Raw genomic sequence first — 72,089 nt, 5'->3', positions numbered from 1 at the left:
GGTCAAATAATAATAATCATAGTAGTTGTCGAGGGTGCAACAAGGACGTCCGGTGAACAGGTCAGGGTTCCATAGCCGGAGGCAGAACAGTTGAAACTGGAGCAGCAGCACGGCCAGGTGGACTGGGGACAGCAAGGAGTCATCATACCAGGTAGTCCTGAGGCATGGTCCTAGGGCTCAGGTCCTCCGAGAGAAAGACAGAAAGAGAGAAAGAGAGAATTAGAGAGAGCATATTTAAATTCACACAGGACACCGGATAAGACAAGAGAAATACTCCAGATGTAACAGACTGACCCTAGCCCCCGGACACATAAACTACTGCAGCATAAATACTGGAGGCTGAGATGTATTTGTATTTGTCACATGCGCTGAATACAACAGGTGTAGACCTTAACAGTGAAATGCAAGCCTTTACAAGTCTTTAACCAACAATGCACCTTTAAGAAAATAAAAACATAAAAAAGTAAGCATAACATTTATAAAAAAAAGTAAACAAATAATTAAAGAGCAGCAGTAAATAACAAAAGCGGGGCTATATACAGGGGTTACTGGTACAGAATCAATGTGCGGGGCACCGGAGTCGAGGTAATTGAGGTAATATGTACATTTAGGTAGAGTTATTAAAGTGACTATGCATAGATAGTAGCAGAGAGTAGCAGCGGAGTAGAAGAGAGGTAGGGGGCAATACAAATAATCTGGGTAGCCATTTGATTAGCTGTTCAGGAGTCTTATGGCTTGGGGGTAGAAGCTGTTTAGAAGCAACTTGGACCTAGACTTGGTGCTCCAGTACCGCTTACCGTGCGGTAGCAGAGAGAACAGTCTATCACTATGGTGGCTGGAGTCTTTGACAATTTTTAGGGCATTCCTCTGACACCGCCTGGAATAGAGGTTCTGGATGGCAGGAAGATTGGCCCTAGTGATGTACTGGGCCGTAAGCACTACCCTCTGTAATGCTTTGCGGTCGGATGCCGAGCAGTTGCCATACCAGGCTGTGATGCAACCCGTCAGAATGCTCTCAATGGTGCAGCTGTAAAACCTTTCGAGGATCTGAGGACCCATGCCAAATCTTTTCAGTCTCCTGAGGGGGAATAGGTTTTGTTGTGCGCTGTTCACGACTGTCTTGGCGTGCTTAACCATGTAAGTTTGTTGGTGATGTGGATGCCAATGAACTTGAAGCTCTCACCCAGCTCCATTACAGCCCCGTCGATGAGAATGGGTGAGTGCTCTGTCCTTTTCCTGTAGTCGACAATCATCTCCTTTATCTTGATTGAGGGAGTGGTTCTTGTCCTTGCACCACATGGTCATGTCTCTGACCTCCTTCCTATAGTCTGTCTCATCTTTGTCAGTGATCAGGCCTGCCACTGTTGTGTCAACAGCAAACTTAATATGGCGTTGGAGTTGTGCCTGGCCGTGCAGGCATGAGTGAACAGGGAGTACAGGCGGGGGCTGAGCACCATCCCCAAGGGGCCCCCGTGTTGAGGATCAGCGTGGCAGATGTGTTGTTACCTACCCTTACCACCTGGGGGCAGCGAGGAAGCCCAGGATCCATTTGTAGAAGGAGGGGTTTCGTCCCAGTGTCCTTAGCTTATTGATGAGCTTTGAGGGCACTATGGTGTTGAACGCAGAGCTGTAGTCAATGAAAATCATTCTCACATATGTGTTCCATTTGTCCAGGTGGGAAAGGGCAGTGTGGAGTGCATTAGAGATTGCATCACCTGTGGATCTGTTGGTGCGGTATGCAAATTGGAGTGGGCCTAGTGTTTCTGGGATAATGGTGTTGATCTGAGCCATGACCAGCCTTTCAAAGCATTTCATATCTACAGACGTGAGTGCTATGGGTCGGTAGTCATTTAGACAGTTTACCTTAGTGTTCTTGGGTTCAGAGACTATGGTGGTCTGCTTGAAACATGTTGGTAGGGAGATGTTGAAAATGTCAGTGAAGACAATTGCCAGTTGGTCAGCACATGCTCGGAGTACACATCCTGGTAATCCGTCTGGCCCTGCAGCTTTGTGAATGTTGACCTGTTTAAAGGTCTTTCTCACATTGGCTGCGGAGAGTGTGATCACACAGTCGTCCGGAACAGTTGATGCTCTCATGGATGTTTCAGTGTTACTTGCAGAGAAGCGAGCATAGAAGTTATTTAGCTTGTCTGGTAGGTTCATGTCACTAGGCAGCTCTCGGCTGTGCTTCCCTTTTTAGTCTGTAATAGTTTGCAAGCTCTGTCACATCCGCCGAGCGTCAGAGCTGGTGTAGTACAATTCGATCTTAGTCCTGTATTGGCGCTTTGCCTGTTTGATGGTTAATCGGAGAGCATAGTGGGATTTCTTATAAGCTTCCGGGTTAGAGTCCCTCTCCTTGAAAGTGGCAGCTCTACCCTTTAGCTCAGCGCGCATGTTGCCTGTAATCCATGGCTTCTGGTTGGGGTATGTACATAGAGTCACTGTGGGGACGACGTCCTCGATGCACTTATTGATAAAGCCAGTGACTGATGTGGTGTACTCCTCAAAGCCATCGGAAGAATCCCGGAACATATTCCAGTCTGTGCTAGCAAAACAGTCTTGTAGTTTAGCATCTGCTTCATCTGACCACTTCATCTGAACATCAAAACACTTTCTTTAGAATATTTACATAATTTCAGCAATTGCACTCTTCTCATATTAGTCTCTCGGCTACTGACCTATTCCTATCCTGGAAACTTTGAATTGGTCAGTAGCCTACAGAGTGGTATGAGAAGAGTACCATCCTGCATCTCACATCTGCCTGTAGTTATTGAACTCTGCCTGCTGGACCCATGGGTTTTTGCAAACTCTGTCATATCCAGGACGGAGTGTCAAGCACTCCACCCATCTTGTAACCTAACTGTATCTGTTCATAATCCTTAAGACATTACATGGATGGAAGGAACTTCATCCCCCACTGGAGACTTGAAGACAGAACCTCACCCAGAGAGCTGTGCACGTCAGTGTGTGGTTAGACAGACATATCCTTCGATTTGGACAAACCGACAAATACAAAGTCATTCTTGTTGTGGACCAGGATGAGGAGGACACAGCAGGACAGGCTGTATGGAGCAGCACTATGCCGTCCAGGAGGGCAGGGCCGACCACCAGGATTGAAGGAAGTGTCAGAGACAGGTCTAGACCTTCAAGAACTGTATGATGACCTTCCAGAAAGCCAGGAAGAAAAAGCTGATGAGGCAGGCTAAAGCAGCAGCAGTGTGGGACACAGTCTACTTAGAAGCGCAAAGACTGTATGATGACCTTCCAGAAAGCCTGGAAGAAACAGCTGATGAGGCAGCTTGATGTGACTGAAAGGTACTGTAGAACCTCCTCTAAGACTTTTCCCTGGAACACTGGTTCTGCATCCTTGGTGTGGGTCACAGGCAATAGATGGGTCACTTTGGGAACATGAAGATGTAATATCTACTCTCAGACGTTTGACCCCATCCTTAGTTGTTTCCTTCTGCATCTGGACTGATGGAAGATATCAAAAGCAGATATCAACAGCAGATATCAACAACAGCATATCAACAGCAGATATCAACAGCATATCATCAACAGCATATCAACAGCAGATATCAACAGCATATCAAGAGCATCGTCATTTCCCACAAGAATAGTAAACAAACAAAAATTCAACCAACTAAGGACATTTTTTTCAGTCCCCACAAGGAAAACGGCTTTTCTAGGGGGTTTGGGGTTAAGGTTAGAATTAGTGTTAGGGTTAGAATTAAGGTTAGGAGTAGGGGTTAAAGGTTTAGGGTAAAGGTTAGGTTTTAGGGTAAAGGTTAGGGTTAGGGTTAATGGTAGGGAAAATAGTATTTTGAATGGGAAAAAATGGTGTGTACCCACAATGTTAGTTAAACAAGCCTGTGTGTGTGTGTGTGTGTGTGTGTGTGTGTGTGTGTGTGTGTGTGTGTGTGTGTGTGTGTGTGTGTGTGTGTGTGTGTGTGTGTGTGTGTGCGTGTGTCAGTGGAGGCTGCTGAGGGGAGGACAGCTCTTAATACTGGCTGGAACAGAGCGAATGGAATGGTATCAAACACACGTGTTTGATGTATTTGATACCATTCCACTGATTTTGATCCAGTCATTAACACGAGCCCGTTCTCCCCAATTATGGTGGCACCAGCCTCCTGTGATGTGTGTGTGTGTGTGTTTGTCTTGAAAAAACACAACATTCACATTTCAAACCCCTTACTATCTGTAAAGCATTGGTTGTGGATTGGTGTGTGTTGTTTCCTATCTGTAAAGCATTGGTTGTGGATGTTAGTGTGTTGTTTCCTATCTATAAAGCATTGGTTGTGGATGTTAGTGTGTTGTTTCCTTTCTATAAAGCATTGGTTGTGGATGGGTGTGTGTTGTTTCCTTTCTATAAAGCATTGGTTGTGGATGGGTGTGTGTTGTTTCCTTTCTATAAAGCATTGGTTGTGGATGGGTGTGTGTTGTTTCCTTTCTATAAAGCATTGGTTGTGGATGGGTGTGTGTTGTTTCCTTTCTATAAAGCATTGGTTGTGGATGGGTGTGTGTTGTTTCCTTTCTATAAAGCATTGGTTGTGGATGGGTGTGTGTTGTTTCCTTTCTATAAAGCATTGGTTGTGGATGGGTGTGTGTTGTTTCCTTTCTATAAAGCATTGGTTGTGGATGGGTGTGTGTTGTTTCCTATCTATAAAGCATTGGTTGTGGATGTTAGTGTGTTGTTTCCTTTCTATAAAGCATTGGTTGTGGATGGGTGTGTGTTGTTTCCTTTCTATAAAGCATTGGTTGTGGATGGGTGTGTGTTGTTTCCTTTCTATAAAGCATTGGTTGTGGATGGGTGTGTGTTGTTTCCTTTCTATAAAGCATTGGTTGTGGATGGGTGTGTGTTGTTTCCTTTCTATAAAGCATTGGTGGTGGATGTTAGTGTGTTGTTTCCTTTCTATAAAGCATTGGTTGTGGATGGGTGTGTGTTGTTTCCTTTCTATAAAGCATTGGTTGTGGATGGGTGTGTGTTGTTTCCTATCTATAAAGCATTGGTGGTGGATGTTAGTGTGTTGTTTCCTTTCTATAAAGCATTGGTGGTGGATGTTAGTGTGTTGTTTCCTATCTGTAAAGCATTGGTTGTGGATGGGTGTGTGTAGTTTCCTTTCTATAAAGCATTGGTTGTGGATGGGTGTGTGTTGTTTCCTTTCTATAAAGCATTGGTTGTGGATGGGTGTGTGTTGTTGCCAAGAGATTGAGGGGACCTTCAGTTTCCTGTATTGGCTGGACACATTTGATGTGCTTCATTTATTTGGACAAGTACAACTGAATAGATCACTGCCATTGGATTTGTTTTGGTCTTATTTTAACTTCTACCAATCAAATTCCCCTTTTTGGTTTAGTCAACACAGGGCCTTCAACACAGTCCCACATGTTGTTACAGACACTAGCCACAGGGTGGCAGTATGACCTCAGTGTCCTCTGAGGTATAGGAATATCATCAATGACATCCACACTCTCAGTCACATTGAGAGAGGCTTGGATTGAATGGGGGAAAAACGTTACATCTTGGAAGTATTTTATTTGTCTGATTATTTTCATACCGCGTTGTGTAGATCTCCAAATCGTCATGTACACAGTTTACACCCGGTATAAAAGGTGTAGTGAAATGGTTGTGTGCTATCTCCCTCAACATTGCAGTACAATAATCAATATCAATAATAAGAGTCAATCCCACCGCAACCTCTCATCGAGCGACAGCTGTGTTCATTTTATAGACTCCAAGAATTCCTCTGTCTTTAGTAAGTATATGAATAATACATATAAACTCAGGGGCAAGTTTATTAACCTGTTAGGGCTAGGGGGCAGTATTGACACGGCCGGATAAAAAACGTACCCGATTTAATCTGGTTACTACTCCTGCCCAGTAACTAGAATATGCATATAATTATTGGCTTTGGATAGAAAACACCCTAAAGTTTCTAAAAAGTTTCTAAAACTCTCGTTAATAGCTTTTCGGTGAAAGCACATTTTGCAATATTCTCAGTAGATAGCCCGGCATCACAGGGCTAGCTATTTAGACACCCAGCAAGTTTAGCACTCACCAAAGTCAGATTTACTATAAGAAAAATGTTATTACCTTTGGTGTTCTTCATCAGAATGCACTCCCAGGACTTCTACTTCAATAACAAATGTTGGTTTGGTTCAAAATAATCCATAGTTATATCCAAACAGCGGCGTTTTGTTCGTGCGTTCAAGACACCATCCGAATTGTAAAGAAGGGTGACGAGCACGACGCATTTCGGGACAAATTTCTAAATATTCCATTACCGTACTTTGAAGCATGTCAACCGTTGTTTAAAATACATTTTTATGCCATTTTTCTCGTAAAAAATCGATAATATTCCGGCCCGGGAATCTGCGTTTAGGTAAAAAGACGAAAGAAAATAAAGCATGGGGTCGACTCGTGCACGCGCCTAAGCCCATTGTCCTCTGATCGGCCACTTGCCAAAAGCGCAAATGTGTTTCAGCCTGGGGCTGCCTCGATATCATTCAGCTTTTTCCCGCCTTCTGAGAGCCTATGGGAGCCGTAGGAAGTGTCACGTTACAGCAAAGATCCTCAGTCTTCAATAAAAAGAGCCAAGATGAACAACAACTTGTCAGACAGGCCACTTCCTGTTCAGAATCTTCTCAGGTTTTTGCCTGTCATATGAGTTCTGTTATACTCACAGACACCATTCAAACAGTTTTAGAAACTTTAGGGTGTTTTCTATCCAAAGCCAATAATTATATGCATATTCTAGTTTCTGGGCAGTAGTAATAACCAGATTAAATCGGGTACGTTTTTTATCCGGCCGTGTAAATACTGCCCGCTACCCCCAACAGGTTAAAATGGTGTAAAATAGTCATATGTTTGAAAAATGGAAGTTTATGGATTTTTGAGGAATTTGTAATTCGCGCCACATCATTGGATATTGGAGCGGTGTTCCGCTAGCGGAACATCTAGATGTAAGAGGTTAAAACAAAGGGTCATAAAGGGCAACTGAGAAGACCCTACAGAGTTGACAAATATTAACAATCGATATGCTAATCCTTTGCACATGAACGCTCACTCATTCGGGAACAATTGCAATCAATATATATTTACGCTCAGTGTGTCGTCGGGATCCTTGTTGGAGAGTTTTTGTCAGCGTTCTCTCTCTCTCGGTTAGAATGGGTCTTTCAAAGCGACATTCATTAATGTCGTTATAGAATGGATGTTTCGTCGGTCTTCGCGTTCAATGATAGAATTTCTAGCTGCAGACTATTAATTAATATCAAAGACTTGTTATTATTCTGTCGATATCGATAGTCTAAAAGTTTAACCACGTGGTATGGTTAAAATTAAGTAGAGGGATGCAGGGTCAAACCTATTGGCCAACTCGTAATGGAGTGGAGGCCTGGTCTGAAGAAAGTAACCCTGGGTGGGGGTTTTATTCGGAATGACAGAAAAAGGCTGTCTCATGACGCCAGGTCTTGTCTGTGTACCTGGGGGCGTGCCGATGACTGAGTTAACCTCTTACATCTAGACGTTCCGCTAGCGGAACACCTGCTCCAATATCCAATGATAGGCGTGGCGCGAATTACAAATTCCTCAAAAATACAAAAACTTCAATTTCTCAAACATATGACTATTTCACAGCATTTTAAAGACAAGACTCTCCTTTATCTAACCACACTGTCCGATTTCAAAAAGGCTTTACAGCGTAAGCAAAACATTAGATTATGTCAGCAGAGTACCAAGCCAGAAATAATCAGACACCCATTTTTCAAGCTAGCATATAATGTCACAAAAACCCAGAAGACAGCTAAATGCAGCACTAACCTTTGATGATCTTCATCAGATGACACACCTAGGACATTATGTTATACAATACATGCATGTTTTGTTCAATCAAGTTCATATTTATATCAAAAAACAGCTTTTTACATTAGCATGTGACGTTCAGAACTAGCATACCCCCCGCAAACTTCCGGAGGAATTTGCTAACAATTTCCTAAATTACTCACGATAAACGTTCACAAAAAGCATAACAATTATTTTAAGAATTATAGATACAGAACTCCTCTATGCACTCGATATGTCGGATTTTAAAATAGCTTTTTGGTGAAAGCACATTTTGCAATATTCTAAGTACATAGCCCAGGCATCACGGGCTAGCTATTTAGACACCCGGCAAGTTTAGCACTCACCAATATCAGATTTACTATTCTAAAAGTTTGATTACCTTTCGTTGTCTTCGGCAGAATGCACTCCCAGGACTGCCACTTCAATAACAAATGTTGGGTTGGTCCAAAATAATCCATCGTTATATCCGAATAGCGACGTTTTGTTCGTGCGTCCCAGACACTATCCGAATGGTAAAGAAGGGTCGCGCGCATGGCGCAATTCGTGACAAAAAAATTCTAAATATTCCATTACCGTACTTCGAAGCATGTCAACCGCTGTTTAAAATCAATTTTTATGCCATTTTTCTCGTAGAAAAGCGATAATATTCCGACCGGGAATCTCCTTTTCGGCAAACAGAGGAAAAAATCACAAAGACGGGGGCGGCCAGGTCACGCGCCTAAGCCCACAGTCCCTTGATCGGCCACTTGAGAAAGGCGATAATGTGTTTCAGCCTGGGGCTGGGATGACGACATTCTGTTTTTTCCCGGGCTCTGAGCGCCTATGGACGACGTAGGAAGTGTCACGTTAGAGCAGAGATCCTTTGTAAAAGATAGAGATGGCAAAGAAGTTCCAGAAATGGTCAGACAGGCCACTTCCTGTAAAGGAATCTCTCAGGTTTTGACCTGCCATTTGAGTTCTGTTATACTCACAGACACCATTCAAACAGTTTTAGAAACTTTAGGGTGTTTTCTATCCATATGTAATAAGTATATGCATATTCTAGTTACTGGGTAGGATTAGTAACCAGATTAAATCGGGTACGTTTTTTATGCTGCCGTGAAAATACTGCCCCCTAGCCATAAGAGGTTAAGCTTTGAACAGAAATACAATTCTATCACATTAACATCAGTACATAGCCTCTCAACATATTCCAAATAGCTTTAATCTTATTAACCTCTATGGGACCGGCGGGACGAATTCGTCCCACCTACGTAACAGCCAGTTGAATCCTGTGGCGCGATTTTCAAAACCTTTGAAATGCTATTACTTCAATTTCTCAAACATATGACTATTTTACAGCTATTTAAAGACAAGACTCTCGTTAATCTAACCACACTGTCCGATTTCAAAAAGGCTTTACAACGAAAGCAAAACATTAGATTATGTCAGCAGAGTACACAGCCAGAAATAATCAGACACCCATTTTTCAAGCTAGCATATAATGTCACAAAAACCCAGAAGACAGCTAAATGCAGCACTAACCTTTGATGATCTTCATCAGATGACACACCTAGGACATTATGTTATACAAAACATGCATTTTTTGTTCAATCAAGTTCATATTTATATCAAAAACCAGCTTTTTACATTAGCATGTGACGTTCAGAAAAATCATACCCCCCGCAAACTTCCGGGGAATTTACTAACAATTTACTAAATTACTCACGATAAACGTTCACAAAAAGCATAACAATTATTTTAAGAATTATAGATACATTACTCCTCTATGCACTCGATATGTCAGATTTTAAAATAGCTTTTCGGATGAAGCACATTTTGCAATATTCTGAGTAGATAGCCCGGCATCACAGGGCTAGCTATTTAGACACCCGGCAAGTTTAGCCTTCACCAAAATCCCATTTACTATAACAAAAATGGTCTTACCTTTCCTGTTCTTCGTCAGAATGCACTCCCAGGACTGCTACTTCAATAACAAATGTTGGTTTGGTCCAAAATAATCCATCGTTATATCCAAATAGCGTTCAAGACACTATCTGAAAGGGTAAATAAGGGTCGCGCGCATGGCGCAATTCGTGACAAAAAAAATCTAAATATTCCATTACCGTACTTCGAAGCATGTCAACCGCTGTTTAAAATCCATTTTTATGCCATTTTTCTCGTAAAAAAGTGATAATATTCCGACCGGGAATGTCCATTTAGCTAAACAGAGGAAAGTAAACAAAGCTTTCGGTCGACGCGGGCACGAGCCTGAGTCTCACAGTACTGTAACCAGCCACTACCCAAACGCACTACTTTGTTTCAGCCAGAGCCTGCAAAGCCACGATTCAACTTTTTGCCGCCTTCTGAGACCCTATGGCAGCCGTAGGAAGTGTCACGGGACAGCTAAGATCCTCACTCTTCAATAAACAGAGACAAGAAGAACGACACCTTGTCAGACAGGCCACTTCCTGCATGAAACCTTCTCAAGTTTTTGCCTGCCATATGAGTTCTGTTATACTCACAGACACCATTCAAACAGTTTTAGAAACTTTAGGGTGTTTTCTATACAAAGCCAATAATTATATGCATATTCTAGTTACTGGGCAGGAGCAGTAACCAGATTAAATCGGGTACGTTTTTTATCCGGCCGTGTAAATACTGCCCCCTATCCCCAACAGGTTAACAAACAGATTATCGACCTTTTCGAATCCCACCGTACCTTCTCCGCTATGCAATCATGTTTCAGAGCTGGTCATGGGTGCACCTCAGCCACACTCAAGGTCCTAAACGATATCATAACCGCCATTGATAAGAGACATTACTGTGCAGCCGTATTCATCGACCTGGCCAAGGCTTTCGACTCTGTCAATCACCACAGTCTTATTGGCAGACTCAAAAACCTTGGTTCCTCAAATGACTGCCTCGCCTGGTTCACCAACTACTTCTCTGATAGAGTTCAGTGTGTCAAATCGGAGGGCCTGTCTTCCGGACCTCTGGCAGTCTCTATGGGGGTGCCACAGGGTTAAATTCTCGGGCCGACTCTCTTCTCTGTATACATCAATGATGTCGCTCTTGCTGCTGGTGATTCTCTGATCCACCTCTACGCAGACGACACCATTCTGTATACTTCTGGCCCTTCTTTGGACACTGTGTTAACTAACCTCCAGACTAGCTTCAATGCCATACAACTCTCCTTCTGTGGCCTCCAACTGCTCTTAAATGCAAGTAAAACTAAATGCACGCTCTTTCACCGATCACTGCCCCCACCTGCCTGCTCGTCCAGCATCACTACTCTGGACGGTTCTGACTTAGAATATGTGGACAACTACAATACCTAGGTGTCTGGCTAGACTGTAAACCCTCCTTCCAGACTCACATTAAGCATATCCAATCCAAAATTAAATCTAGAATCGGCTTCCTATTTCGCAAACAAAGCATCCTTCACTCATGCTGCCAAACATACCCTCGTAAAACTGACTATCCTACCGAACCTCGACTTCGGCGATGTCATTTATAAAATAGCCTCCAACACTCTACTCAACAAATTGGATGCAGTCTATCACAGTGCCATCCGTTTTGTCACCAAAGCCCCATATACTACCCACCTCTGCGACCTGTATGCTCTCGTTGGCTGGCCCTCGCTTCGTACTCGTCGCCAAACCCACTGGCTCCAGGTCATCTACAGGTCTCTGCTAGGTAAAGCCCCGCCTTATTTCAGCTCACTGGTGACTATAGCAGCTCCCAGCCATAGCATACGCTCCAGCAGGTATATCTCACTGGTCACCCCCAAAGCAAATTCCTCGTTTGGTCGCCTTTCCTTCCAGTTCTCTGCTGCCAATGACTGGAACAAACTGCTAAAATCACTGAAACTGGAGACCCATATCTCCCTCACTAGCTTTAAGCACCAGCTGTCAGAGCAGTTCACAGATTACTGCACCTGTACATAGCCCATCTGTAAACAGCCCATCCAACTACCTCATCCCCATACTGTATGTATTTATCTATCTTGCTCCTTTGCACCCCAGTATCTCTACTTGCACATTCATCTTCTGCCCATCTACCATTCCAGTGTTAATTTCTATATTGTAATTACTTCGCCACCATGGCCTATTTATTGCCTTACCGCCCTTATCTTACCTCATTTGCACTCACTGTATATAAACTTTTATTTTCTCTACTGTATTATTGACTGTATGTTTATTCCATGTGTAACTCTGTGTTGTTGTATGTGTCAAACTGCTTTGCTTTATCTTGGCCAGGTCGCAGTTGAAAATGAGAACTTGTTCTCAACTAGCCTACCTGGTTAAATAAAGGTGAAAGAAAAAAAAGTTTAAGATAACAGCAAACTGTTGAAAGTGAACAGATTCATAGGACCAGGGCTATTGCTAAAATAGCATATCCAGGCCGTTTTTTAAGAAATTATACCGCATTTATGCAAAGAGTTATGTGACATTAGAATACTTGTGTTACTGGAGCTAACAACGTACTTGGCCGTGTGGAGGTTCCTGGCCAGGTAGATAACAGCCATGATGGAGTTAGCCATGATCATCACAGCATAGGCCAGACACCAAAACACATGATTGTATTTGATGGAAACCGTTGATGTAGAAATATCACTGGTGTATTGAATGTAGCACTGTAAGAGATTCGGACTGACTGCTCGTAAGCCATGGTCCAGGAATCTAGGGGGGTCCGTGGGCATGCGCCCCTGGGTAGTTTTCTTTTGTAAAAGCAGCTGTTAATTGGTCATTGGAATCCTGGGAGGCTTAGGTCTATGACCAAGATGGAATTAAAATAAAATACAAATCTCAAGTCAGGTGTAATGAGGATGCTTTGAACATTGAATTAACCTGACTACTTGATTTGAAGTCCAAGATCATCGTCATATATCGCTTAATATAATCAGGTAAATGTTTTCACCTTCAAAATCTTAAGCTATCAAAAGGTATGTTTTTGCCATTTTATTTAACAAGGGCATATCCCCACATACCCCCTGAATTCAAGCCCTGGTTATAGGATGTCTATGGTGAAGTCACCATGCAGGGTTTTGCTGACATACAGGTAGCTTCTCTAGCCAACAGGCATGGACACTCACCTGGGCCAAACACTCACCTGGGTGTCAACAGGTCACACAGGTCAACCCTAATACTGTAAGAGATATTATAGTAGAATGTATCCCCCAAACAACTACCCTGGGCCTCTCATCTGAGCCTGGTTCCTCTCTAGGGTATTTTTCCTTCTAGGGTTTTTTCCTGCTAGGGTTTTTTTCCTGCTAGGGTGTTTTTCCTGAAGGGTGTTTTTCCTTCTAGGGTGTTTTTCCTTCTAGGGTGTTTTTCCTTCTAGGGTGTTTTTCCTTCTAGGGTGTTTTCCATCTAGGGGTGTTTATCCTTCATGGGTGTTTATCCTTCATGGGTGTTTATCCTTCTAGGTTGTTTTTCCTTCTAGGTTGTTTTTCCATCAAGGGGTGTTTATCCTTCTAGGGTGTTTCCTTCTAGGGTGTTTATCCTTCTAGGTTGTTTTTCCTTCTAGGGTGTTTTTCCTTCTAGGGTTTTTCTTCCTTCTAGTGTGTACGTTGTTTTTCCTTCTAGGTTGTTGAGTGTTTTTCCATCTAGGGTGTTTTTCCATCTAGGGTGTAGGGTGTTTATCCATTTAGTGTGTTTATCCATTTAGTGTGTTTTTCCTTCTAGGGTGGTTTTCCATCTAGGGTGTTTTTCCATCTAGGGTGTTTTTCCATATAGGGTGTTTTCCCATCTAGGGTGTTATTTCCTTCTAGGTTGATGGGTGTTTTTCCATCTAGGGTGTTTTACCTTCTAGGGTTTTTTCCTGGTTCTACTACTTCTACTTCTGCTTGCTAAGCACTTTGTGAAACTGAGATGTAGAAGGGACTTTATAAATAGATTTGATTTGTATTAGGGTTTTATCAAGCCTTTTTATTATGACATTTTCTGTATGGCTTTAAAGGCATATCGCCAACATAATATAAAGATTTAATTTAGAAGAAAAACTTAATTTTTCATTCAATTGAAACAACAATTATTCACTATGGCAGATACAGTATATCTTACACAGCATATCAGTCAAAAACAAGTCAAATAGAGATATAAATAAATAGTAACACTTCATGTTGATTGGTTCGACACCACAGCTCTCTGGGCTCCTCTTTTACTAAGCAGCTTCTTGGCCGATTCCTTAAACTCCTCTGTCTTCAGAACATATATGATGGGGTTGAGCATGGGCGGCAGCAGCGAGGTCAGAGAGAGGTTGATGATCCGGGCGTTGGTTGGTATGATTGAGTGAAGGAAGTATGTGAAATTAATAGGCAGGTAGAATATGGCTACGAGTATCAGGTGTGAGGTACACGTCTTCACGGCTCTGACTCTGAGAGAGGGAGAAAGAGACAGCGGGAGAGAGAGGGAAGGATAGAGAGATGGAGAGAAAGAAAGAGAGAGAGAGAGAGAATGACAGATGGAGAGAAAGAGAAGGAGGGAAATGGAGAGAGAGGGAGAGAGAGAAGGAGAGAAGTGTCAGTACAGTGAGTCATAATCTATCCAGTTCAATGACATTCTCAATATTTACCAGCCTTTATCACCATAACAAGTCCATCACTCTAACAACATACACTGTACAGTATATACAAAAGTATGTAGACACCCATTAAAATTAGTGGATTCGGCTATTTCAGCCTCACCCGTTGCTGACAGGTGTATAAAATCGAGCACACAGCCATGCAATCTCCATTTACATGCATTGGCAGCAGTAGAATGGCCTTACTGAGGAGATCAGTGACTTCCAATATAGTACTGCCATAGGATGCCACCTTTCCAACAAGTCAGTTCGTCACATTTCTGCCTTGCTTGAGCCACCCTGGTGAACTGTAAGTGCTGTTAATGTGAAGTGGAAACGTCTAGGAGCAACAACGACTCAGCCGCGAAGTGGTAGGCTACACAATGTCACAGAACAGAACCACCGAATGCTGAAGCGTGTTTCCCGTAAAAATTGTCTGTCCTCGGTTGTAACACTCGCTACATAGTTTCAAACTGCCTCTGGATGCAACGTCAGCACAAGAACTGTTCGTCAGGAGCTTCATGAAACGGATTTCAATGGCAGAGCATCCGCACACAAGCCGAAGATCACCATGCACAATGCCAAGTGTCAGCTAGAGTGGTGTAAAGCTCGCCGCCATTGGACTCTGGAACAGTGGAAACACATTCTCTGGAGTGATGAATCACGCTTCACCATCTGGCAGTCCGACGGATGAATCTGGGTTTGGCAGATGCCAGGAGTACGCTACCTGCCCCAATGCATAGTGCCAACTGTAAAGTGTGGTGTAGGAGGAATAATGGCCTGGAGCTGTTTTCATGGTTCGGGCAAGGCCCCCTTAGTTCCAGTGAAGGGAAATCTTAACGCTACAGCATACAATGACATCCTAATTGATACTGTGCTTCCAACTTTGTGATAACAGTTTGGGGAAGGCCCTTTTCTGTTTCAGCATGACAATGCACAGAGCACTGACCTCAAACCCATCAAACAACTTTGGGATGAAATGGAACACCGACTGCAAGCCGGGCCTAATCGCCCAACGTCAGTCCCCGACCTCACTAATGCTCTTGTGGCTGAATGGAAGCAAGTCCATGCAGCAATGTTCCAACATCTAGCGAAAAGCCTTCACATAAGAGTGTTATAGCAGCAACGGGGGGACCAACTCCATATTACTGCCCATTATTTTGGAATGAGATGCTTGACGAGCAGGTGTCCACATACTTGGATCACAGCTAGTTAGTAACAGCCTGGACCACAGCTAGTTTGTAACAACCTGGATCACAGCTAGTTTGTAACAGCCTGGATCACAGCTAGTTTGTAACAGTCTGGACCAGAGCTAGTTTGTAACAACCTGGATCAGCGCTAGTTTGTAACAGCCTGGATCACAGCTAGTTTGTAACAGCCTGGACCAGAGCTAGTTAGTAACAGCCTGGACTACAGCGAGTTTGTAACAGCCTGGACCAGAGCTAGTTAGTAACAGCCTGGACCACAGCTAGTTAGTAACAGCCTGGACCACAGCTAGTTAGTAACAGCCTGGACCACAGCTAGTTAGTAACAGCCTGGACCAGAGCTAGTTAGTAACAGCCTGGACCACAGCTAGTTAGTAACAGCCTGGACCACAGCTAGTTAGTAACAGCCTGGATCACAGCTAGTTAGTAACAGCCTGGACCACAGCTAGTTTGTAACAGCCTGGACCAGAGCTAGTTCGTAACAGCCTGGATCACAGCTAGTTAGTAACAGCCTGGACCACAGCTAGTTAGTAACAGCCTGGACCACAGCTAGTTTGTAACAGCATGGACCAGAGTTAGTTTGTAACAGCCTGGACCACAGCTAGTTTGTAACAGCATGGACCAGAGCTAGTTAGTAACAGCCTGGACCACAGCTAGTTAGTAACAGCCTGGACCACAGCTAGTTAGTAACAGCCTGGACCACAGCTAGTTAGTAACAGCCTGGACCACAGCTAGTTTGTAACAGCATGGACCAGAGCTAGTTAGTAACAGCCTGGACCACAGCTAGTTTGTAAAAGTCTGGACCACAGCTAGTTTGTAACAACCTGGATCACAGCTAGTTTGTAACAGCCTGGATCACAGCTAGTTTGTAACAGCCTGGACCAGAGCTAGTTAGTAACAGCCTGGACTACAGCGAGTTTGTAACAGCCTGGACCAGAGCTAGTTAGTAACAGCCTGGACCACAGCTAGTTAGTAACAGCCTGGACCACAGCTAGTTAGTAACAGCCTGGACCACAGCTAGTTAGTAACAGCCTGGACCAGAGCTAGTTAGTAACAGCCTGGACCACAGCTAGTTAGTAACAGCCTGGACCACAGCTAGTTAGTAACAGCCTGGATCACAGCTAGTTTGTAACAGCATGGACCACAGCTAGTTAGTAACAGCCTGGACCACAGCTAGTTAGTAACAGCCTGGACCACAGCTAGTTTGTAACAGCATGGACCAGAGCTAGTTAGTAACAGCCTGGATCACAGCTAGTTAGTAACAGCCTGGACCACAGCTAGTTTGTAACAGCCTGGACTACAGCTAGTTAGTAACAGCCTGGACTACAGCGAGTTTGTAACAGCCTGGACCAGAGCTAGTTAGTAACAGCCTGGATCACAGCTAGTTAGTAACAGCCTGGACCACAGCTAGTTAGTAACAGCCTGGATCACAGCTAGTTTGTAACAGCATGGACCAGAGTTAGTTTGTAACAGCATGGACCAGAGTTAGTTTGTAACAGCGTAGACCAGAGTTAGTTAGTAACAGCATGGACCAGAGTTAGTTTGTAACAGCGTAGACCAGAGCTAGTTAGTAACTGCCTGGATCACAGCTAGTTTGTAACAGCCTGGACCAGAGCTAGTTAGTAACAGCCTGGATCACAGCTAGTTTGTAACAGCATGGACCACAGCTAGTTAGTAACAGCCTGGACCACAGCTAGTTAGTAACAGCCTGGACCACAGCTAGTTTGTAACAGCATGGACCAGAGCTAGTTAGTAACAGCCTGGACTACAGCGAGTTTGTAACAGCCTGGACCAGAGCTAGTTAGTAACAGCCTGGACCACAGCTAGTTAGTAACAGCCTGGACCACAGCTAGTTAGTAACAGCCTGGACCACAGCTAGTTAGTAACAGCCTGGACCACAGCTAGTTAGTAACAGCCTGGACCACTGCTAGTTAGTAACAGCCTGGACCTTAGCTAGTTAATAACAGCCCGGACCAGCGCTAGTTAGTAACAGCCTGGACCACAGCTAGTTAGTAACAGCCTGGACCACAGCTAGTTAGTAACAGCCTGGATCACAGCTAGTTAGTAACAGCCTGGACCACAGCTAGTTTGTAACAGCCTGGACCAGAGCTAGTTTGTAACAGCCTGGACCAGAGCTAGTTAGTAACAGCCTGGATCACAGCTAGTTTGTAACAGCATGGACCACAGCTAGTTAGTAACAGCCTGGACCACAGCTAGTTAGTAACAGCCTGGACCACAGCTAGTTTGTAACAGCATGGACCAGAGCTAGTTAGTAACAGCCTGGACTACAGCGAGTTTGTAACAGCCTGGACCAGAGCTAGTTAGTAACAGCCTGGACCACAGCTAGTTAGTAACAGCCTGGACCACAGCTAGTTAGTAACAGCCTGGACCACAGCTAGTTAGTAACAGCCTGGACCACAGCTAGTTAGTAACAGCCTGGACCACAGCTAGTTAGTAACAGCCTGGACCACAGCTAGTTAGTAACAGCCTGGATCACAGCTAGTTAGTAACAGCCTGGACCACAGCTAGTTAGTAACAGCCTGGACCACAGCTAGTTAGTAACAGCCTGGACCACAGCTAGTTAGTAACAGCCTGGACCAGAGCTAGTTAGTAACAGCCTGGACCACAGCTAGTTAGTAACAGCCTGGACCACAGCTAGTTAGTAACAGCCTGGATCACAGCTAGTTAGTAACAGCCTGGACCACAGCTAGTTTGTAACAGCCTGGACCAGAGCTAGTTTGTAACAGCCTGGACCAGAGCTAGTTAGTAACAGCCTGGATCACAGCTAGTTTGTAACAGCATGGACCACAGCTAGTTAGTAACAGCCTGGACCACAGCTAGTTAGTAACAGCCTGGACCACAGCTAGTTTGTAACAGCATGGACCAGAGCTAGTTAGTAACAGCCTGGATCACAGCTAGTTAGTAACAGCCTGGACCACAGCTAGTTTGTAACAGCCTGGACCACAGCTAGTTAGTAACAGCCTGGACTACAGCGAGTTTGTAACAGCCTGGACCAGAGCTAGTTAGTAACAGCCTGGATCACAGCTAGTTAGTAACAGCCTGGACCAGAGCTAGTTAGTAACAGCCTGGATCACAGCTAGTTTGTAACAGCATGGACCAGAGTTAGTTAGTAACAGCATGGACCAGAGTTAGTTTGTAACAGCGTAGACCAGAGCTATGGACTGACCAGAGAGATGATGTATACGAAGCAGAGGAAGACATAATAGTAGTCCATGTGGGGGATGTCGATGAAACCACTGATGAAGAAGTAAGGGGGTCGGATAAAGGTGTCAATGTTCCCTGTCTGGTTAGAGTCAGAGGTCAGGTAACTCATCCTGACTGGTGGTGTTATCAGTGATTCCTCCTGGCTCGAAATAATCTGTGGAAATATAAGATAAATACATCACTGTTTTTTAATTCACCTGTTGAGACATTGTAATGCGTGAAACATCATCAGTTCAAAGGTAAATATCCAGGTTCAATTGTCTATTTTTATGGAATCATATTTTTTTTTTTAAAGAAGAAGAATACAGTTCTTTTAACTGACAACAAAGAATAAAATACAATCCATTTTACTTTTACCTCGGATACAGCTAAACAATTCTAATGAATAATCCAAGGAATAGCACTGTAAAGCTGATATTGGTTTCACGTTCCCTCCATTAGAATAACACTTACCTGTTGAACCCACATACTGTATGGTCTAACATGGTACAACTACATACTGCAGAAACTAAGTCTTACCTGGTCTTACCACAGACTGGATCCAACTCTCTCTTCAGTAGTCTGGTGATGTGTGTTGGACTGAAGACCAATTTGTGGTGCTGGCTCTGAGTCCACCTCCACTGTTATACCTGCAGTCTCATGGTGAATCTGAAGTAGGGTGTCCCCTGTGGGCCACCGTACTTGTGTATGACATGCCTAGATTGAGTGAAGTAGACGTGTCAGAGATGAATACCCTTGCTGTTGTTGTTGTTGTATGGTTGTCATAGGACACATCTCAATGCCCTTCTGGAACTACCAACCACACAGGCTGAGAAGAGAGAGGAGGGAGGCGATAGAAAGAGGAGAAAGCAGAGAGGAAGGAGGAGAGAGAAAGAGGAGAAAGCAGAGAGAAAGAGAGGAGAAAGCAGAGAGGAAAATAGGAGGAAGCGGAGAGAAAGAAAGGAGAAAGGATAGAGAAAGATAGGAGAGAGGAAGAGAAGAGAGTTGACCATTCAGATCCCATCAGAGTTATATGTTTTATGTTTTGGTAATTGTAGTAATTTGAATAATTTAGCAGACACTCTCATCCAGTTGAGCTAATGAACTGATTTTATGACAGTGGTGTAAAGTACTTAACTTTAAGGTGCTCCCTAAGTCGTTTTTGAGGGTATTTGTACTTTACTTTACTATTTATATTTTTGACTACTTTTACTTTACTTCACTACATTCCAAACTTCTTCTGGATTGGTGGGTCCCCTGAGGGACGGTTGAGCTAACGTAGGCTAATGCGATTAGCATGAGTTTGTAAGTAACAACAATCTCCCAAGACATAGACATATCTGATATTGGCAGAAAACTTAAATTCTTGTTAACAGAGCTTGGATTTACTTCAATGTGCATTCACCCTATTGCTTCCACCTATCAAGTTGTTTCAGAGTGCCTAGTGAGGAGGGGTTAGGGATTCTTCTGGACAGGACCTAAATACACTGGCCTAATAACCACATGCCCTAGAGATATGTCTTATACGGACAGTGGTTAGAGCGATCATTGGTGATGGTGGCCTGGGTTTGCGACGCACTAGGGGAGTCACCCTACTGTCACATATGTTAAAAGGACCGGACCCTTTTTAAAAATTTTCGCCTAAAATGACATACCCCAATCTAACTACCTGTAGCTCAGGACCTGAAGCAAGGATATGCATATTCTTGATACCATTTGAAAGGAAAACAGTTGAAGTTTGTGGAAATGTGAAATTAATATAGGAGTATGTAACACATTAGATCTGGTAGAAAATAATACAAACTAAAAACATGCGTTTTCTATATTGTTTTTGATCCATCATCTTTGAAATGCAAGAGAAATACCATGAAGTCACAAAGGAGTTTAGGCACAATTTAGATTTTGGCCCCCAGATGGCAGCAGTTTGTGTGTGCAAAGTTTCAGACTGTAGAACCCAGTCCCTACATTTGAATATAAATGTATTAAACAAAACTATGCTACATTTTATCTCTGGGACACTCAGGAAGACAAATAAGAGCAATATTACAGAATGTAAGTACATTATTTATTTTCAGAGGTGACTGTATCAAACCAGTTGCCGTGATAAAGGTTTTTGTTGCTGTGCACTCTCTTCAAAGAATAGCATGGTATTTTTTGGCATTTTTTCACTGTAATAGCTACTGTAAATTGGACTGCGCAGATATATTAACACGAATTTATGCTTTATGCACATATCAGACATGTCTATGTACTGGAAAGTGGGCTGTTACAACATCATTCTAGTCACATTAGAGCACGTTAGCAACAACTGTCCTGGCATAGGGACACCAATCCCGTATAGGTTAACATTATAATATGGCAACAGTTACACCACACTTATCTGAGCTAATTAAAATTAGTTTCTCTTTTTACATTTGGGAACTTTACTGTCCTATATCAAACAACCAAGAGGTAGGCTCTCTCTCCCTCAGTTGTCTATGTACATCAACAACTAGCTAATGTTAGCCAGAGTGAGGTGAGCTCAATAGATAAACACTCTCAAACTTCTTCAGCTAGTTGGCTGTCAACATACCACTGATGAATGATAAACGATGGGGAGTAGTAGCCTGCTCACCCTCTGCAGCTTGCCTGCCAATGCATGCTTGTCCCAACCAACGTTTTGACAACTGAATGGGAACTTGCCTGCCTGCTCATTTGATCAATGCTAAATCCATTTGATTGACAACTAGAGATATGCTAACTGTTGATAACATAGCTAGCATAGCTAGTTAGCAAAGTGATTCACATTTCTTGCTAGTTAAATGAGAACAAACTCTTTGGTCCTGTTTGGCTCAGACATACATCCCAGGATGCATCCCAAATGGCACCCTATTCCCTACATAGTGCACTACTTTTGGGTCCTGGCCTAAAGTAGTGCACTATAAAGGGAATAGGGTGCCATTTAGGACAGAGACCCAGTCTCCTCTTGTCTTCCAGCCTCTCCACTGCATCCCCGTAGGCCTCAATAACCAGGTCCTAATTGAATGAATGCAACCATTCATTAATAATTGTAAATATGGCCGATGACGATGACACAATGGGAATTAACATGAACTACTATGCTGGTGGGGATTGTGACCTACCAAAGCTGTGTAGCATATTATAGCTATAATTTCCTTGATTTCATTATTATATCACTTTATTCAGAGGGACTGTGGATTCATTGATAAAGAGTCAGGTTACAATCAAGCTCCTTTCTGTAGATTAATCCTTCCCATCTAGAAAAGTAAAATGTATTCCGAGAGGGCTTCATCCTTGTCCAAATGTCATCCTCGTCCAATCTTCATCAGTGTTTGGACAATTGGGTGTTTGTTCAATTGGGTGTTTGTTGTGGTGTGTATCAGTGTAGTGGTGTTTATCGGTGTAGTGGTGTTTATCGGTGTAGTGGTGTTTATCGGTGTTGTGGTGTGTATTGGTGTTGTGTTGTCTATCGGGTGGTTGAGATGTGTATCGGTGTCGTGTTGTCTATCGGGTGGTTGTGGTGTGTATTGTTGTTATGGTGTTTATCGGTGTTGTGATGTGTATTGTTGTTGTGGTGTGTATCGGTGTTGTGATGTGTATTGGTGTTGTGTTGTTTATCGGTGTTATGGTGTGTATCGGTGTTGTGTTGTCTATCGGGTGGTTGTGGTGTGTATCGGTGTTGAGGTGTTTATCGGTGTTGTGGTGTGTATTGTTGTTGTGGTGTTTATCAGTGTTGTGATGTGTATTGTTGTTGTGGTGTGTATTGTTGTTGTGGTGTTTATCGGTGTTGTGATGTGTATTGTTGTTGTGGTGTGTATCGGTATCGTGGTGTGCATCAGGTGGTTGTATTTATACATAAAAAAATCTGACAGAAAAACAAATGTGTGTTTGATATTGGGTCCGGATTTTGCAGCTTAAGAGAAAGTCAACACTTTATCCCCCTCTGTTTATCACAATATATAGGGGTTATTGCCTAGTTAAATTAAGCGTTCTAAGGCACTGCATCTCAGTGCAAGAGGCGTCACTACAGTCCCTGGTTTGATTCCAGGCTGTATCACATCCGGACGTGATTGGAAGTCCCATAGGGCGGTGCACAATTGCCCCAGCGTTGTCTGGGTTTGTCCGTTGTAGGCCGTCACAGTAAATAAGAATTAGTTCTTAACTGACTTGCCTAGTTAAATAAATGTATATATAGTGGTTATATAATCATATCTAGTTTATTTGTCATTTGCAAAGGACACATGTTGTGTACACCGCACAAATAAAATCTAACATGCAGGTATAACTCTCAACATTGCAACAACAATAATAACCCTTTAGATACAGTAGATACAGGACAATATACAGGTGTAGTAATGTAAAGTGCTAACTGAAGAAGCCGGAACTATTTAAACCTTGGACTGTGGTTATTCAACAGAAATCCAGTCTGATCTTGCTTGTAGACAACGCAACTCTTAAAGGCAAAGTAAACTCTGCTGATGTGAGTTGAATTGGAAATTATCTTTAAAATCTTTAAACACACATTAGTGCAGTTTCTGATTGAATCCAAGTCACAAAAATGATACTTTTCACTACCTCATTTCATCACTGCAGTTCTTTTTCTAGACAGTATCTGAACCAATCTCTTCCTAATCTCCTTGGTCTTCAGACAGTAGACTACTGGGTTGATCAGAGAAGGTAACAGCGTGGCTATAATCAGTAAAGCATTACGCTCTGTCAGATTCAGCCTCAGCCCTATCCTCGTCAACAACACAGAGACTAACTTGGGAGCGAAGTAACAGGACACCACAATGATGTGACAAATACAGGTATTAAACACCTGCACTCTGCTCTCGTTGTTAGGCAGTCTCAGTACTGTGTAGATCAGATTCACGTATGACAGCAGAATGAATATGAACTGTGCACCAATCAACCACAGACCCAGGATGGTGGGAAGCATCCAATAGGGTTCAGGATTGACACAGGCGGCTCTGACCATAGCAGGATAGTCACAGAACACATATCTAATGATGGGCTGGCAGTATGGAAGGCTGTCTGCCTGAGCTGTTAATACCCCCATGACCCCTAACCCTATCAGCCAGGTAGCTGTGATCAACAGGAAGAGCAGTGGGTTAGTCAGGATGCTGTGGTACCTAAGAGGGGTGCTGATAGCGATGGTTCGGTCCAAAGCCATCAGGGACAGGGCCAGACACTCTTCGATGTCACCCAGGTGGTAGATGTACATGCGTGATATGCAGGAGTAGTAGGAGATGGTTTTGACCTCGGCCAGCAGGACAGAGATCATGGTGGGGCTGGTGCTGGTGGTGAACATGATGTCCACCATGGCCAGGTTACAGATGAGGAGGTACATGGGCGTGTGCAGCCGTCTGTCCGTCACAATGATGCAGATGTTGGTGCCGCTTCCCAGAAGCACAAGGAAATAGGTGATGAAGATGAGGAAGCCCAGGAGCTTCTGGTGAGAGAGGTGGTCGAAGCCTGTGATGGTAAACTCCTCCACATTCTTCCCCGTGAAATTCACTAGAAGTTCACTAAAAGACATCTTCAAGCATCGACCCTTATGAGTTATTAAAACTAAATCGCTATATTCCTATAGCTTCAAATCCAAATTAGTTCATTTGAAAACAGTACAACAGTACAAAAATCCAAATGTATTTGATTCTTCAAACGAAGCAGTCTCCACAATGCAAACCATCCATAACTTGTTAAATTGTGGACCCAACCCAAGCCCTGAGGTAGAGTTTGATGGAGCAGTTTTTAAAGAGGCCCAATCCACCCAGGGAGTGGCAAAAAACACATGGAGGACACAGGGGAGAGGGACCCAAAGTCATTATGCTTTGGAAAGCTTTCAAAGTTTTCTAATGAAGTAAACATGACACTACGCAAAGGTTTAAACATACAGATATACTGTGCCTTGCAAAAGTATTCACCCCCTTGGCATTTTTCCTATTTTGTTACATTACAAACTGTAATTTAAATGGATTTTACTTTGGATATCATGTAATGTACATACACATAATAGTCCAAATTGGTGAAGTGAAATTAAAAAAAAGAATGTTTAAAAAACAAAATTTAACGGAAAAGTGGTTTCTGCATATGTAATCACTCCCTTTGCTATGAAGCCCCAACCAATTACCTTCAGAAGTCACATAACTAGTTAAAGTCCACCTGTGTGCAATTTAAGTGTCACATGATCTGTCACATGATCTCAGTATATATACACCTGTTCTGAAAGGCCCCAGAGTCTGCAACACCACTGAGCAAGGGGCACCACCAAGCAAGCGGCACCATGAAGACCAAGGAGCTCTCCAAACAGGTCAGGGACAAAGTTGTGGAGAAGTGCAGATCAGGGTTGGGTTATAAAAAAATATCAGAAACTTTGAACATCCCACAGAGAACCATTAAATCCATTATTAAAAAATTGAAAGAATATGGCACCAAAACAAACCTGCCAAGAGAGGGCCGCCCACCACAACTCACAGACCAGACAAGGAGGGTATTAATCAGAGAGGCAACAAAGAGACCAAAGATAAGCTGAAGGAGCTGCAAAGCTCCACAGCAGAGATTGGACAATTTGTCCATAGGACCACTTTAAGCTGTACACTCCATAGAGCTGGGCTTTACGGAAGAGTGGCCAGAAAAAATCTATTTCTTAAAGAAAAAAATAAGCAAACATGTTTGCTGCTTGCCAAGCGGCATGTGGGAGACTCCCCAAACATTTGGAAGTAGGTACTCTGGTCAGATGAGACTAAAATGTAGCTTTTTGGCCATCAAGGAAAACGCTATGTCTGGCGCAAACCCAAGACCTCTTATCACTGCGAGAACTCCATCCCTACAGTGAAGCATGGTGGTGGCAGCATCATGCTGTGGGGATGTTTTTCATGGACAGGTACTGGGAAACTCATCAGAATTGAAGGAATGATGGATGGCGCTAAATGCAGGGAAATCCTTGAGAGGAAACCTGTTTCAGTCTTCAAGAGATTTGAGACTGGGACAGAGGTTCACCTTCCAGCAGGACAATGACCCTAAGCATACTGCTAAAGCAACACTCGAGTGGTTTAAGGGGAAACATTTAACCTGTTAGGGCTAGGGGGCAGTATTGACACGGCCGGATAAAAAACGTACCCGATTTAATCTGGTTACTACTCCTGCCCAGTAACTAGAATATGCATATAATTATTGGCTTTGGATAGAAAACACCCTAAAGTTTCTAAAACTGTTTGAATGGTGTCTGTGAGTATAACAGAACTCAAATGGCAGGCCAAAACCTGAGAAGATTCCAGGCAGGAAGTGGCCTGTCTGACAAGTAATGTTTCATCTGGGCTCTTTTTATTGAAGACTGAGGATCTTTGCAATAACGTGACACTTCCTACGGCTCCCATAGGCTCTCAGAGCCCGGGAAAAAGCTGAATGATATCGAGGCAGCCTCTGGCTGAAACACATTATCGCTTTTGGCAAGTGGCCGATCAGAGTACTATGGGTTTAGGCGCGTGCCCGAGTCGACCCCATGCTTTATTTTCTTTCGTCTGTTTACCTAAACGCAGATTCCCGGTCGTAATATTATCGCTTTTTTATGAGAAAAATGGCATAAAAATTGATTTTAAACAGCGGTTGACATGCTTCGAAGTACGGTAATGGAATATTTCAAAAAAAATTGTCACGAATTGCGCCATGCTCGTCACCCTTATTTACCCTTTCGGATAGTGTCTTGAACGCACGAACAAAACGCCGCTGTTTAGATATAACTATGGATTATTTTGGACCAAACCAACATTTGTTATTGAAGTAGAAGTCCTGGGAGTGCATTCTGACGAAGACAGCAAAGGTAATAACATTTTTCTTATAGTAAATCTGACTTTGGTGAGTGCTACATTTGCTGGGTGTCTAAATAGCTAGCCCTGTGATGCCGGGCTATCTACTGAGAATATTGCAAAATGTGCTTTCACCGAAAAGCTATTTTAAAATCGGACATATCGAGTGCATAGAGGAGTTCTGTATCTATAATTCTTAAAATAATTGTTATGCTTTTTGTGAACGTTTATCGTGAGTAATTTAATAAATTCACCGGCAGTGTTCGGTGGGAATGCTAGTCACATGCTAGTCACATGCTAATGTAAAAAGCTGGTTTTTGATATAAATATGAACTTGATTGAACAAAACATGCATGTATTGTATAACATAATGTCCTAGGGTTGTCATCTGATGAAGATCATCAAAGGTTAGTGCTACATATAGCTGTGGTTTGGGTTTATGTGACATTATATGCTAGCTTGAAAAATGGGTGTCTGATTATTTCTGACTGGGTACTCTGCTGACATAATCTAATGTTTTGCTTTCGTTGTAAAGCCTTTTTGAAATCGGACAGTGTGGTTAGATTAACGAGAGTCTTGTCTTTAAAATGGTGTAAAATAGTCATATGTTTGAAAAATTGAAGTTTTTGCATTTTTGAGGTTTTTGAATAACGCGCCACGGGATTACACTTGCTCCAATTGGAGAGACATGCTGGTGGGCGAAAGTCAGTGCCTTACAGAAGGTCTTTGGAGCTTTTAGAAATCCAGATGAGGGTCTGTATGTTTATGTTCTTCTCACTCTTTCAACCATACAAGATCAGAAAAACATCAACACTATTGTACGGGTCAAGGCACAAGGATACATTGAGGAGTTGCTGCAGTATGAAACAATACTTACTGCTCAGATATTCCTCAGAATATTGCAGGTCACCTCAGCAGTCACAAAATATCTATCAAACAAGTGGAATGGACATTCTGTCTGCGCATCGTATGGTTGTGTCTACAGAGGAGCAGCTGAAAGGAATGGAAAGAGATTTAGAAAAAGTCAAGGCAGCTGTAGACACATTTGTTCAGTGGGCCAACAGGAAGTTACAGGAACAGGATGAGGAAACAGAGCTTGAGTTAGAGACCACTCTGCCAACGAAAAGAGCTCAAAAGAAGAAAACCATGTCTGGAGAGATGGCACAATATGAGACATTTACTGGGGCAGAGAGTGCATACAGGATTGGTGTCCATAATCAAATTCTGGATACTGGTATACATAGCATCCAATGGCGATTTCTGAGTAATGGCACTGTGTATGCCGACATGGCTTTTCTGGACCCTAAGAACTTTAGTCAGCTAACATCCAGTGCCAGTGGCCTTCCAGACAGCCCTTCAAGAACTAAGCAAATGTTTGATCAAATTTGACAGAGAAACAGTGGCCAATTTACAGAGTGAGCTCATGAGTCTGCCAGAACAGTGGACTAGGTTAAAACAATCAGGATTTGAAGAATACACAACCAGGACTATGGAGGATCAAGGAAATGAAGACGAGGTGGAGATGGTGAACAACAGCTGTTCATCTTGCGAGGACTGTCCAGTGTGTTGCTACCATATTCTTAGTCAGTACAACCTATTGACCGACATATACCACATCCTGGGCCTTGCTTACAAGTTCCTACTTACCCTGTCAGTTACCCAGGTAGCTACTCTGAAATTCATCAAGAGTAGGCTCAGGAGCACTCTCTCAACAGCACCTGGAGGCTTTTATGCTCATGGCTACTGAGCGAGATGTTTTAATAGCCCTGGATAGTGACCTGGTTATAGATGGCATTGCTGAGAGAAGTGAGCTGCTACAGAAATTAATTATCCCCTTTGGCTAGGCATCCCGCTAGCGGGACACCATCCGGTGAAACTTGAGGGCGCGCAATTCAAATAAATAATCATACAAATTATGGATATTAAACATTTATATACATACAAGTGTCTTATATCGGTTGAAAGCTTAAATTCTTGTTAATCTAACTGCACTGTCCGATTTACAGTAGGCTTTACAGTGAAAGCATGCCATGCGATCATTTTAGGACGGCGCCCCACATCAAAATATTTTTCCACCGGCACAGGTTTCATAAATTCACAAATAACGATTAAAGATTCACTTACTTTTTGAAAATCTTCCTCTGATTTGTCATCCAAAGTGTCCCAGCTATAACATGTAGTGTCGTTTTGTTAGATAAAATCCTTCTTTATATCCCAAAAAGTCTGTTTAGTTGGTACCATCGATTTGAATAATCCACTTGTTCAACATGCCAAGATAGGAATACAAAAATCTACCCATAAACTTTCAAGTCAAAATATGTTTCTACTTAATCCTCAGATACCCTAAAATGCCATTAAACAATAATATTTCACACAGAAAGAATTATGTTCAATAGGAAAACGATATTAGCAGTTCCGTGTCCTCTTTGTCGCACGAGCATACACAAATTTACAAGTCTGTGTCCCTGTAGTAAACCTCATATTTCTTACTCGTTTTGGAAGAAACAAGCCTGAAACCTTGAACAAAGACTACTGGAACCCAGGGGAAGCCATAGGAATTGCATACTGGGAGCTAGATTGAATTATTTCCCTATACGTTCCATTGGAAGAGCATGGGCACTCAAAAAAAAAATAATTCCAGTTGGATTTTCTTTGGATTTTCTCCTACCATATCTATTGTGTTATATTCTCCTACATTAACATTTCTACAAACTTCAAAGTGTTTTCTTTCCAATGGTACCAATTATATGCATATCCTGGCTTCAGGGTCTGAGCAACAGGCAGTTTACTTTGGGCACATCAGTCAGGCGGAAATTGAGAAAAAAGGACCCTAGCTCTAACAAGTTTAAGAGGTAGGAAATGTTTATTTTAATTTTATTCTATGACTTGCCTACTCACCAGTCTTTTCACAATCAAATTTCTTCTTGTATTATTTAATTACTGGTCAGATGGTTCCAGAGATTCTTGCCACCTTGCTGCCAGTACCATTATGCCAGCCTCCTTCTAAAAGCAACACGTTCCCCTTGTTCTATTTTACAACAATTTTGCTAAAGTTATTGTTATATTGTTCAGTAATCTTGTTTACATAAAATGTGGCGTGGGTTGTGTGGGTGGTGGTGTATCACTGGGGGGTTGGTGGGCTGGTCCGAGTCAAAAAGTCCAGGGCCATTTTTCATTCCCAGTCCATCCCTGTTTGTCTGTCTAACCACACACTGACATGCCCAGCTCTCTGGGTGAGGTTCTGTCTTAAAGTCTCCAGTGGGGGATGAAGTTCCATCCATGTAATGTACACCACATCAGTTACTGGCTTTATAAATAAGTGCATCGATGACATCGTCCCCTAAGTGACTGTACGTACATTCCCCAACCAGAAGCCATGGATTACAGGCAACATTCGCACAAAGCTACTGGGTAGAGCTGCCGCTTTCAAGGAGCAGGACTCTAACCCGGAAGCTTATAAGAAATCCCGCTATGCCCTCCGACGACCATCAAACAAGCAAAGCTTCAATACAGGACTAAGATTGAATCGTACTACACCGGCTCATACACCCGTCGGATGTTGAGGGCTTGCAAACTATTACAGTCTAAAAAGGGAAGCACAGCCGAGAGCTGCCCAGTGACATGAGCCTACCAGAATAGCTAAATAACTTATATGCTCTCTTCGAGGCAGGTAACACTGAAACATGCATGAGAGCATCAGCTATTCCGGACGACTGTGTGATCACACTCTCCGCAGCCTATGTGAGTAAGACCTTTAAACAGGTCAACATTCACAAGGCCACAGGGCCAGACGGATTACCAGGACATGTACTCCGAGCATGCGCTGACCAACTGGCAAGTGTCTTCACTGACATTTTCAATCTCTCCCTGTCTGAGTGTGTAATACCAACATGTCTCAAGCAGACCACCATAGTTGCTGTACCCAAGAACACTAAGGTAACCTGCCTAAATGACTACCGACCTTTAGCACTCATGTCTATAACCATGAAATGCTTTGAAAGGCTGGTCATGGCTCAGATCAACACCATTATCCCAGCAACTCTAGACCCACTCTAATTTACATACCGCACTAACAGATCTACAGATGATGCAATCTCTATTATCACTCCACTCTGCCCTTTCACACCTGGACAAAGGGAACACCTATGTGAGAATGCTATTCATTAACTTCAGCTCAGCGTTCAACACCATAGTGCCCTCCAAGCTCATCACAAAGCTAAGGACCCTGGGATTAAAAACCTCCCTCTGCAACTGGATCCTGGACTTCCCGACGGGCTGCCCCTAGGTGGTAAGGGTAGGTAACAGCACATCCGCCACGCTGATCCTCAACACGGTGGCCCCTCAGGGGTGGTGCTCAGCCTCCTCCTGTACTCCCTGTTCACTCATAACTGCATGGCCAGGCACGAACCCAACACCATCATTAAGTTTGCTGATGACACAACAGTGGTAGGCCTGATCACCGACAACGATAAGACAGCATATAGGGAGGAGGTCAGAGACCTGACCGTGTGGTGCAAGGACAACAACCTCTCCCTCAACGTGACTAACACAAAATAGATGATTGTGGACTTCAGGAAAAGGAGGACCGAGCATGCATCCATTCTCATCGACGAGGCTGTAGTGGAGCAGGTTGAGAGTTTCAAGTTCCTTGGCGTCCACATCACAAACAAACTAACATGGTCTAAGCACACCAAGACAGTCGTGAAGAGGGCACGAAGAAACATTTTCCCCCTCAGGAGACTGAAAAGATTTGGCATGGGCACTCAGATCCACAAAAGGTTTTACATCTGCACCATCGAGAGCATCCTTATGGGATGCATCACTGCCTGGTATGGCAACTGCTCGGCAGCCGACCGCATGGCACTACAGAGGGTAGTGTGTACAGCCCAGTACATCACTGGGGCCAATCTTCCTGCCATCCAGGACCTCTATACCAGGCGGTGTCAGAGGAAGGCCCTAAAAATTGTCAATGACTCCAGCCACCCTAGTGATAGACTGTTCTCTCTGCTACCGTACGGTTAGCGGTACCGGAGCACCAAGTCTAGGTCAAAGAAGCTTCTAAACAGCTTCTACCCCCAACCCATAAGACTACTGAACAGCTAATCATTTTGTTCATATTGTTCATATTGTTCACCTAACACCTTTTTTGCACTATTGGTTAGAGCCTGTAAGTAAGCATTTCACTGTAAGCCCTACACCTGTTGTATTCGGCGCACATGACAAATAAACTTTGATTTGATTTGGCTACCCAGACTGTTTGTATTGCCCGCCCCTACCCCTCTTCTATGCTGCTGCTACTCTCTGTTATTATCTATGCATAGTCACTTTAATAACTCTACCTACATGTACATATTACCTGAATTACCTCTACACCGGTGCCCTCGCACATTGATTCTGTACCTGTAACTCCTGGATATAGTCCCGCTATTGTTATTTACTTATGCTCTTTATAATTTGTTTTTCTTATCTCTTACTTTTTTAGTTGTATTTTCTTAAGCTGCATTGTTGGTTAAGGGCTTGTAAGTAAGCATTTCACTGTAAGGTCTACACCTGTTGTATTCGGCGCATGTGACAAATACAATTTGATTTGCTAACTTTCAGGTGTAACAGTTTCATGTAGAATAAACCATCCTTTACATTATACTGTAGAAGCAGTGTTCTGATAATATAACAATGTACAAATATTCTACCTTCCTGTATAAGACAGAAGTTCCCTGACATGGTTGAAGAATACACAGACTCCTCCCTCTATTGATGTACCAATGGATTCAATAAAACAAAGACAATAAAAAGTAACATATGTGTCTTGTATCAATTTAATACTGAGGGAAACGTCCCTCCCAGTTCAGACATCAGAGGACTCCATTTCAAAAGCATCTCTTCAGTCCTCCATCTGTTGACATTTGGAACAACACAAATAAATAATCATAACATTTAAAACTATATAAATTTAAATATATATACAAAAATAACACTCATAAATATAAAAAAGAAGTAACAAAAACAAATAGAAACAAATTGTAGAATATAAATACAAATAATAAAGAGAATCAAATTATTACACTATTACTAACAAAAAACACACAAATAAAACTAAATTGCACAAATCCTATATCACACAAATACACAAATAGATAACACACTTATAAAGAAGAGAACCTGATTATTACATTATTACACTTCAAACAAGAAACACACAAACTAAATTGCACAAATAATTGCATTACTAATTGCATTAGTACTGTACAAAGTCAGAGATGCGCTATTTGATAGATTCCCCTGCTCCCACTTCCTCGGGCTTCCAGTATGGAGACCTGAGGTCAGTATGGAGACCAGAGGGGGCCACTCCCCATCTCGTACTTCTGAGTGGGAGACCTTCCCAGGCAGTAGCCTGCTTAGCTCACAAATTAGAATCAGGATTCCCACTCTGACAAGTTTAATTGACCGACAAGTTTAATTGACCCACAGTCCCACACGGTGACATTATATCATTGACGTGATGTGCAAATGAGCATTAGAAAACCGATTGCGAAAATGTCACCATTCGGAATATTATGTTCATTTATATATATATTTTTTGTTGTTGTTGTGCAGGTACCCCATGCCTCCCCTGGCAAGATGCCGCCCTGGGCGACCGCCCATGTCGTCTATGCCTTAATCCGCCACTGGACACGTGCCAGCATGGCACTGACTGGTTGGCATCACTCACTCGGGCCAGGAGTTGTCCATTGGCACAGTAGAAGGGGGCACCTCCTTACAACATACACTTTACACATATAGACACAACACTGATTACATTATCAATGGTGGTTAGGTGAATTCCAGGACAGTATTTTGACTATTGACCAGATCCAATGTGACCAACCTGATTCCAGTGTCCTCCATTACTCTGAAGTGGGACAGTTGGATGACCACTGCCCCAGCCTTCTGGCACAGCTCCTGATATATTCTCATTGACCTGGATGTCCTTCGTTTTCACTTCCCTTATGTTCCCACTTCCCTTATGTTCACATTGGCCTGGATGTCCTTCGGTTTCACTTCCCTTATGTTCTCACATCCCTTATGTTCTCATTGACCTGGACTGAGATGACCAGTGGCTTTTCACAATAGTGAATAAAAGGGGGATAAGGGACAGCCTTGTCTAGTCCTACATTTTCAGTAGTTTATTTTCAAGCGCTTTGCAGTAGACAGCATGCAAGGTAGTAACAAAAGTGCTGACTTGCATTGACCTTGTTCTTTAGCCCTTTGACCCTAAAACGTCCTAACTCTCCCCAGCCTAAGCTGTCTACCTGTAAACACTCTTCTCAATTGTATTAACATTATAATTGGCTCTCTGATGACTGCCTATTTGTTAACTCTGTACAGAGTGACATCAGATCCTATGAGAAGGTTGATGTCACAGTGTTGAACATATTACCAACCCACTAACTGTTGGGTCTTGATGGGACAATGTAGATAGATAGATAGATAGATAGATAGATAGATAGATAGATAGATAGATAGATAGATAGATAGATAGATAGATAGATAGATAGATAGACAGACAGACAGACAGACAGTCTTTTGGCAAGATTCAGCAAATTTACATTTAGCAGTAATATTTAATTAGCTTGCCTAAACCCATAGCTTTGGCCTGTTGCTTACACATGAGTTAGTCTATTCTCTCTCTCTCTCTCTCTCTCGCTCTCTCTTTTGCTCTCTCTCTCTCCTAATGAGTGTACAGTAACAAGCTGTATGACAGCAAAGCAGTATTCCCACCAGGTCTAGTGTCATAGTCACTCTCCTCAGACTCAACAAACAGGTGTTCATCAGAGACCTAATTAGAGTGTTGGTAGACCTGGGATGGCCGAGTCATCACCTCACCTGTTTACAGGTAGCCATGCAGGTGATGATGGAACTGTTGTTAGCTACATCATGCTTCAGATGAAGTGGGGGCCTATGTCTTTAGGTCATGATTTTAGGCCCAAATGTATGTTTTTACTTTTACCATAAACTTGAGATACATTACAATTTGATAGTCATAGTTTAGTCTTGCAGTATGAAGCAGGTGGGGCCATCGAAGTTGTACCTTCTTGTGTGAATTGCCTGGGTATATCTAGAGCAGTGGTTCTTAACCTGGGTTCGATCGAACCCCAGGGGTTCGGTGAGTCAGTCTCAGGGGTTCGGCGGAGGTCAAGACACACACCCGACTCATATGATTCGTGATGACACGCCCCGCTTGGCCATCATTGGCTGCAGGTGATCACGCAACATCGCTTGGCCTATCTGTGCTGCAGGGAATTTGGCGCGCTCAGTAGTCGAATTGTGACTGTCGTGATGGTACGTCGTGTGATTTCTTTCTTAATATTTTAATCCCTTCATACTAACTATGTCGAGCAAAAAAAGAAAGTGGTCGGACGAATATGTACAATATGGATTCACATGTATAACGGAACGTGATGAGAGTCAGCGTCCTAACTGCATGATTTGCAATGCCAAGTTGAGCAATTCTAGTCTAGCACCGGAAAAACTAAGAGAACACTTCCTTAACCTCTATGGGCTAGGTGGGACGCAAGCGTCCCACCCGTGGTGCACTCCATCAACAGCAGGTGCATTTCAAGAGCGGCAAATTTGAATCCAAATAAATGTCAAAATTCAAATTTTTCAAACATACAACTATTTTACACCCTTTGAAAGATAAACATCTCCTTAATCTAACCACGTTTTACGATTTCAAAAAGGTTTTACGGCGAAAGCATAAATTTAGAGTATGTTAGGACAGTACATTTACAAGAGTTGTGTGTAATGTTGTGCCAATTCAAAGACAGGCGTCACCAAACCATAAAATCAGCTAAAATTATGCACTAACCTTTTACAATCTCCAACAGATGAAACTCCTAGGACATTGTGTTAGACAATGCATGCATTTTTAGTTCTATCAAGTTCATATTTATATCCAAAAACAGCGTTTTACTGTGGCGTTGATGTTCAGGAAATCGTTTCCCTCCAATAACCGGCATTCAAGTCAGCACCACAAATTAAATAATTAAAATTAGAAAACATTGGTAAAATATTATATTGTCATTTAAAGAATTATAAATTTACATCTCTTGAACGCAATCACCTTGCCAGATTTAAAAATAACCTTACTGGGAAATCACACTTTGCAATAATCTGAGCACTGCACCCAGAAAAATACGCGTTGCGATACAGACTAGCCGCCATGTTGGGGAGATCTAAAATCGAAAATACTATGTAAATAATCCATTACCTTTGATTCTCTTCATCAGATGTCACTTCCAGGTATCACAGGTCCATAACGAATGTAGTTTTGTTCAAAAAAGCTCATCATTTATGTCCAAAAATCTCCGTCTTGTTAGCACATGATCTAAGCCCGCCGGACTTCACTTCATGAACGAGGGGAAAAAATATATTTACGTTCGTTCAAACATGTCAAACGTTGTATAGCATAAATCATTAGGGCCTTTTTTAACCAGAACATGAATAATATTCAAGGTGGACGAATGCATTCTCTTTTATAACGTATTGGAACGTGGGTACCCAACATGAACTCGCGCGCCAGGTGTCTAATGGGCCATCATCGTTCCATGGCTCTTGTTCGGTCAGATCTCCCTCCAGAAGACTCAAAACACTTTGTAAAGGCTGGTGACATCTAGTGGAAGCAATAGGAAGTGCCAAAATATTCCTCAGCCCCTGTGTTTTTCAATGGCATAGGTTTAAAGGTAATACAACACATCAGGTATCCACTTCCTGTCAGAAAATGCCAAATGAGTTCTGTTATACTCACAGACACCATTCAAACAGTTTTAGAAACTTTAGGGTGTTTTCTATCCATATATAATAAGTATATGCATATTCTGGTTACTGGGTAGGATTAGTAACCAGATTAAATCGGGTACATTTTTTTATCCAGCCGTGCAAATACTGCCCCCTAGCCCTAACAGGTTAAGCTGCATGGAGATGGACAATACAAGAACACAACGCTCGCTGAATTCAATGTGAAGAGAGCCAGATTCGATGAAAAGGCTACTCTGCCTGTTCTCGGCTTTGTACCCATCAACAAACCGATCCTCACAGCATCGTACGAAGTTGCTTACCTGATCGCAAAGCAGGGCAAACCACACACCATTGGTGAAACACTCATAAAACCAGCTGTGTTGAAGATGGCGAATATCATGCTGGGAAAAGCGGCTGAAGTTAAGTTATCCCAAATTCCTCTTTCAAATGACACCATTAGCGACAGAATAGAGGACATGAGCAAAGACATCTTGGCTCAAGTAGTTGCAGATCTGATTTCAAGCCCGGCAAAATTCAGCCTTCAACTCGACGAGACCACAGACGTTTCTAATCTAAGCCAGCTTGCTGTATTTGTGCGCTATGTGAAAGACGACGTGATAAAGGAAGATTTTTTATTTTGTAAGCCTCTTACGACAACAACTAAGGCAGCCGATGTGAAGAAACTTGTGGATGACTTCTTCAAAGACAACAATCTTTCGTGGGATATGGTTTCTGCAGTTTGTTCGGACGGAGCTCCAGTCATGCTGGGAAGAAAGTCTGGTTTTGGTGCGCTAGTGAAAGCCGATGCACCACACATCATTGTTACGCATTGTATTCTGCACAGGCATGCGTTGGCAACAAAAACCTTGCCTCCAAAACTGGCAGAAGTATTAAAAATTGTAGTGGAATGCGTGAACTATGTGCGAAATAGTGCTCTGAGGCAACGCATCTTCAGTGAGCTGTGTAAAGAAATGGGCTCTGAATTCGAGGTACTTCTGTACCATTCTAACGTTCGGTGGTTATCCCGGGGACAGGTGCTGAATCGTGTTTTTGCCGTGCGTGTGGAATTAGCCCTGTTTTTGCAAGAGCACCAACATCGTCATGCAGATTGCTTAAAAAATTCTGAGTTCATTCTCATTTTAGCGTACATGGCTGATATCTTCGCAGCTCTCAATCATCTCAATCAACAGATGCAGGGCGGTGGAGTCAACATCATCGAAGCGGAAGAAAACCTGAAGGCTTTTCAAAAAAAGCTACCGTTATGGAAACCACGAACAGAGAACGATAACTTCGCAAACTTTCCCCTGCTGGACGACTGTGTAAGTAAGATCGAAGATGTATCTGGAATCGGAGACATTTCTGTACCCGCGGAACTGAAGCAAGCAATTGCCACGCACTTAGATAAGCTTGCAAAGTCTCTCGACGGATACTTCCCTACAAGAGAGTCATATCCAGCATGGGTGAGACAGCCGTTCACGTTTAGTGTTGAGACAACAGATGTCAATGATGAATACCTCGATGAAATCATTGAAATTCAGCAGAGCCAGGTTCAACAGCAACTCTTCAGAACAACAACGCTCTCAACGTTTTGGTGTCAACAAATGGTAACGTACCCTGTTATTGCTAAGAAAGCTCTGGAGATTTTCATACCGTTTGTTACAACATATCTTTGCGAGCAATCCTTTTCGAGGATGCTGGACATAAAAACGAAGAAAAGGAACAGACTTTGTTTGCGAAAATGACATGAGAGTGGCACTTGCCAAGGTGAAGCCGCGCATTTCTGAACTGGTCTCTGAAAGGCAACAGCGGAAGTCACACTGATTTGCAGTAAATATTCATTATTATGTTTTTGTTTTTGTGTGAAAATCATGTTTTAATGGTTTTGTTCTTTGAACACTGATGTTGATGCACGGTTCATTTTGTGCACCAGTAAAATATATACCTATGTTTTGAATTTTATTTTTCCAATTAAGAAGGGTTCGGTGAATGCGCATATGAAACTGGTGGGGGTCAGTACCTCCAACAAGGTTAAGAACCACTGATCTAGAGAGAGTATACATTGCAAATCATCTACTGTATCTTTGTCCAAATGGAGCCAGTTGGATGGATCAGTGGGACTATCAATTCAATGAGAAAGTGGTAATACTGCTCCCTGATGATGTTTTTTAACCTTAATAAGAGAGGTGGGGATTCAGGGAAACCATTAGTCTAATGATTATACCTCTGGACCTAGGGACTGTAGGTGATTAGACCCAGAGAAAACATAGCTCCATAGCATAGCGTAGCATAACATCAAATCAAATGTATTTATATAGCCCTTCTTACATCAGCTGATATCTCAAAGTGCTGTACAGAAACCCAGCCTAAAACCCCAAACAGCAAGCAATGCAGGTGTAGAAGCACGGTGGCTAGGAAAAACTCCCTAGAAAGGCCAAAACCTAGGAAGAAACCTAGAGAGGAACCAGGCTATGAGGGGTGGCCAGTCCTCTTCTGGCTGTGCCGGGTGGAGATTATAACAGCACATGGTCTAGATGTCCAAATGTTCATAAATGACCAGCATGGTCAAATAATAAAAATAATAGTAGTTGTCGAGGGTGCAACAAGTCAGTAACACAAGAATAAGTGTCAGTTGGCTTTTTCATAGCTGATCTTTGAGAGTATCTCTACCGCTCCTGCTGTCTCTAGAGAGTTGAAAACAGCAGGTCTGGGACAGGTAGCACGTCCGGTGAATAGGTCAAGGTACCAGCAGGTCTGGGACAGCAGGTCTGGGACAGGTAGCACGTCCGGTGAACAGGTCAGAGTTCCATAGCTGCAGGCAGAACAGTTGGAACTGGAGCAGCAGCACGGCCAGGTGAACTGGGGACAGCAAGGAGTCATCAAGCCAGGTAGTCCTGAGGCATGGTCCTAGGGCTCAGGTCCTCCGAGAGAGAGAAAGAAAGAAAGAGAGAGAGAGAATTAGAGAGAGCATATTTAAATTCACACAGGACACCGGAAAAGACAAGAGAAATACTCCAGATGTGACAGACTGACCTTATGTTTTCGAATGACATCCCCAAGAGGTAAAAAATATAGTGAAAACAATAGTGGTCCTAGAACGGAACCTTGAGGAACACCAAAATTTACAGTTGATTTGTCAGAGGGCAAACCATTCACAGAGATAAACTTATATCTTTCCGACAGATAAGACCTAAACCAGGCCAGAACTTGTCCATGTAGACCAATTTGGGTTTCCAATCTCTCCAAAAGAATGTGGTGATCGATGGTATCAAAAGCAGCACTAAGATCTAGGAGCACGAGGACAGACGCAGAGCCTCGGTCTGACGTCATTAACCTCTTACATCTAGACGTTCCGCTAGCGGAACACCTGCTCCAATATCCAATGATAGGCGTGGCGCGAATTACAAATTCCTCAAAAATACAAAAACTTCAATTTCTCAAACATGTGACTATTTCACAGCATTTTAAAGACAAGACTCTCCTTTATCTAACCACACTGTCCGATTTCAAAAAGGCTTTACAGCGAAAGCAAAACATTAGATTATGTCAGCAGAGTACCAGCCAGAAATAATCAGACACCCATTTTTCAAGCTAGCATATAATGTCACAAAAACCCAGAAGACAGCTAAATGCAGCACTAACCTTTGATGATCTTCATCAGATGACACACCTAGGACATTATGTTATACAATACATGCATGTTTTGTTCAATCAAGTTCATATTTATATTAAAACAGCTTTTTACATTAGCATGTGACGTTCAGAACTAGCATACCCCCCGCAAACTTCCGGGGAATTTACTAACAATTTACTAAATTACTCACGATAAACGTTCACAAAAAGCATAGCAATTATTTTAAGAATTATAGATACAGAACTCCTCTATGCACTCGATATGTCCGATTTTAAAATAGCTTTTTGGTGAAAGCACGTTTTGCAATATTCTAAGTACATAGCCCAGCCATCATGGGCTAGCTATTTAGACACCCGGCAAGTTTAGCCTTCACCAAAATCAGATTTACTATAACAAAAATGTTATTAACTTTTGTTGTCTTCGTCAGAATGCACTCCCAGGACTGCTACTTCAATAACAAATGTTGGTTTGGTCCCAAAGAATCCATCGTTATATCCGAATAGCGGCGTTTTGTTCGTGCGTTCCAGAAACGATCCGAAATGGTAAATCAGGGTCGTGCGCATGGCGCAATCCGTGACAAAAAAAATCGAAATATTCCATTACCGTACTTCGAAGCATGTCAACCGCTGTTTAAAATCAATTTTTATGCAATTTATCTCGTAAAAAAGCGATAATATTCCGACCGGGAATCTCCTTCTCAGCAAACAGAGGAAAAATCACAAAGACGGGGGCGGCCAGGGCACGCGCCTAAGCCCACAGTCCCTTGATCGTCCACTTGAGAAAGGCGATAATGTGTTTCAGCCTGGGGCTGGGATGACGACATTCAGGTTTTTCCCGGGCTCTGAGCGCCCATGGAAGACGTAGGAAGTGTCACGTTAGAGCAGAGATCCTTTGTAAAAGATAGAGATGGCAAAGAAGTTCAAGAAATGGTCAGACAGGCCACTTCCTGTAAAGGAATCTCTCAGGTTTTGACCTGCCATTTGAGTTCTGTTATACTCACAGACACCATTCAAACAGTTTTAGAAACTTTAGGGTGTTTTCTATCCAAAGCCAATAATTATATGCATATTCTAGTTACTGGGCAGGAGTAGTAACCAGATTAAATCGGGTACGTTTTTTATCCAGCCGTGAAAATACTGCCCCCTAGCCATAACAGGTTAAAAGGTAATTTACCACCTTCACAAGTGCAGTCTCAGTGCTATGATGGGGTCTAAAACCATACATTGTTTGTCTTCAGGAAGGCAGTGAGTTGCTGCGCAACAACTTTTTCTAAAATTTTTTAGAGGAATGGAAGATTCGACATAGGCCGATTAGTTTTTTTATAATTTCTGGGTCAAGATTTGGCTTTTTCAAGAGATGCTTTATTACTGCCACTTTTAGTGAGTTTGGTACACATCCGGTGGATAGAGAGCCGTTTATTATGTTCAACATAGGAGGGCCAAGCCCAGGAAGCAGCTCTTTCAGTAGTTTAGTTGGAAAAGGGTCCAGTATGCAGCTTGAAGGTTTAGAGGCCATGATTATTTTCATCATTGTGTCAAGAGATATAGTACTAAAACACTTTAGTGTCTCCCTTGATCCTAGGTCCTGGCAGGGTTGTGCAGACTCAGGACAACGGAGCTTTGGAGGAATACGCAGATTTAAAGAGGAGTCCGTAATTTGCTTTCTAATGATCATGATCTTTTCCTCAAAGAAGTTCATGAATTCATTACTGCTGAAGTGAGAGCCATCCTCTCTTGGGTAATGCTGCTTTTTAGTTAACTTTGCGACAGTATCAAAAATAAATTTCAGATTGTTCTTATTTTCCTCAATTAAGTTGGAAAAATAGGATGATCGAGCAGCAGTGAGGGCTCTTCGATACTGCACGGTACTGTCTTTCCAAGCTAGTCGGAAGACTTCCAGTTTGGTGTGGCGCCATTTCCGTTCCAATTTTCTGGAAGCTTGCTTCAGAGCTCGTGTATTTTCTGTATACGAGGGAGCTAGTTTCTTATGACAAATGTTTTTAGTTTTTAGGGGTGCAACTGCATCTAGGGTATAGCGTCTAATGATTAAGACAGCCGTGGTGGACATCATGTTCACCACCAGCACCAGCACCACCATGATCTCTGTCCTGCTGGCCAAGGTCAAAACCATCTCCTACGACTCCTGCATATCAAGCATGTACATCTACCACCTGGGTGACATCGAAGAGTTTCTGGCCCTGTCCCTGATGGCTTTGGACCGAACCATCGCTATCAGCACCCCTCTTAGGTAGCACAGCATTCTGACTAACCCAAGGCTCTTCCTGTTGAGCACAGCTACCTGGCTGATAGGGTTAGGGGTCATGGGGGTAGTAGCAGCTCAGGCAGACAGACTTCCATAATGCCAGCCCATCATTAGATATGTGTTCTGTGACAATCCTGCTATAGTCAGTGCCACCTGTGCTATAGTCAGAGCAACCCTGAACCCTATTGGATGCTTCCCACCATCCTGGGTCTGTGGTTGATTGGTGCACAGTTCACATTAATTCTGCTGTCATTCGCGAATCTGATCTACACAGTACTGAGACTGCCTAACAACGAGAGCAGAGTGCAGGTGTTTAATTCCTGTATTTGTCACATCATTGAGGTGTCCAGTTACTACGCTCCCAAGTTAGTCTCTGTGTTGTTGACGAGGATAGGGGTGAGGCTGAATCTGACAGAGCGTAATGCTTTACTGATTATAGCCACGCTGTTACCTTCTCTGATCAACCCAGTAGTCTACTGTCTGAAGACCAAGGAGATTAGGAAGAGATTGGTTCAGATACTGTCTAGAAAAAGAACTGCAGTGATGAAATGAGGTAGCGAAAAGTATCATTTTTGTAACTTGAAATCAGAAACTGCACTAATGTGCGCTTTAAAGATTTTAAAGATCATTTCCAAATCAGCTCACATCAGCAGAGTTTACATTGCCTTTAAGAGTTGCATTGTCTACAAGCAAGATCAGACTGGATTTCTGTTGAATAACCACAGTCCAAGGTTTAAATAGTTCCGGCTTCTTCAGTTAGCACTTTACATTACTACACCTGTATATTGTCCTGTATCTATCTTAACTAAATGGTTTTATTTTATTACATTGAATATTCAACTTACTTATTTTATTGTTGATGCAATGTCGAGAGTTATACATGCAAGTTAGAATTTCATTGTATGGTGTACACAACATGTGTCCTTTGAAAATGACAAATAAACCTGATTTGATTATATATATATATATATATATATATATATATATATATATATATATATAATAAAATCTTTTAACCTTTATTTAGCTAGGCAAGTCAGTTAAGAACAAATTCTTATTTACAATGATGGCCTACACTGGACCCACGCTGGGCCGATTGTGCACCGCCCTATGGGACTTCCAATCACGTCCGGATGTGATACAGCCTGGAATCAAACCAGGGACTGCAGTGACGCCTCTTGCAGTGAGATGCAGTGCCTTAGAACGCTGTGCCACTTGAGAGCCCTTATATTGTGATGAACAATATGAATGAAGTATTGACTCTCTCCCAGTCTGCTCCTTACTCCAGACCCAATAACAATCTTTCTGTCTGATATTTTTTTATGTATAAATACACCCACCTGATGCACACCACAACACTGATACACACCACAACCACCCGATACATACCACAACCACCTGATACACACCACAACAACGTTACATACCACAACCACCTGATACACACCACAACAAACACCCAATTGAACAAACACCCAATTGTCTAAGCAGTGATTAAAATTGGACAAGGATGAAATTTGGACAAGGATGAAGCCCTCTCGGAATACATTTTACTTTTATTTTTTCACGGCAAAGATTGATCTGGATCTTGTTCTTTCTTATTCCTGCTAGGCCAGGATCATAGCCCCAAGCACACCATGAAGAGACTGTCAATAGTACTAGTGTAGCCATGGTATTCAGCGATAGTTTAGTCATCAGAACTACTGTATGTAAGGTCTATCAAGACTTTTATTTCGGGGCTTTATTCTGAAAGTACCCTTCCCATACTCACCTGCGCGTGAGAAGAGATTCACGTGAGAGATGTGTAAATGACAGAGAAGTGAAGTGATGGAGCTGACCTGTTGTTGTGCACCTAAAGTTTGTGCTGCTGCTAGATGGAAAGGATTAATCTATAGAAAGGAGCTTGATTGTAACCTGACTCTTTATCAATGAATCCACAGGCCCTCTGAATAAAGTGATATAATAATGAAGTCAAGGAAATTATAGCTATAATATGTTACACAGCTTTGGTAGGTCACAATCCCCACCAGCATAGTAGTTCATGTCTATTCCCATTGTGTCATCGTCATCACCCATAAGGACCATTATTAATCACTGGTTGCATTCATTTAATCAGGACCTGGTTATTGAGGCCTACGGGGACAGTGATTCCAACTTAGCAATTTTGGTGCTAGATTTAGCAACTTTTCAGAGTACCCTGGCAACTTTTTTTCAAACAGCAACTAGCAACAAATTTAGCTACTTTTAGCAACTTTTGAAAAGTGACTCAAACGCTAAAATGCACACATTTTCCCTTTAAATGACACAAAAACGATTTTCTCTGTCACACACTCAGTCACAACACACGTGCCTGGCTGCAAAAGTGCATTGTGAGTGATGTCCGCAGCAGGCCAGCAGCAATTTCAGCAAATTGCAAATCATTGTTGGCTGACTGCAGCAGCAGTAGTATGCGTTCGACGAGACAAACCCAATGAATATACACTGCTCAAAACAATAAAGGGAATACTTAAACAACACAATGTAACTCCAAGTCAGTCACACTTCTGTGAAATCAAACTGTCCACATAGGAAGCAACACTGATTGACAATACATTTCACATGCTGTTGTGCAAATGGAATAGACAGCAGGTGGAAATTATAGGCAATTAGCAAGACACCCCAATAAAGGAGTGGTTCTGCAGGTGGGGACCACAGACCACTTCTCAGTTCCTATGCTTCCTGGCTGATGTTTTGGTCACTTTTGAATGCTGGCGGTGCTTTCACTCTAGTGGTAGCATGAGACGGAGTCTACAACCCACACAAGTGGCTCAGGTAGTGCAGCTCATCCAGGATGGCACATCAATGCGAGCTGTGGCAAGAAGGTTTGCTGTGTCTGTCAGCGTAGTGTCCAGAGCATGGAGGCGCTACCAGGAGACAGGCCAGTACATCAGGAGATGTGGAGGAGGCCGTAGGAGGGCAACAACCCAGCAGCAGGACCGCTACCTCCGCCTTTGTGCAAGGAGGAGCAGGAGAAGCACTGCCAGAGCCCTGCAAAATGACCTCCAGCAGGCCACAAATGTGCATGTGTCTGCTCAAACGGTCAGAAACAGACTCCATGAGGGTGGTATGAGGGCCCGACGTCCACAGGTGGGGGTTGTGCTTACAGCCCAACTCCATGCAGAACGTTTGGCATTTGCCAGAGAACACCAAGATTGGCAGATTCGCCACTGGCGCCCTGTGCTCTTCACAGATGAAAGCAGGTTCACACTGAGCACGTGACAGACGTGACAGAGTCTGGAGACGCCGTGGAGAACGTTCTGCTGCCTGCAACATCCTCCAGCATGACCGGTTTGGCGGTGGGTCAGTCATGGTGTGGGGTGGCATTTCTTTGGGGGGCCGCACAGCCCTCCATGTGCTCGCCAGAGGTAGCCTGACTGCCATTAGGTACCGAGATGAGATCCTCAGAGCCCTTGTGAGACCATATGCTGGTGCGGTTGGCCCTGGGTTCCTCCTAATGCAAGACAATGCTAGACCTCATGTGGCTGGAGTGTGTCAGCAGTTCCTGCAAGAGGAAGGCATTGATGCTATGGACTGGCCCGCCCGTTCCCCAGACCTGAATCCAATTGTGCACATCTGGGACATCATGTCTCGCTCCATCCACCAACGCCACGTTGCACTACAGACTGTCCAGAAGTTGGCGGATGCTTTAGTCCAGATCTGGGAGGCGATCCCTCAGGAGACCATCCGCCACCTCATCAGGAGCATGCCCAGGCATTGTAGGGAGGTCATACAGGCACATGGAGGCCACACACACTACTGAGCCTCATTTTGACTTGTTTTAAGGACATTACATCAAAGTTGGATCAGCCTGTAGTGTGGTTTTCCACTTTAATTTTGAGTGTGACTCCAAATCCAGACCTCCATGGGTTGATAAATTGGATTTCCATTGATTATTTTTGTGTGATTTTGTTGTCAGCACATTCAACTATGTAAAGAAAAAAGTATTTAATAAGATTATTTCTTTCATTCAGATCTAGGATGTGTTGTTTAAGTGTTCCCTTTATTTTTTTGAGCAGTATAGTTGGTCACAAATGTTTGGTCTTGAACAGAACTTACAACATCAATCAAGATGTCTCAATCAAAATTGTACAGCCAGAAGTACAGAAAAGAGTGGGAGTCTGTACCTGAATTTAACCTCTTGGCGTTCCCCTAGGATAGGGGGCGCTAAAGCGATTTTTGAAAAAAATTCGTGCCCATTTTAAACGGCCTCCTACTCAAACTCAGAAGCTAGGATATGCATATAATTAATACTTGTGGATAGAAAACACCCTAAAGTTTCTAAAACTGTTTGAATGGTGTCTGTGAGTATAACAGAACTCATATGGCAGTCAAAACCCCGAGACAGATGGAAACAGGAAGTGGAATTCTGAATTGCGAACTCAACTTCATCACGTTGCCTATTAATCACACCGTGAGCTATGGTTCATTGAGCACTTCCTATTGCTTCCACTAGATGTCCCCAGTCTTCACAAATTGGTTTGAGCCTTCTACTGTTAAAATTGAATGAATGAGACGCTGTGGAACGTGTTCACACGGAGAGAGCCATCACCATTATGACGCCGGCGCCCCTGGTTACCCTCCCCTTTCGAAACGTTTTGAAACACAATGCAATCGTCCCCCTCGAATCTTATTGGCTCTCTTGTTGAAAAACGCCCTGAAGATATATGTTATACAACGTTTGACATGTTTGAACGAACCTAAATGGGAAAAAAATGCATTTTCTCGAAATGGCTGTCCCGTGGCCGACGGAAGTTTTGGAGCAGCCTTCAGACGCGCTAACAAGAACAAGCTCTTGGAACATAAAGGAGTATTTTTTTCGAACGAAAATACATTTGTTGTGGACCTGGGATTCCTGGAAGTGCTTTCTGATGAAGACAACCAAAGGTAAGGGATTATTGACAATAGTATACAAGACTAGATGTGCTATGCGATTGTTCCAAGATGGCGCTGAACTGTAACGTTAGCCTATTTTTCAGAGTATCGCATCCCCTTTCATCGCAAAGTGTGATTACCCAGTAAAGTTAATTTTAAATCTGGCATTACAGGTGCTTTCAAGAGATATTCATCTATAAATCTTAGAATGACAATATTACATTTTAAAAATGTTTTCGAATAGTAATTTAGTAAATTGTAGCTCTGTTTCATCGGATGCATTTGAGGGAAAATAGTTAGTCAACGTTACGCACCGATGTAAAATGCTGTTTTTATATATAAATATGAACTTTATCGAACAAAAGAATGCATGTATTGTGTAACATGATGTCCTAGGTGTGTCATCTGATGAAGATTGTCAAAGGTTAGTGCTGCATTTAGCTGTTTTTTGGTTATTTGTGATGCATGTGGTTGGTCGGAAAATGGCTATGTGGCTACTTTTACGATATACTCCTCTAACATAATCTAATGTTTTGCTTTTGCTGTAAAGCCTTTTTGAAATCGGACAACGTGGTTCGATTCAGGAGAGGTGTATCTATAAAACGATATAATTTGGGACGGAGGCCGCACAGGGGTTAAAGGGTGGTTGAAGCCAGTAATTGGGGATGATTGTCGGGCATACTGTGCGTACTGCAAATCAGATATGCTTGCAAAACTGTATGACATCAAAAAACATTGTGCTACAGCAAAGCATATAAATAAATCAAAACCGCACAACCCCACAATGCAGTCTACATTACCACAGTTGATTAAAAAAGTGGATTACTGCAAAAGCACAGAAGCTACTATGGCAATGGCCACTGCAGAGCATTGTTCGCTGCTAGCATGCGACCATTTTGGTATGGCTTGCAAAGCTGCCTTTTCAGATTCTGTGGCAGCAACAATCTTCCAAATGCACCGCACCAAGTGCACAGAAATGATTAGGGGAGTACTGGCTCCTTATTTTCTGAAAAGGGTATCATCAGATGTGGGGGATAAGAAGTTCAGTGTCCTTTTGGATGAGTCCACTGATGTCAGTGTCTCGAAATACCTGGGTGTGGTGATTCGGTATTTCAGTGCTAAAAAGAGCCGTTGTGTCCACATTTCTCAGGCTGATTGAATTGCTGGGGGGCGATGCCAGATCAATAGCAAAGGCGGTAGTTGAGTTTCTTGAGAAGTGTAACTTTAAAAAAGAGAATCTTCAGGGTATTGGCACTGATAATGCGTCCGTGATGACTGGGGTGCACAACGGGGTGCACATGATTTTAAAGGAAGAATGTGCATTGCCAAATTTGGTACTCATCTGCTGTGAATGCCATTCTTTACAATTGGCTGTCTGTGCAGCATCCAAAGAAACCATCCCTAGGAGTGTTGAGTACTTAATCAGGGAATTTCCCAAAACGGCGCAAGGCGTACAAAGCAGTGTATGCCACCATTAATTGTGGCCAGAAACCTCTGCAGATCACCAAAGTGTGTGCCACACGTTGGCTATCGATTGAGCCTGCGATAACTTGTATATGGAGCCAGTGGGAAGAACTGAAAATCCACTTTGAGTTGACCAAGGCCAGTGAGCCTTGCTACGTGGCGGATGTGCTCTACGCCATGTACATGGACAAGACCAACTATGTCTACCTGACATTCTTGAAATCAATCCTGTCCGACGTACAAGTTGCAGTGAAGTCATTTGAGGGAGAGCAAACAGATCCTGTCAAGCTTTTGGACAATCTGGTACACCTCTTAACCTCTCTTGGGTCGGGGGCAGTATTTTCACGTCCGGATGAAAAGCGTGCCTGTTACTCAGGCCCAGAAGCTAGGATATGCATTTAATTGGTAGATATGGATAGAAAACACTCTAAAGTTTTTACAACTGTTATAATAATGTCTGTGAGTATAACAGAACTAATACAGCAGGTGACACCCCGAGGACAAACCACCCCCTCAAAAAAATTCAGCCTACCACTATTTTCAATGGCTGTCACTTTTATTATAAGGCGAAGTCCTCCCAGATTGCAGTTCCTAGGGCTTCCACTACATATCAACAGTCTTTAGAAAGAGTTTAAGGCTGGTTTTTGGAAAAATGAGCCAGAAATTGTAGTTTTTCTAGGTGGCTCCCATTTTGGCTGTAGTCTTTCCAAGCGCGTGAATGAGAGCGCGCTCTTTGGTATTTTTCTCTGGTAATGTCACGTCCTGACCATAGAAAGCTGTTATTTTCTATGGTAGAGTAGGTCAGGGCGTGACAGGAGGGTTTTCTAGTTTTCTAGTCTAGTTTTCTATGTTATTATGCTCTAGTTTTGTATTTCTATGTTGGGTTTTGTTTGGGAGGATCTTCAATTAGAGGCAGCTGGTCCTCGTTGTCTGTAATTGGAGATCATACTTAAGTAGGGGTTTTTCCCACCTGGGTTTGTGGGAGATTTGTCTTTGAGTTAGTGTATGTTTCACCTCTGCGTCATGGTTTGTTGTTTTGTTATTCAGTTATTTATATGTATTGCATCGTTTCACAGTGAAAATAAAATGTGGAACGACACACACGCTGCACTTTGGTCCGCTCCTTCCTACGACAACCTTGACTGGTAAAGACAATAACGATTCTCCGTCTTAAATTGTATTGTTTATTTACGTATTAGGGTACCTAAGGTTTGATTATAAACATTGTTTGACTTATTTGGAAAAGTTTATTAGTAACGTTTGGGATTCATTTTGTATGCATTTTGATGGAGGGAAACTGGGTAGATTATTGACTGAAGCGCGCCAGCTAAACTGAGTTTTTATGGATATAAAGAAGGACATTATCGAACAAAATGACCATTTGTGATGTAACTAGGACCTTTTGGAGTGCCAACAGAAGAAGACAATCAAAGGTAAGGCATTTATTATATCGCTATTTCTGACTTTCGTGTCGCACCTGCCTGGTTGAAATATGTTTTTCATGGTTTTGTATGCGGGTCGCTGTCCTCAGATAATCGCAAGGTGTGCTTTCGCCATAAAGCCTTTTTGAAATTTGACACAGCGGCTGGATTAACAAGAAGTTAATCTTTATTTTGATGTATTACACTTGTGATTTTATGAAAGTTAAATATTTATAATTCTGTTGTTTGAATTTCGCACTCTGCAATTTCACCGGATGTTGGCCAGGTGGGACGCTACCGTCCCACCTGCCCATAAGAAGTTAACCTGTTAGGGCTAGGGGGCAGTATTGACACAGCCGGATAAAAAACGTACCCGATTTAATCTGGTTACTACTCCTGCCCAGTAACTAGAATATGCATATAATTATTGGCTTTGGATAGAAAACACCCTAAAGTTTCTAAAACTGTTTGAATGGTGTCTGTGAGTATAACAGAACTCAAATGGCAGGCAAAAACCTGAGAAGATTCCAGGCAGGAAGTGGCCTGTCTGACAAGTAGTGTGTTCATCTGGTCTCTTTTTATTGAAGAGTGAGGATCTTTGCAATACCGTGACACTTCCTACGGCTGCCATAGGCTCTCAGAGGCCCGGCAAAAAGCTGAATCGATGTCGATGCAGGCTCTGGCTGAAACAAATTATCGCTTTTGGCAAGTGGCTGCTCAGAGTACTATGAGGCTAAGGCGCGTGCCCGCGTCGACCGAATGCTTTGTTTTCTTTTGTCTGTTTAGCTAAACGGAGATTCCGGGTCGGAATATTATCGCTTTTTTATGAGAAAAATGGCATAAAAATGGATTTTAAAAAGCGGTTGACATGCTTCGAAGTACGGTAATGGAATATTTCGATTTTTTTTGTCACGAATTGGGCCATGCTCGTCACCCTTATTTACCATTTCGGATAGTGTCTTGAACGCACGAACAAAACGCCGCTGTTCGGATATAACGATGGATTATTTTGGACCAAACCAACATTTGTTATTGAAGTAGAAGTCCTGGGAGTGCATTCTGACGAAGACAGCAAAGGTAATAACATTTTTGTAATAGTAAATCTGACTTTGATGAGTGCTAAACTTGCTGGGTGTCTAAATAGCTAGCCCTGTGATGCCGGGCTGTGTACTGAGAATATTGCAAAATGTGCTTTCACCGAAAAGCTATTTTAAAATCGGACATATCGAGTGCATAGAGGAGTTCTGTATCTATAATTCTTAAAATAATTGTTATGCTTTTTGTGAACGTTTATCGTGAGTAATTTAGTAAATTCACCGGAAGTGTTCGGTGGGAATGCTAGTCACATGCTAGTCACATGCTAATGTAAAAAGCTGGTTTTTGATATAAATATGAACTTGATTGAACAAAACATGCATGTATTGTATAACATAATGTCCTAGGGTTGTCATCTGATGAAGATCATCAAAGGTTAGTGCTACATTTAGCTGTGGTTTGGGTTTATGTGACATTATATGCTAGCTTGAAAAATGGGTGTCTGATTATTTCTGGCTGGGTACTCTGCTGACATAATCTAATGTTTTGCTTTCGTTGTAAAGCCTTTTTGAAATCGGACAGTGTGGTTAGATAAAGGAGAGTCTTGTCTTTAAAATGGTGTAAAATAGTGTGAAAGTTTTGCATATGAAGGTTTTGCATATGAAGGTTTTGCATTTCTAAGGTATTTGAATAACGCGCCACGGGATTACACTGGCTGTTGAGTAGGTGGGACGCAAGCGTCCCACCTAGCCCATAGAGGTTAATTGCCCCTTGTGTGATAATAATGTATCTGCTTTCACTGACAATTCAACCTGATATATGAATACACTGCATCTAAAATCCTTGTTAACAGCTTCTTTCCACTGTCCATATAGGTACCATATGATGGTGACTCACAGGTCCATGTTACAGCTGACGGGTGCTGCCTGGGGGTTTGCTGTGTTCCTGGTGTTGCTGGCTGTGTGCCTCATCACCCGACTCTCCTTCTGTCGGTAGGTGGCTGAGGAGGTGAACCTGTTGCTGAAAGGTTACCGGTTTGAATCCCGGGCCGGGTGCTGGAAAAATAAATTAGCAGGTGATCACTGTAACATATGGACAATGAAGATGTTTTGTATTGTAGGTCTCTGGTGATCAACAGCTACTTCTGTGACCACGGTCCCCTGTTCCGTCTGGCGGCCCCCTGTTCTGATGTGGTCCCTAACAGAGTGATGGCATATCTCATCTCTATTGTCCTCTTTTCCCCGATGGTCTTCATCATATCATCATACATCTGTATCACACACGCCCTGTTCACCATCACACTGCCCCAGGACAGGTGAGAAGTCATACTGATCAGAGTCAGAGATTTAGACAGATATTTTGTTCATATACCTAAACATATAGCTCTGATACTGATTGTTGTGCTGTCTCAGATATACACTATAGGACCAAAAGTATGTGGACACCTGCTCGTAAGACATCTCATTCCAAAATCATGGGCATTAATATGGAGTTGGTCCCCTCTTTGCTGCCACCACTCGTTTGAGAGTGCTTTCCACTAGATGTTGGAACATTGCTGCGGGGACTTGCTTCCATTCAGCCACAGTAGCTTTAGTGATGTCGGACTCTGATGTTGGGCGATTAGGCCTGGCTTGCAGTCGGTGTTTCAATTCCTCCCAAAGGTGCTCTGTGCAAGCTAGTCAAGTTCTTCCACACTGATTTTGACAAACCATTTCTGTATGGACCTCGCTTTGTGCACTGGGGTATTGTTGCTGAAACAGGAAAGGGCCTTCTCCGAACTGTTGGCACAAAGTTGGAAGCACAGAATCCAGAATGTCATTGTATGCTGTAGCGTTAACATTTCCCTTCACTGGAACTAAGAGGCCTAGCACGAACCATGAAAAACAGCCCCAGACCATTATTCGTCCTTCACCAAACTTTACAATTGCCATTTGGCATTGGGGTAGATAGTGTACTCCTGGCATCTGCCAAACCAAGATTTGTCCGTCGGACTGCCAGATGGTGACGTGTGATTCATCACTCCAGAAAACGTGTTTCCACAGTGATTTTAGGCTTGTTTGCGGTTGATCAGCCATGGAAACCCATTTCATGAAGCTCCCGAAGAACAGTTATTTGCTTCCAGAGGCAGATTGAAACTAAGTAGTGAGGACAGAAGATTTTTACACACTACACACTTCAGCGGTCCCGTTCTGTGAGCTCCTAGACATTTCCAATTTCCAATAACAACACCTACAGTTGACCGGGGCAGCTCTAGCAGGGCAGACATTTTACGAACTGACTTGTTGGAAGGAAGCATCCTATGACAGTGCCACATTGAAAGTCACTGATCTCTTCATTAAGGCCGTTCTATCGCTAATGCTTGTGTATGGAGATTGCATGGCTGTGTGCTCGATTTTATAATATTTTATACACCTGGGTGTGGCTGAAATAGCCGAATCCACTAATTTGAAGGGGTGTCCACATACCTTTGTATATATAGTGTATGTTGTTATAGTGATAAATGCTGGAAACACTGAGAACGCCATTGAACTGGATAGATAATGACTTACTGTACTGACACTTTTGTCCTTTTCTCTCTCTGTCTGTCTCTCTCTCTCTCTCTTTCTGTCTCTGTGTTTCTGTTTCTCTCTGTTTCTCTCTCTGTCTCTCTCTCTCTTTGTCTCTCTCTCTCTCTCTCTCTCTCTCTCTCTCTCTCTCTCTCTCTCACTTTCCCTCTCTCTACTTCTCTCTCCCTCCCTCACTTTCCCTCTCTTTCTCCCTCTCTAATTTTCTCTCTCCCTCTCTCTCTTTTTCCCTCTCTCAGAGTCAGAGCCTTGAAGACGTGTACCTCACACCTGATACTCGTAGCCATATTCTACCTGCCTATTAATTTCACATACTTCCTTTACTCAATCATACCAACCAACGCCCGGATCATCAACCTCTGTCTGACCTCGGTGCTGCCGCCCATGCTCAACCCCATCATATATGTTCTGAAGACAGAGGAGTTTAGGAATCGGCCAAGAAGCTGCTTAGTAAAAGAGGAGCCCAGAGAGCTGTGGCGCCGGTCCAATCAACATGAAGTGTTACTATTTATTTATATCTCTATTTGACTTGTTTTTGACTGATATGCTGTGTAAGATATACTGTATCTGCCATAGTGAATAATTGTTGTTTCAACTAAATGAAAAAGTATGTTTTTCTTAAATTAAACATTTATATTATTGTCTATATGCCTTTAAAGCCATACAGAAAATGTCATAATAAAAAGGCTGCATAAAACCCTAATACGAATCAAATCTATTTATAAAGCCCCTTCTACATTTCAATTTCACAAAGTGCTTAGCAAGCAGAAGTAGAAGCAGTACATTAGAACCAGTAAAAACACCCTAGAAGGAAAAACACCCTAGAAGGAAAAACACCCTAGAAGGAAAAAGACCATAGAGAGTAACCTGGCTCGACTGGGAAGCCCGGGGTAGTTGTTTGGGGGATGCATTCTACTATAATATCTCTTACAGTATTAGGGTTGACCTGTGTGACCTGTTGACACCCAGGTGAGTGTTTGGCCCAGGTGAGTGTCCATGCCTGTTGGCTAGAGAAGCTACCTGTATGTCAGCCAAACCCTGCATGATGACTTCACCATAGACATCCTATAACCAGGGCTTGAATTCAGGGGGTTTGTGGGGTTATGCCCTACCCTCGTTAAAGAAAAGGGAAAAAACATACCTCTTGTTAGCTTAAGATTGTGAAGGTGAAAACATTTACCTGATTATATTAAGCTATATATGACAATGATCTTGGACTTCAAATCAAGTAGTCAAGTTAATTCAACAGTCAAAGCATCCTCATTACACCTGACTTGAGATTTGTATTTTATTTTAATTCCATCTTGGTCATAGACCTAAACCACCCAGGATTACAATGACCAATTAACAGCTGCTTTTACAAAAGAAAACTACCCAGGGGCGCATGCCCACGGACCCCCCCTAGATCCCTGGACCATGGCTTACGAGTGCTACATTCAGTGCTACATTCAAAACGCCAGTGATATTTCTTCATCAACGGTTTCCATCAAATACTATCATGTGTTTTGGTGTCTGGTCTATGCCATATATAAAATAAATATGAGCTTAGGGATGAGACACACAGGTCTGTCAGGTTGAAAACTACGACGTCCCTAAGTTGCAGAGGTTATAACAACGTCGGTAAGAAAACAGTTGAAAGTGAACAGATTCATAGGACCAGCGTTATTGCTAAAATAGCATTTTAAGACACTGGGTTCATAATTAGGCAAGGACTCAGCTTTCTGCAAAAGGTCTGTTCAGTTTATTCAGAGAACGTTCTGAGGTCCAAATAACAAAGATGTTCATTTTATCCTGTCTCCGCTTACGCACACAGATCCACACCCAAAAGTAGATAACCTATGCACAAAAATACACACAGACAGTAGGTGAACAGTATCTCTTCCTTGACCTGCTACCGCTCTTCCAGCACTGCCTGTTCCTTTCCCCATAGATTAGGAGAACCTTGAATGCTCCTCCCGGTATCTCTAAATACACACACACATTTCTCTCCCTTTCCAGCCTCTACTAGACCTTTATGAGACTAACGTTCAGTACATTAATTATTAATTATCCATGCTACATAACTACTAATTAATGATGGATTATTGATTCATTTATCCTTATTAGATAATTATCTTATCAAGTATACAGAATGGTGTTGTCTGCGTAGAGGTGGATCAGAGAAACACCAGCATCAAGAGCGATATCATTGATGTATGCAGAGAAGAGAGTCGGCCCGAGAATTGAACCCTGTGGCACCCCCATAGAGACTGCCAGAGGTCCGGACAACAGGCCCTCCGATTTGCCACACTGAACTCTATCAGAGAAGTAGTTGGTGAACCATTCGAGGCAATCATTTGAGAAACCAAGGCAATTGAGTCTGCAGTGATTGACAGAGTGTGGTGATGTGAATGTGGTGATTGACAGAGTCGAAAGTCTTGGCCAGGTCGATGAATACAACTGCACAGCATTGTCTTTTATTGATGGCGGTTATGATATCATTTAGGACCTTGAGCGTGGCTGAGGTGCACCCATGACCAGCTCGGAAACCAGATTGCATGGCGGAGAAGGTACGGTGGGATTCGAAATGGTCGGTAATCTGTTTGTTAAAACATCTATTTTCACGTCCGGATGAAAAGCGTGCCCAAAGTAAACTGCCTGTTACTCAGGCCCAGCAGCTAGGATAGCATATAATTGGTAGATTTAGATAGAAAACACTCTAGTTTCTAAAACTGTTAAAATAATGTATGTGAGTATAATAGAACTTGTTTGGCAGGCGAAACCCAGAGGACAAACCATCCAGGAAAAAAGAAATTGAGGTCACTGTGTTTTCAATTGGTTTTCTATGGGAAACTATATTTATGAGGAACCTGGTTGCATTTCCTATGGCTTCCACTAGATGTCAACAGTCTTTAGAAATAAATAAAATACTTACGAGATATAACGTTTTTCCCCCATTCAAACCAAGCCTCTCTCAACGTGACTGAGAGTGTGGCTGTCATTAATGATATTCCTTCACCTCAGAGGACACTGAGGTCATACTGTCACCCTGTGGCTAGTGTCTGTAACAACATGTGGGAAGGCCCTGTGTTGATTATACAAAAAGGTATGAATGGTATAAGATAAAATAAGACGAAAAAATCCAATGGCAGTGATCTATTTAGTTGTACTTGTCCAAATAAATAAAGGCACATCAAATGTGTCCTGCCAATACAGGAAACTGAAGGCCACCTCAATCTCTTGGCAACAACACACACCCATCCACAACCAATGCTTTATAGATAGGAAACAACACACTAACATCCACCACCAATGCTTTATAGAAAGGAAACTACACACACCCATCCACAACCAATGCTTTACAGATAGGAAACAACACACTAACATCCACCACCAATGCTTTATAGAAAGGAAACAACACACTAACATCCACCACCAATGCTTTATAGAAAGGAAACAACACACTAACATCCACAACCAATGCTTTATAGATAGGAAACAACACACTAACATCCACAACCAATGCTTTATAGATAGGAAACAACACACTAACATCCACAACCAATACTTTATAGAAAGGAAACAACACACACCCATCCACAACCAATGCTTTATAGAAAGGAAACAACACACACCCATCCACAACCAATGCTTTATAGAAAGGAAACAACACACTAACATCCACCACCAATGCTTTATAGAAAGGAAACAACACACTAACATCCACAACCAATGCTTTATAGATAGGAAACAACACACTAACATCCACCACCAATGCTTTATAGATAGGAAACAACACACTAACATCCACAACCAATGCTTTATAGATAGGAAACAACACACTAACATCCACAACCAATGCTTTATAGATAGGAAACAACACACTAACATCCACAACCAATGCTTTACAGATAGGAAACAACACACACCCATCCACCACCAATGCTTTATAGAAAGGAAACAACACACTAACATCCACCACCAATGCTTTATAGAAAGGAAACAACACACTAACATCCACAACCAATGCTTTATAGATAGGAAACAACACACTAACATCCACAACCAATGCTTTATAGATAGGAAACAACACACTAACATCCACCACCAATGCTTTATAGATAGGAAACTACACACACCCAACTACAACCAATGCTTTATAGAAAGGAAACAACACACTAACATCCACAACCAATGCTTTATAGATAGGAAACAACACACTAACATCCACCACCAATGCTTTATAGATAGGAAACTACACACACCCAACTACAACCAATGCTTTATAGAAAGGAAACAACACACACCAATCCACAACCAATGCTTTATAGATAGGAAACAACACACTAACATCCACAACCAATGCTTTATAGAAAGGAAACAACACACTAACATCCACAACCAATGCTTTATAGATAGGAAACAACACACTAACATCCACCACCAATGCTTTATAGATAGGAAACAACACACACCCATCCACAACCAATGCTTTACAGATAGTAAGGGGTTTAAGTAAGTAAAGAACAAATTCTTATTTTCATTGACGGCCTAGGAACAGTGGGTTAACTGCCTTGTTCAGGGGCAGAACGACATATTTTTACCTTGTCAGCTCAGGGATTCAATCTTGCAACCTTTCAGTTACTAGTCCAACGCTCTAACCACTAGGCTACTTGCCGCCCCAAATAGGAAAGGATAGGATAGGAAACAACACACACCCATCCACAACCAATGCTTTACAGATGGGACACAACACACACCCATCCACAACCAATGCTTTACAGATAGGAAACAACACACACCCATTCACAACCAATGCTTTATAGATAGGAAACAACACACACCCATCCACAACCAATGCTTTACAGATAGGAAACAACACACACCCATCCACAACCAATGCTTTATAGATAGGAAACAATAGGTCTCATCAGCCTCATCAGCTGTTTCTTACTGGCTATCTGGAAGGTCATCATACAGTCTTTGCTCTTCTAAGTAGACTCTGTGTCCTACACTGCTGCTGCTTTAGCCTGCCTCATCAGCTGTTTCGTCATGGCTTTCTGGAAGGTCATCATATAGTTCTTGAAGGTCTAGACCTGTCTCTGACACTTCCTTTAGTCCTGGTGGTCGGCCCTGCCCTCCTGGACGGCATAGTGCTGCTCCATACAGCCTGCCCTTCTGGGTCCTCCTCATCCAGGTCCACAACAAGAATGACTTTCTATTTGTCTGTTTGTCCAAATCGAAGGATTTGTCTGTCTAACCACACACTGACGTGCACAGCTCTCTGGGTGAGGATCTGTCTTCAAGTCTCCAGTGGGGGATGAAGCTCCTTCCATCTATGTAATGTCTTAAAGATTATGGACAGATACAGTTAGGTTACAAGATGGGTGGAGTGCTTGACACACCATCCTGGATATGATAGAGTTTGCAAAAACCCTATGGGTCCAGCAGGCAGAGTTCTTCTGATGGCTTTGAGGAGTACACGACATAAGTACCTGGCTTTATCAATAAGTGCATCGAGGACGTCATCCCCACGGTGACTGTACGTTAATACCCCAACCAGAAGCCATGGATTATAGGCAACATTCACACTGAGCTAAAAGGTAGAGCTGCCGCTTTCAAGGAGCGGGACTCTAACCCGGAAGCTTATAAGAAATCCTGCTATGCCCTCCGACGAACCATCAAACAGGCAAAGCATCAATACAAGACTAAGATCGAATTGTACTACACCGGCTTTGACGCTCGTCCGATATGGCAGAGCTTGCAAACTATTACAGACTAAGAAGGGAAGCACCGCCGAGAGCTGCCCCGTGACATGAACCTATCAGACAAGCTAAATAACTTCTATGCTCGCTTCAAGGCAAGTAACACTGAAACATGCATGAGAGCATCAGCTGTTCCGGACGACTGTGTGATCATACTCTCTATGACCTCCTTGCTGCCCCCAGGAGGTAAGGGTAGGTAACAACACAGCCGCCACGCTGATCCTCAACATGGGGGCCCCTCGGGGGTGGTGCTCAGCCCCCGCCTTTACTCTCTGTTCAATCATGACTGCACGGCCTGGCACGACTCCAACACCATCATTAAGTTTGCTGTTGACACAACAGTGGTAGTCCTGATCACTGACAATGATGAGACAGACTATAGGAAGGAAGTCAGAGACCTGACCGTGTGGTGCAAGAACAACAACCTCTCCCTCAACGTGATCAAGACAAAGGAGATGATTGTGGACTAGAGGAAAAGGACTAATCACACACCCATTCTCATCGACGAGGCTGTAATGAAGCAGGTTGAGAGCTTCAAGCTCCTTGGCATCCACATCACCAACAAACTAACATAGTCCAAGCACTCCAAGACAGTCGTGAAGAGGGCACGACAAAACCTATTCCCCCTCCGGAGACTGAAAATATTTGGCATTGGTCCTCAGATCCTCAAAAGGTTTTACAGCTGCACCATCAAGAGCATCCTGACCTGGTTGCATCACCGCCTGGTATGGCAAGTGCTCGGCATCCGACCGCAAGGTACTACAGAGGGTAGTGTGTACAGCACAGTACATCACCGGGGACAATCTTCCGCCATCCAGGACCTCTATACCAGGCAGTGTGAGAGAAAGGCCATAAAAATTGTAAGACTCCAGCCGCCCTAGTCATAGACTGTTCACTCTGCTACCGCACAATAAGCGGTACCGGAGCACCAAGTCTAGGTCCAAGAGGCTTCGAAACAGCTTCTACCCCCAAGCCATGAGACTCCTGAACAGCTAATCAAATGGCTACCCAGACTGTTTGTATTGCCCGCCCCCTACCCCTCTTCTACTCTGCTGCTACTCTGTCATTATCTATGCATAGTCACTTTAATAACTTTACCTACATGTACATTTTATCTCAATTCCCTCGCACAATGATTCTGTACCTGTAACCCCTGTATATAGCCCTGCTATTGTTATTTACTTTTGCTCTTTAATTATTTATTTTTCTTATCTTTTACTTTTTTATGTTTTTATTTTCTTAAGCTGCATTATTGGTTAAAGGCTTGTAAGTAAGCATTTCACTGTAAGGTCTACACCTGTTGTATTCGGCTGTCACGTCTTGACCAGTATATGGGGTTATTTGGTATTGTAGTTTGGTCAGGACGTGGCAGGGTGTGTTTGTTTAGAGTGTTTCGGGGTTTGTTGGACTATGTTCTGTTTTAAGAGGGATGTTTGTTTAGAGTGTTTCGGGGTTTGTTGGGCTATGTTGTTGTTAGTCTATTTCTATGTGGTGTTCTAGTATGTCTATTTCTATGTGGTGTTTGTTGGGTTGACCTTCAATTGGAAGCAGCTGCTCCTAGTTGCTTCTAATTGAAGGTCCTATTTAAGAGGGGTGTTTTTCTATGGGATTTGTGGGTAGTTGTTTCTTGTTTAGCTGTGTGCCTGACAAGACTGTTATCGTCGTTGTTTTTGTTTACGTGTGTTTTGTTTCAGTTTTCCTTCTTTCTGCCTATTAAAAAGAAGATGAGTATACACATTCCCGCTGCGTATTGGTCTAATCCTTATGACACCCGTGACATCGGCGCATGTGACAAATACAATTTGATAACTTTCAGGTTTAACAGTTTTATATAGAATAAACCATCTTTCACATAATACTGTAGAAGCAGTGTTCTGCTAATATAACAATGAACAAATATTGTACCTTCATGTATGGTGCCCCGTATAAGACAGGAGTTCCCTGATATGTTTGATTAATTAAAAAAAAGTAATAGATGTGTCTTGAATCAATTTAATACTGAGGGATACGTCTCTCCCAGTTCAGACATCAGAGGACTCCATTTCAAAAGCATCTCTTCAGTCCTCCAACTGCTGACATTTGGAACAACACAAATAAATAATTATAACATTTAAAACTATATAAATATATATACAAAAATAAGACTCATAAATATAAAAAGAAGTAACAAAAACAAATAGAAACAAATTGTAGTATATAAATACAAATAATAAAGAGAATCGAATTATTACACTATTACTAACAAAAAACACACAAATAAAACTAAATTGCACAAATCTTATATCACACAAATACACAAATAGACTTATAAAGAAGAGCACCTGATTATTACACTATTGCACTTCAAACAAGAAACACACAAACTAAATTGCACAACTAATTGCATTAGTACTGAACAAAGTTAGAGGTGCGCTATTTGATAGATTCCCCCGCTCCCCCTACCTCGAGCTTCCAGTGGGGAGACCTGAGGCCACTCCCCATCTCATACTTCTGAGTGGGGGACCTTCCCAAGCAGTAGCCTGCTTAGCTCACAAACTAGAATCAGGACGTCCACTCCGACAAGTTTAATTGACCCACAGTCCCACACGGTGACATGTTATCATTGACGTGATTCCAGTGTCCTCCATTACTCTGAAGTGGGACAGTTGTCTGACCACTGCCTCAGCCTTCTGGCACAGCACCTGATATGTTGTCATTGACCTGGATGTCCTTCTGTTTCACCTCCCTTATGTTCTCATTGACCTGGATGTCCTTCTGTTCATTTCCATTATGTTCTCATTGACCTGGATGTCCTTCTGTTTCACTTCCCTTATGTTGTCATTGACCTGGATGTCCTTCTGTTTCACTTCCCTTATGTTCTCATTGACCTGGATGTCCTTCTGTTTCACTTCCCATATGTTCTCATTGACCTGGACTGAGATGACCAAGTAAAATGTATTTATATAGCCCTTCTTACATCAGCTGATATATCAAAGTGCTGTATAGAAACCAAGCCTAAAACCCCAAACAGCAAGCAATGCAGGTGTAGAAGCACGGTGGCTAGGAAAAACTCCCTAGAAAGGCCAAACCTAGGAATAAACCTAGAGAGGAACCAGGCTATGAGGGGTGGCCAGTCTTCTTCTGGCTGTGCTGGGTGGAGATTATAACAGAACCTGGCCAAGATGTTCAAATGTTCATAAATGACCAGCATGGTCAAATAATAGTCATCACAGTGAACAGGTCAGGGTTCCATAGCCGCAGGCAGAACAGTTGAAACTGGAGCAGCAGCACGGCCAGGTGGACTTGGGACAACAAGGAGTCATCATGCCAGGTAGTCCTGAGGCATGGTCCTAGGGCTAAGGTCCTCCGAGAGAGAGAAAGAAAGAAAGAGAGAATTAGAGATGCTCTATATTTAAATTCTCTCAGGACACCGGATAAGACAGGAGAAATACTCCAGATATAACAGAGTGACCCTAGCCTCCGACACATAAAATACTGCAGCATAAATACTGGAGGCTGAGACAGGAGGGTTCAGGAGACACTGTGGCCCCATCCGATGATACCCCCGGACAGGGCCAAACAGGCAGGATATAACTCCACCCAATTTCCCAAAGCACAGCCCCCAACCCACTAGAGGGATATCTTCAACCACCAACTTACCATCCTGAGACAAGGCCGAGTATAGCCCACAAAGATGACCAGTGGCTTTTCACAATAGTTAATAAAAGGGGAGAAGGGACAGCCTTGTCTAGTCCTACATTTCCAGTAGTTTATTTTCAAGTGCTTTGCAGCAGACAGCATGCAAGGTAGGAACAAAAGTGCTGACTTGCATTGACCTTGTTCTTTAGCCCTTTGACCCTAACACGTCCTAACTCTCCCCAGCCTAAGCTGTCTACCTGTAAACACTCTTCTCAGGTGTATCAACATTATAATTGGCTCTCTGATGACAGCCTACTTGTTCACTCTGTACAGAGTGACATCAGATCCTATGAGAAGATTTATATCACAGTGTTGAACATATTACAAACCCACTAACTGTTGGGTCTTTTAGTGACACTGTAGAGAGATAGATAGATAGTCTTTTGGCAAGATTCAGCAAATTGATATTTTTCAGTAACTTACAATTAGCTGCCTAAACCCATAGCTTTGGCCTGTTCCTTACACATGACTTACTCTCTCTCTCGCTCTCTCCTAATGAGTGTACAGTAACGAGATGTGTGATGGCAGAACAGTATTCCCACCAGGTGTAGTGTCCCTGTCACTCTCCTCAGACTCAGGCTCAACAAACAGGTGGTCATCAGAGACCTAATTAGAGTGTTGGTAGACCTGGGATGGCCGAGTCATCACCTCACCTGTTTACAGGTAGCCATGCAGGTGACGATGGAACTGTTGTTGGTTACATCATGATACAGATGATTTGGGGGCCTATGTCTTTAGGCCACGATGTTAGGTCCAAATGTATGTTTTCACTTTTATCACTACCTTGAGATATATTATAATCTGATAGTTGTAGTTTAGTCTTGCAGCATGAAGCAGGTGGGGCCATCGAATTTGTACCTTTTTGTGTGAATTGCCTGGGTATATCTATAGATAGCGAATACATTACATATCATCTACTGTATCTTTGTCCACATGAAGCCACTTGGATGGATCAGTGGGACTATCAATTCAATGAGAAAGTGGTTATACTGCTCCCTGATGATGTTTATTAACCTTAATAAGAGAGGTGGGGATTCAGGGAAACCATTAGTCTAATGATTAGACCTCTGGACCTGGGGACTGTAGGTGATGAGCCTCAGAGAAAGCGTAGCATAGTGTATTGTCTAATGATTAAAAATGTGGTGTGTAGGTGTTTACTCCTCAGAGAAAATATAGCTCCATAGCATAGTGTAGCATATCATAGCATACCGTCTAATTATTAAACCTGTGGTCTGTAGGTGTTTACTCCTCGGAGAAAATATAGCTCCATAGCATAGTGTAGCGTAGCATAGCATAGCATACCGTCTAATTATTAAACATGTGGTCTGTAGGTGTTTACTCCCCAGAGAAAACGTAGCTCCATAGCATAGTGTAGCGTAGCGTAGCATAGCATAGCATAGTATAGCGTCTAATTATTAAACCTGTGGTCTGTAGGTGTTTACTCCTCAGAGAAAATATAGCTCCATAGCATAGTGTAGCGTAGCATAGCATACCGTCTAATTATTAAACCTGTGGTCTGTAGGTGTTTACTCCTCAGAGATAATATAGCTCCATAGCAAAGTGTAGCGTAGCATAGCATAGCATACCATCTAATTAATAAACCTGTGGTCTGTAGGTGTTTACTCCTCAGAGAAAACATAGCTCCATAGCATAGTGTAGCGTAGCATAGCATAGCGTCTAATGATTAAACCTGTGGTCTGTAGGTGTTTCCTCCCAAGAGGTAAGATACCACTCACTTTTAAGGAGATGCTATATCCTGAGGGGTACTCAGATCCAGGCGTCCAGGTCCACAGTGCAGCTGGCCTTTTTCTTATTGGCAATTCACTGATGGGTTATAGACAGTCATTCCCTGATCAGAGAGGAGAGATGAAAGTCAGCAGTGTTGCACTCTGTGATCTTATTGGCTGATGACTTCTGGATCTGGGCTTTGACTATGAAGTGTGATGGTGTTGTTAGTTTTCTTATGTCAAACTATATAGGTTTCCAAATAATGGTATCCAAGACCAAAACTTAGGCCATGATTCAAAACCAATTGGTTGTCTCCTCCCAGTGGGTCCTGACCTATTATTTGGGAAACACCTCCCCCTCCCTTTCACCACGTGGGTTGGTCACCTAATGTATAAGTGCTGACAGAGTCACAGTATACAGCCTAGTGGTTTTACAGTTCTGTCTACTCAGCTAGCTTCAATGGAGGGCTTTGATTGTGCAACTTGTGCCACCACGTGTTAGTGTCTTAGTTTAACTATAGAGTTGTTGTCTTTATATATCATCTTTATGTCTGTCTAGGCTGATGCTTGTGTAGGATGTCTTCAGTGAATATCACAGGGAAGAATGTGGAGGAGTTTACCATCACAGGCTTCGACCACCTCTCTCACCAGAAGCTCCTGGGCTTCCTCATCTTCATCACATATTTCCTTGTGCTTCTGGGAAGCGGCACCAACATCTGCATCATCGCGACGGACAGACGGCTGCACACGCCCATGTACCTCCTTATCTGTAACCTGGCCGTGGTGGATATCATGTTCACCACCAGCACAAGCACCACCATGATCTCTGTCCTGCTGGCCAAGGTCAAAACCATCTCCTACTACTCCTGCATATCAAGCATGTACATCTACCACCTGGGTGACATCGAAGAGTTTCTGGCCCTGTCCCTGATGGCTTTGGACCGAACCATTGCTATCAGCACTCCTCTTAGGTACCACATCATCCTAACTAACCCGCGGCTCTTCCTGTTGATCACAGCTACCTGGCTGATAGGGTTAGGGGTCATGGGGGTAGTAGCAGCTCAGGCAGACAGCCTTCCATACTGCCAGCCCATCATTAGATATGTGTTCTGTGACTATCCTGCTATGGTCCGAACTGCCTGTGTCAACCCTGAACCCTATTGGATGCTTCCCACCATCCTGGGTCTGTGGTTGATTGGTGCACAGTTCATATTCATTCTGTTGTCATACGTGAATCTGATCTACACAGTACTGAGACTGCCTAACAACGAGAGTAGAGTGCAGGTGTTTAATACCTGTATTTGTCACATCATTGTGGTGTCCTGTTACTACGCTCCCAAGTTAGTCTCTGTGTTGTTGACGAGGATAGGGGTGAGGCTGACTCTGACAGAGCGTAATGCTTTACTGATTATAGCCACGCTGTTACCTTCTCTGATCAACCCAGTAGTCTACTGTCTGAAGACCAAGGAGATTAGGAAGAGATTGGTTCAGATACTTTCTAGAAAAAGAATTGCAGTGATGAAATGAGGTCTTGAAAAGTATTATTTTTGTGACCTGGCCCAGGATTCAGTCAGAAACTGCACTAATGTGTGTTTAAAGGTTTTAAATACATTTCCAATTCAGCTCACATCAGCAGAGTTTACATTGCCTTTAAGAGTGGTGTTGTCTACAAGCAAGATCAGACTGGATTTCTGTTGAATAACCACAGTCCAAGGTTTAAATATTTCCGGCTTCTTCTTTTAGCACTTTACATTACTACATCTGTATATTGTCCTGTATCTACTGTATCTAAAGGGTTTTATTACATTGAATATTCTACTTCATTATTTTATTGTTGTTGCAATGTCGAGAGTTATACCTGCAAGTTAAAATTTGATTGTACTGTGTACACAACATGTGTCCTGTTCAAAAGAAAAATAAACTTGATTTGATTGTATAACCCCAATATATATATATTTTTTATTGAACCTTTATTTAACTAGGCATGTCTGTTATTAAGAACAAATTCTTATTTACAATGACGGCCTACCCCGGCCAAACCCGGACAACGCTGGGCCAATTGTTTTGGGCCCTATGGCCGATACACACTGCAACCACCCGATGCACACCGCAATCACCCGATGCACACCGCAACCACCCGATGCACACCGCAACCACCCGATACAGAGCAGAACAAACACCCAATTGTCTAAACACTGATTAAGATTGGACAAGGATGAAATTTGGACAAGGATGAAGCCCTCTCGGAATACATTTTACTTTTATTTTTTCACGGCAAAGATTGATCTGGATCTTGTTCTTTCTTATTCCTGCTAGGCCAGGATCATAGCCCCAAGCACACCATGAAGAGACTGTCAATAGTACTAGTGTAGCCATGGTATTCAGCGATAGTTTAGTCATCAGAACTACTGTATGTAAGGTCTATCAAGACTTTTATTTCGGGGCTTTATTCTGAAAGTACCCTTCCCAGAGACTCACGTGAGAGATGTGTAAATGACAGAGAAGTGAAGTGATGGAGATAACCTGTTGTTGTGCAACTAAAGTTTGTTCTGCTGCTAGATGGAAAGGATTAATCTATAGAAAGGATCTTGATTGTAACCTGACTCTTTATCAATGAATCCACAGTCCCTCTGAATAAAGTGATATAATAATGAAGTCAAGGAAATTATAGCTATAATATGCTACACAGCTTTGGTAGGTCACAATCCCCACCAGCATAGTAGTTAATGTTAATTCCCATTGTGTCATCGTCATCGGCCATATTTACAATTATTAATGAATGGTTGCATTCATTCAATTAGGACCTGGTTATTGAGGCCTACGGGGATGCAGTGGAGAAGCTGGAAGACAAGAGGAGACTGGGTCTCTGTCCTAAATGGCACCCTATTCCCTTTATAGTGCACTACTTTAGGATTGGACCCAAAGGTAGTGCACTATATTGGGAATAGGGTGCCATTTGAGATGCATCCTGGGAAGTCAGTCTGAGCCACTCAGGACCAAAGAGTTGGGTCTCATTTAAAGGATCCTTTTACAAAATACATTTAAAGTTACAGACACAAGAGAAATATAAAATATGGGTAATGTTTATATGAGAGAAGACCACTACGTCACTGTGCATTGTTGTTAATGAAATAGCTATATTTATTTTATTTGAAGCTTAGTGACAGTAAAAACAAGCCATCGTAAGTGTCATAGCGTCATCAGTGTCACTGCAATCTGTAAGCCATTACAGTACTGATAATACCTGACTGTTGTGTGTGTGAACATGGTTACCATGTTTACCGAACATATACAGGACATGGTTGCCATGTCCTCATAATATAAGATATTACAGTTTTTCTCAATTGTTTACACACAAATACTGGTACTTGAGACACAATGACCACAACATGTAACTCATGCACCATCCCCCTGAACCAATTCTGCTAAACTACAAGCACAATTCCTGCTTTACACTCAAATTGCAGTTCTAAAACACACTTTTTTCAAAACACTACACACAATTCTTTGCATTTGGCACAATTTGCATGCAGAAAATCTCTTGTTTTCACAATGAACACACTGCCATTCAAATATGCACACTGACTCATCACATGGGCAAACACCCGTCACACAGTTTTACAATTAGCAATCAGAGCTTTAGCATAAAAGGGCAACAGGTGAGCTCTTCTGTTTTGGAGCAAAGGATGCCAACATTGGAAACAGAGGCAGAGCCAGAGGAGTGAGAGTAAGAGGAGGAGGACGGGGAGGACAAGGACGAGGACGAGGAAGGCCAAGGACCGTAATCTCTGATGAGATCCGAGCCACTTTGGTTGATCATGTGGTCAACCATGGTCTAACAATGAGGGAGGCTGGGCAAAGAGTATAGCCAAATTTGAGCAGGTACACTGTAGCATCCATCATCCGGACATTCCGAAATGAGAATAGGTAAGAAATCTACTCTCACTCGAAAATTGCAGTACTGCATATCAATACAGTACTCAATGAGTACAGTAGTACAGTATTGCCTGTGGACTGTTCTGTAGGACTTTAAAAATAAAGTATGTTTCAAGTATTTGGGAAATGTATTCCTACTGTGTATTTACAGTATTTTACTATTTGTTTGGCAGAACTGAAAGATTACCAACACAAGGTGGTCGGGAACGTGTTCTTGTCCTGAACAGGAAACTGAAATCATGAACATGGTCCTAGAAAATAACGCCATAACATTACGGCAAATACAAAGAAAAATAATAGAAAACAATGAGATATTTCAAAATATTGATAGGGTAAGCTTATCAACACTGGACCGTGTCTTGCGCAGAAATAATCTCAGGATGAAGCAGGTCTACAGGGTGCCATTTGAACGCAATTCAGAAAGAGTCAAAGAATTGCGATATAACTATGTGCAAGTGAGTCCTATACAATCCCACAATTGATGCATACTCTCAACACTGTATAAATTATACACATTTCAGTATTGTAATCATAATGATTGTGCTTCACAATAGTGACCACTCCATGTCTATTTCTGATATTGTCATGTGTGTTTCAGAGAGTCCTTGAGCTAGAGGTGGCTGCAGTGGAGCACTAGTTCATCTTCATTGATGAGGTTGGATTCAACCTCACAAAAAGACGAAAGAGGGGAAGGAATATCATCGGCCAGCGTGCCACTGTTCAAGTCCCTGGCCAGCGCGGAGGGAACATCACAATGTGTGCAGCGATTACCCACACGGCGTCATCCATCGCCATGATAACCCTTGGCCCCTACAACACCACCCATCTGATCACATTCCTGGACACCCTACACAACACACTCATTCCACCAGATCAGGTAGATGGCCCAGAGCAGCTCAGGTACGTTGTCATTTGGGACAATGTAAGTTTCCACAGGGCTGCTCTGATTCGTAACTGGTTCACTGCCCACCCATGCTTTTTAGTTATTTATCTCCCTCCATATTCTCCATTCCTCAATCCTACTGAGGAATTTTTTTCTGCCTAGAGATGGAAAGTGTATGACCGAAATCCACAAACGCGTATACCTCTTCTCCAAGCTATGGAAGACGCATGTGAAGATATAGCAGCTGATGCTTTTCATGGCTGGAATCGCCATGCTAGGCGATATTTCCCCCGCTGCTTGACCAGGGAAAACATTGCTTGTGATGTGGATGAGGTGCTGTGGCCAGACCGCAACAGAAGAGAGGATGCAGCATAGTTTTATTTACATTTTTTAATTGTTATTTTTTTACTGTAACTGTATACATTAAATTCTTCTATTTTGTATGTAGACCACTGTATGTGCAACTTTGTGTTGGTTGGGAATGGGATGTACACTGTGTACATTGTTTTTGTGAGAAAAATAAAATATATTTGTTACCGTGTATTTTTGTGTTCTGAGTATAAAAACAATATTCTCAAATATTTTACAACACACTTATGTATGTACTGTCTGTAGTAATGGCAACACTGAACCAAAAAAAGGCCTAAGTCATTATGATGAATGGAGAAGAAGTGTTTTCCATTCATCATAGTGTTTTACATTGAGCACATCAGTGTTCAACTGGTTCTTATGAATGTCTATTCATATGATGGCTTTGTGTGTCATTTGAAAACAAAATACCATTTTGATGAGAAATAACATTGTTTTGAATGTAAAGTTTCATTTTGCTGGAGAATTGAGGGGTTTTGCCCATTGTGTGTGTTTTTTGATTTGTGTGTAGAGTTCTGAGAATATGAGGCATGCTTTCAGAAAATGTGTGTAAACAATCGAGAAAAACTGTAATGTTTCATGGGAACTTACTTATTTCAACAATTTAAAGTCGAACGTACAGCATTTTAACTACTTTGCCGATTGGAATCCAACAGACAATCATATCAGTAAAAAATATAGAAAATTCCCAGTTTAAACTAGAAAATGAACATTCATATGAGGTTTTAACAGTAGGTTATATTTGACTCAAAATTCCATGACATAGAGTAATTTGGCTAATAGGCTAGCTTATCTATTTATGTAGCTATTTATTTAGCAAGCTAAATACACAAGGGCTAATGTTAGCTAGGGAGGATGTCCTGTCCTTGGATGAGTGGGTGAGTGAGTTTTTCCCCCATATCGTATTTCGGTGGCTACAGGTGTCATTTGCTTAACTAGCAAGAAATGTGAATCACTTTTGTCAATCAAATGGATTTGGCATTGATCAAATGAGCAGGCAGGCAAGTTCACATTCAGTTGTCAAAATGTGGGTTGGGACACGCATGCATTGGCAGGCAAGCTGCAGAGGGCGAGCAGGCTACTACTCCCCATCGTTTATCATTCATCAGTGGTATGTTGACGGCCAACTAGAAGCAGAAAAAGTGTTTATCTACTGTTTTCTCGTTAGAGTTGAGCTCACCTCACTCTGGCTAACATTAGCTAGTTGTTGATGTACATAGACAACTGAGGGAGAGAGAGCCTACCTCTTCGTGGTTGTTTGATATTGGACTGTAAAGTTCTCAAATGTAAAATGAGAAACTGCATTTAATTATCTCAGAAAAGTGTGTTGTAACTGCTGCCAAATAATGACGTTAACATATATTGCTGGCCTGGGTCTCGAACCCAGGCCACCAGCACCAATGATCACTCTAACCACTGTCCCAATAAGGCATATCTCTAGGGCATGTGGTTATTAGGCCAGTGTATTTAGGTCCTGTCCAGAAGAATCCCTAACCCCTCCTCACTAGGCACTCTGAAACAACTTGATAGGTGGAAGCAATAGGGTGAATGCACATTGAATAAATCCCAGCTCTGTTAAAAGTACACTCAAGAAAATATTTTATTGATCATAGAGATTCAGGAGTATCATTAAAACAGGTTCATATGCCCCACCAACATTTGCAGAAATAGTCATTTAAAAGACACATCTGAGCTATCTTTGTTGCAGGTACATGGTGTCATGACGTTGCCCTCTTTGAGTACAGGGAGGACAGTTGACCCCCTCCCCCTTGCACCATCCCCAACCTACCTCCCCCCACCCAGGCCCTGTGTGAAGGGGTTGTAAAATTCTAGAGGAGAATCTCTTGCCACATGGCCCAGTTGAGACACAGAGGGGTTTCATAGAGAGACACAGGAAATTCTTCCAACTCACAGAATTGGGGAACTGAACTACATTTATGTTCTGGAGAAGGTATGGAAGATTGGTGAAGAATCCAGCTACGAACTGGTCCGCTTGGTACAATTTTGTGATACTCAGAAGAGACAATATAGCCATATTACCATAAAACTGTTTATATAATAGCCTCAGCTATGGGACT

At 42.5% G+C, this 72,089-nt stretch overlaps 3 protein-coding genes across 3 annotated transcripts; 2 read left to right on the top strand and 1 right to left on the bottom strand.

Moving 5' to 3' along the window:
* Nucleotides 1-23,149: 23,149 nt before the first annotated feature.
* On the bottom strand, nt 23,150-24,468 carry LOC106563805 (olfactory receptor 10G7-like). The gene has a single exon (XM_014129666.2). It carries the CDS (start codon nt 24,338-24,340, stop codon nt 23,378-23,380), a length of 963 nt encoding a protein of 320 aa, XP_013985141.1. The 5' UTR covers nt 24,341-24,468; the 3' UTR covers nt 23,150-23,377.
* A 17,590-nt stretch (nt 24,469-42,058) lies between these two features.
* Nucleotides 42,059-59,608, top strand: LOC106594283 (olfactory receptor 1M1-like). The gene is made up of 5 exons (XM_045688901.1): nt 42,059-42,264; nt 51,986-52,102; nt 52,231-52,425; nt 53,914-54,156; nt 59,602-59,608. The coding sequence occupies exons 1-5, from the start codon at nt 42,059-42,061 to the stop codon at nt 59,606-59,608; spliced, it is 768 nt and encodes a 255-aa protein (XP_045544857.1).
* Nucleotides 59,609-65,280: 5,672 nt separating this feature from the next.
* On the top strand, nt 65,281-66,706 carry LOC106563645 (olfactory receptor 10G7-like). The gene has a single exon (XM_014129401.2). The coding sequence runs from the start codon at nt 65,400-65,402 to the stop codon at nt 66,348-66,350; it is 951 nt and encodes a 316-aa protein (XP_013984876.2). The 5' UTR covers nt 65,281-65,399; the 3' UTR covers nt 66,351-66,706.
* The last annotated feature ends 5,383 nt before the right edge of the window (nt 66,707-72,089 follow it).

The sequence above is a fragment of the Salmo salar genome, chromosome ssa11, assembly GCF_905237065.1.
Source record: "Salmo salar chromosome ssa11, Ssal_v3.1, whole genome shotgun sequence".
Lineage (NCBI taxonomy): Eukaryota > Metazoa > Chordata > Actinopteri > Salmoniformes > Salmonidae > Salmo > Salmo salar.
Note: the sequence above shows the minus strand (reverse complement) of the source record. Positions and strands in the feature narration are given on the sequence as shown.

What these genes read in the sequence shown, in the direction of transcription:
- LOC106563805 (XM_014129666.2), bottom strand. Translation starts at nt 24,340, where the DNA reads ATGTCTTTTAGTGAACTTCTAGTGAATTTCACGGGGAAGAATGTGGAG.
- LOC106594283 (XM_045688901.1), top strand. Translation starts at nt 42,059, where the DNA reads ATGATTAAGACAGCCGTGGTGGACATCATGTTCACCACCAGCACCAGC. An exon ending in ACCCGACTCTCCTTCTGTCG is followed by an intron (nt 52,103 to 52,230) that starts GTAGGTGGCTGA and finishes TTTGTATTGTAG; the next exon opens with GTCTCTGGTGATCAACAGCT. An exon ending in ATCACACTGCCCCAGGACAG is followed by an intron (nt 52,426 to 53,913) that starts GTGAGAAGTCAT and finishes TCCCTCTCTCAG; the next exon opens with AGTCAGAGCCTTGAAGACGT.
- LOC106563645 (XM_014129401.2), top strand. Translation starts at nt 65,400, where the DNA reads ATGTCTTCAGTGAATATCACAGGGAAGAATGTGGAGGAGTTTACCATC.